Source organism: Pinus tabuliformis, chromosome 9 (assembly GCF_031772625.1).
Source record: "Pinus tabuliformis cultivar Carrire ecotype Pingquan chromosome 9, CPIR1, whole genome shotgun sequence".
Classification (NCBI taxonomy): domain Eukaryota; kingdom Viridiplantae; phylum Streptophyta; class Pinopsida; order Pinales; family Pinaceae; genus Pinus; species Pinus tabuliformis.
This window is the reverse complement of record NC_142307.1, coordinates 1472641133-1472713221: the sequence shown is the minus strand read 5'-3', so window position 1 is coordinate 1472713221 and position 72089 is coordinate 1472641133. Positions and strand designations below refer to the sequence as shown.

The window sequence follows — 72089 nt, the reverse complement described above, 5'->3', positions numbered from 1 at the left end:
CTGCCTAGAGGGTGGATTAAGAGACTAGGTGGGACATTACAAAATGATTTATTGTATGCCACTGTCCTAGTTTTTGGAGGAGAAAGCAGGAGATTGTACAGAGAAGCATAACTGGCCTACATCATCAATGATGAAAAGAACCCTTCTAATCATCCCATTTATGCTGTGAACACCGATTTTGGAGCATGTATCCTCCAAATTGAAGAATCCCAGAAGACCTCATTGCACCTTAAGAAACCAATAGTTCAGGCCGAGGGAGAGCAAGGAAGTCAGGTTTGGGAAATGTTCTTTGATGGAGCATGTTCTAGAGAGACTGCAGGAGCAGGGGTGGTGCTGATATCTCCAAAACAAGAAAGCACAAATCTGTCTTTTAAGTTGGCTTTCCAAGTCACCAACAATATAGCAGAGTATGAGGCTCTGATATTGGGCCTTAACGCAGCCAAAGACAAAGAAATCAGAAGCATAAAGGTGTTTGGAGATGTTGATCTTATCATTTAGCAAGTGAACAAAACTTTTCAAGCAAAGCACCCAAGGCTGAAAGCATATAGAGATGAGGTATGGAGACTCAAAGATTCTTTTGATAATTTTTGTATCTCATACATCCCTAGAGCCAAAAATCAGCTTGTTGATTCCCTTGCTGTGTCTGCTAGCATGTTTATCCCTCCCATGCCTCCCAGACTAGTTTATGAAGTCCAAATGAAATATAGACCATCCTTGCCTGATAATGTCCAGCATTGGAAAGTTTTTGAAGATGATGATGAAGTGAATAGGTTTCTGCAAGTCATTGACGAAATCTCTGAAATGCAAATTGATCAAGAAAATGAAGCCTTGGAAGAAAATCCCCAACCCCGACTTAGAAACAAAATTGGCAAAGATATCATTGTCTAACTACACAACAATCATATATCTAAAGGCCTAGTCCCTTTAGAGAAGCTGTTTGACTAGAATGATGTGCCTTATAAGGTTGCCCAAAAAGAAGACCAATTTGTAGTCCATAAGCATAACATAGGGAGTTCAGATAAGCCAAGACATATAAATCTGTCCACCCATCTATCTGCTACCCAGAGTTCTGAATACTGCAATCTAATGAAGCAATTTGCTGATGTCTTTGCCTGGGAATATAGTGACCTGAAAACATATGAAAAAAAGATCATCTAGCATAAAATCCCTTTAGAGAAAGACACCATCCCTTTTAAGAAGAAGTTGAGGCCCATAAATCCCTTGCTCCTCCCTCTAATTGAAAAGGAAATCAAGAAATTACTGGCTGCCAAAATCATAGTCCCTCTCAGATATTCAAAATGGGTGGCCAATTTGGTAGTAGTGAGGAAAAAAAGTGGAGAAATCAGGCTTTGTGTTGATTTCATAAACTTAAACAAATGCTCTAAGAAAGACAATTATCCTCTACCCAAGATGGAGCATTTGCTGCAGAAAGTCTTAGGAGCCCAAGTAATGTCTTTCCTGGATGGTTTTTCAGGGTATAATTAGGTTGTTGTGCATCTAGATGACCAAGAGAAGACTGCATTCACCACTCCTTGGGGCACTTTTATGTGCTCCAAGATGCCTTTTGGGCTGATAAATGTTGTAGCCACCTTTTAGAGGGCTATGGATATAGCATTTGTGGGAGAGAAGGATAAGTTTGTCCTTGTCTACCTTGATGATATAACAGTGTACTCCAACAGCCATCAAGACCAATTGTAGCATTTGAAGAAAGTGTTCCTGAAGTGCAGAAGGTTGGGATTTCAGTCAATCATAAAAAGTCACAGTTTGCTTTAGAAGAAGGTAAGTTGTTAGGACATGTTGTTTCTATTGCAGGTGTCAAAATTGACCCAGAAAGAGTAAGAGCAATACAGACTTTGTAAAGCACATTACCTCCATGGTGAAAAAAGGATCATAAGTCAAATGGACTGATACAGCAATAAGATCCTTTGAATCCATTAAAAAAGCTATTATGGAAGCTCCTACTTTAATCAGCCCAGATTACAGCAAGGAGTTCCATATATTTTTGTTTGCCTCTGATGTCACCCTTGCAACAGATTTGATGCAAGCAGACGAAGAAGGATTAGAGCATCCAGTGGCATTTTTCAACAAAACTTTAATGGATGTTGAGCTGAGGTACGATATCATTGAAAAACAGGCATATGCTCTTATCAAATCTTTGAAAGATTTTAGAATCTACATTTTGCATTCCAAGATAATTGCATATGTACACTCTAATTCAATAAAAGATGTTCTAACACAGCCTGATGCTGATGGAAGAAGGGATAAATGGATTGCAAAGCTTATTGAATTTAACATAGAATTGAAGCCCACCAAGCTTGTCAGGGGTCAGGGCCTTGCCAGATTAATGGCTGAAGAAAGTTGCAAAATGCTGGACATAAATCTCATAAGCACAATTTCAGAGAAGGGTCAGACAGAAGAAAAACCCGCTGAACCAGAGAAAAATCAATCATTGGCAGAAAATATAGCTTCTTGCGATTGGTACTTTGCAATAGCTCAATTCTTGCTAAAGCTAGGAGTTCCTCCATGCTTTAGTTCGAGCCAAGCTATAACTATTAAGCTCAGGGCAGCCAAATATTGTATTCATGAAAATCTACTCTATTGGAGGGATCCCTCTGGAATCCTTTTGAGGTGTCTGGACAAAGAAAAATCCATGGAAGTGACGCAGCAGTTTCCTTCCAGCATATGTGGGGGACACCATTATTGGAAAACTACAGCCCATAAGATCCTCAGAGCTAGGTACTATTGGACCACCTTATTTTCTGATGTCTTTTCATTTGTTAAATCTTGTGACAGGTGCCAAAGATTTGAAGGGAAGTAGCACTTGAAGTCCCTGCCCTTAAAACCCATACATGCTAATGGCCCTTTTCAATAGTGGGGCTTAGATTTCATTGGAGAAATTAATCCACATTCCAGTGGCCAGCACAAATGGATTTTAGTAGCCACTTATTACTTCACTAAATGGATTGAAGCCATCCCTACCAGAAAAGCTGATCATCATGTGGTCATGAGGTTCTTGACAGAGAATATCTTTGCCCGATTTGGTTGTCCGCATAAATTAGTCACAGACAATGCAGTAGCCTTTAGGGCAAAAGAATTGGTGGACATGTGTGACTCAATGGGCATTAAGATGGTTCATTCCACCTCATACTACCCTCAAGGCAATGGCCGAGCAAAATCTTCCAACAAGAGCCTGATAAGGATAATTAAAAAGCTATTGGAAGACAACAAAAAGAATTTGGATTCTAAGCTCAAGTATGCATTGTGGGCTGACAGAGTGACCACCAAGAAATCCACAGGGAATTCTCCATTCAAGCTAGTATATGGCACTGAGGTTGTATTCCCGATTCAGTTAAGCCTCCCTGTGGCAAAGTTCTTGCAAGAAGAGCAGAATGAGGAAGAGGACATGGCAAAAAGGATCACTGATTTAGCAGAGGTACATCAAATCAGAGAACAGTTGGTTGAAAGATCTGCAGCACATCAAAAGAAGATCAAGGAAGCTTTTGATAGAATGACAAAAACAGATAATTTTTAGGTTGGAGACTTGGTTCTTAAGTGGGATGCACTGAAAGAGAAGAAAGGCAACCATGGGAAGTTTGATGTTTTTTGGAGAGGGCCTTTTATCATTTCTCAGATCCAAGGGAACAATACTTTCATACTGCGAAGTATGGAAGGGGAGGCAGTTTTTGATGGCCCAATTAATGGGCATTTTCTGAAAGTTTATGTCATTTAAGGCCTTTGGTCTTAAGTCTGTAAATATGTTATTTTATCAGTTTTAGTGTAGACTCAGTTAGACTCCATGCCCAATGGAACACTAGGAAATTTTTCTAATTTGGTTTTCATAGGGAAGGCAACGGTCTATAGTTCTTGAGACCTCACTAGGAGAATCTCATCCCCAGAAGGAGCCAGTGTTAGCTTTGCTACATATCTTTGATTTCTGAAGGCCGGAAGTGAACTTGGTCCATGGTCACGCCCAAAAGAGACTCATAATAGTCACTTTCTCCTTCCCTCGTACTGCTTATTTTCCTTTCACTCGGTCCTAAAAAACAATTAATTCCTTTATTGGGTTCGGGTCTAATCGCTATCGCAAATCGCATCCATGTGTGTATAAAGGCTGCACCCCTCAGATTCCGCCGATGCGATATTGTGATGCGATCTGATCACAATCGCATCCATGTGTGTATCAAGGCTGCACCCCTCGGCTTCCGCCGATGCGATATTGCGATGTGATCCGATCGCAATCGCACGTCGCCATACGTAAAGGCCCAAAATTACCAAAAACCCGATCCAACGACTCCCGTCGCACCCGATAAAGTGACTCGCCCGATCACTCCTCCGCCATCTGATCAGCTCCGCCAAGATCCAACGACCCACGCTCATTCCACTCCCGCTTCTTCTGATATCCCTCGCCAAGCCATCTCCACCGTCTATCCTTCTGATCCAACGGCCAACCCTTCTCCTTCCTCCTACTCATCCACCTGCTGTGCAGTCCGCATCTCTTAACTGTTCCATGCTCCCGAAGGACGAAGGTGACCAGTCTACCAGTACCAGGTGCATTTCCTCCTCAACAACCGCATTCAACAGATAGTATGGCTGAGAAGGAAAAGGACAGAGCTTGAGTAGATAACCACATTTAACAGTTATGGGATTTCATCCTATACGACACCTCAGCCACTTGAGAGGATAACAGAGCGTAGGAAAAAGATCAAAATTATCCCCTAAAGCAATAAAATGCACCAGAGACTCCATCAAGTAGTTAAAGCGGTTGCTGGTCAATTATGACCCCTCCATACTTAGAATGGCTGAGTGCCTTTGTAATGAAACTCTATATATACCCAGAAAAAAGATGTAATCAGGGTTGATGGTTGATGTTTTGATGTAAGGTTCAACTTCTGGAGACTGTGACTATTTTGATACTTGAAACATCTCGTCTTCATTTTCAGCTAATACAAGCTTCTTTTGCTGTTAATTGCTCACTTTTCATTCTCCTTCTGTTCTAAGTTGTGCCTGATATGTTGTATTTCTGAGCTCTTGATATTTATCATTATAGGAGCTGTCATCCTACCTTTGTGTTAAAGTCTTGTATGTATCAGTGAATGAGTTATTCAGGTTTCTTTTCACCTAATGCCAGAGAGCTGTCATCCTGTCTATGTGTTGGGGAATTAGATTTACAAACTTCTTTACTGGTTGCAGCCGACCATCACATGGTCTTGTGCATCTGCTGGTGTGGTCAATATTTTCCATATTCACCCAATCCTTAACTTGTGAGTATTTGGTGGTCTAAAGCCTTGTAGTCTGGGGGAGTTCATGCATGTTTGGAGTCAAGCAAAGTAGAAGTGGTTATCTGGCTTGAACAAGCATCATCTCTTCCATTCATCCATTTGCAACAATAAGTTGAATTTGTAATGTTCCCTAGCATCTCCGAGCTACAATCTAGGAGAGTTTCTTGGGGTGATAACACCGCCCACAAACAGATGGCCAAATAGAAATAACAAATCAGATCCTTGAGGATATTTTGAGAATGTATGTAATGCACCAGCCTACGAAATGGGAATATTTCCTCCATCTAGTAGAGTCTACCTATAATAATAGCTATCAAGCTAGTATTAAAATGAGTCCATTTGATGCCTTATATGGAAGAAAATGTCATACACCTCTTAGTTAGAACCAACCAAAGGATAGGCTCCAATTAGGACTAGATGTATTAAGGGAAATGGAACATTGGGTGAGGAATATCTGCCAGAATATCAAAATAGATCAAGATCAACAAAAGATTTATGCATACAAGAAAAGGGTGCATAAAGAATTAAAAGTGGGGGATCATGTATTTTTACAAGTAAAACCCTAGAAGAGTACACTTTGAATGGGAACCTGTCCTAAATTGGCCCCATGCTATTGTGGACCTTTTGAAATCCTAGATAGAGTTAGACTTGTATCTTGTCAACTAGATGTACCTGCTCATATTAAAGTGAATAATGTATTTCATGCATCATTACTAAAAAAATATGTCCACAATAATTCTCATGTGGTTGATTGGAATGTGATACAAGTGGAACCTGAAGGAGGCTTCCCGCCTGAACCACTCTGTATTCTCGATTGGAGAGAGACTGTGCTCCAGAATCAAGTCGTCGCTTAGGTTAAGGTATAATGGAATTACTTTACTCCTAAAGAGGCTACATGGGAGCAAGAGGATTCTATGAAGGAGGCATACCCAAGTTTTTTTTCATTAAAATTGTTGGACACAGAATAACAAATGGAACACCGAGGACCATGTTATTTTGAGAGGGGGAAATTGTAACACTCTCTTTTTATGTAAATATTTTTATGGTCATATGTTTCAATAAAAAACTGGTGTTGTGACTGGTTGGTTGGGGGCCACCAGGAAAGAAAAAAAATTGTAGATCAAATTTTTCTTATAATAAATAATTGAGATGTTAAGCTGGGAAACGTGGGAAAAGGAAGCTTGTGAATATGAAAATTAAATATTAAGATAATTATCCACTCAGTTGAAGATAAATACTAAGGGAATAAATTTGTGGGAGAGAAAAGCAGATTTTTCTGAACTGTTGTAGAAAAACAAAATTTTTCTTACTTTTTTAAGGAAAAGAAGAAACAACCTAGGCTAAGGGGATAAGTAGACCCCTGAAAGACAAGATTTTTCTATAGAAACATCTACTGATCCTCACGTATATGAGACATGATTTGGGAACTAGAAAGAGGTTGCTGAATAAAGGAATAAGCTTCTAGCTTAGGGGGAACCAGAGGATTTGGTTCATGGTTAGGAGGAACCACATCTCCCACGTTTCATTTTCTAGCTGAATTATCGGTCAGAAGTTCATAGTTGATATCTTATTTTGTACTGAAATTTATTTAATGAATAACAGTATGATAGGAACATGAATTGGATATAATATAGGTTATTAAAATTAAATGGTAGTACATGCATAAATGAATTGTTGTAGAGTATTTGTAAAAAAATATGTGTTCACCCAAAAAGAAAAAGAAAAAGTAGATGACAACAAATGGTTCCAAGCTTCACAATTAGTTATATGTAAGTAGTGAAATATATTTCTAAAATCCGAATGATTCCTGATAGTGTACCCTTACCATGCTTAACCAGAAGGAGATATTCATATTAAATGTCTGGGGAATTAGTACATGATTATGAATTAAGGAGTAGATATTATGCATGGGGGACTATGAGAGGACAAGTATTCTCAAGACCCCAGACTCTACTGAAGAATTTTGTACATATGAGGATGCTTAAATATAAGAATGGTAGGTTTTCCATAACAATGAGCACATAAATTCTAGTGGATAGAATTGGTGAGAGAAAGCACACTTGGAGAGGCACGTAGGAGTGGTGGAGTTGTAAATAAGTTTGCACAAACAAAAAATAATATAGCAACAAATAACATGAAATGAAGGGGTGTGTTGTATATGATTCATAGAGAATTACCAGTGAATATAAACATGGTATAGGAACAGTCTCTAAAGGACCATTCAAACAACAATGTCGAAGGTAAGAATCTCACAGTCTAACTAACACACAATAGAAATATATCTGCCCATTTGGAGCACTGTATAGACTTCTTACCCATAAATAAATTATAAAGTTATGTAGGTAATAAACATAAATAAAATACAAACTTTAGATGGTAGAATACTAAGGAAAGGATTCAGTGGCATAAACAACTATATTGCAGGTAGATGGGTCGAGTGTTAAAGTAGTATAATTCTAGGTCGAATAGTGCGACCTAGAAAGCTAGCAAGATGGTGGTGACTACTTTGCTAGTACTAGGAAATTGGATTTATCAAATTTTACTTTAACCTTAATGCATATTGTTTCTATTTTTAAACTATCACCTAGAATGTGGATATTATCATTACACCCTAGTAGCAAATGAAAATCATGAACATAAATTTAAGGGAAACAGAAGACGAGATCATTTCAATCAAGAATATAGAGAAATAATTACTATGTTGTCAATACTTAAGAACAACCCACATATGGGATTTCATTCTCTCTAAGCAATTAAGAGGTATATGACAGAAAATCATTATAGAGAAACATATATTCTGATATTTAAATTAAAATGGATGAGAGTATATACCAATTGAAAGTTGTCATAATAATGTACAGGTAACTATTAAAAAATATACAAACATCGCAATAATGCATACATACATTGCAAAAACGCAGTTACAGTAGTGATATAGGCATGAAAATGATATTGTAGTAAATGTATATATTATATCATGTGCCCATGTTTGGTTTGATAGTTACAAACAAAAAACTATTATAGATAGAGGTGAAAACCCCGTCAGTGTCAAAATAAACCAGGCCAAAAGCATGACACCCGATTACAAGCATAGCGTTCTAGCCATTAAGTGGAAATTACAGAGATGCATTATAAAATAACTGAAGACCTGAAACCAAATCGTTAGTGAAGCCTTAGGGCTGCATTCACAATGACTAAATCCATATCTGATCACTGAGGTCACAGTTATGGAACAGGGGACCAACCTACAAGGGGGCGTAGGTTAGTCATGGAATCTCGAAGCCAGCACAGATGAGTTTGTCGAGTCGATGTGGAGAGGTAGATAACTCCACCTACAGGTAACCATAAGGAAATCATTAGTTTTCGAAGGAGAAACCAGAAATAGTATTCAAATTTTAACTAAGAAAATAAGACACTTTGAATTAAATCTAAAGATTGAATTAGAGGTTAGCTTTGTGCACTGGTTATGCACCTCGAAAGCATTATCAGTGGAACCCTCCAACAAGTGAGGGGTATACATGTACAAATCAATCCTAGGTGTAGTCAACTAAGAGTGACTGAGAAGTAAAATAAAAACAATTTGGAAATCATAGAAAACCACCAAATTAAGGAGTGGAACTATAGCCTAGCAAGGTAAAGGAGGGAGGCGAAAACGCTTGAGGATGGAACCTTGTTACATGGGTAGCTGTCCCTTTCCTCTCCCCACCGCCAGGTGAAGATAGGGTCACACCTGCAACAGAATTACCAACATTTAGAATGGAAAAACAAAGAAATATGACATAAATAAATTAGAACAAAATTTTAACAGTTATCTATTGAAAGAAAACACGAGGTACCTGAGCATGGAGTTTAACCAGAATCCTATTGAGTTCCATGTGTTACGAACCGGTTTAAGAGATTTATTTTGACAACCTCCACAAAAGTTAAGCATTGGGGAAGAGAAATAATTTGAAGCTACCGCTAGAAGGAATGGCCTGAGTCTCGAAACAATGGAGAGACCTGGAAACCTCAAAGGTATCATAAGTTAATGCATGAAGGAAGAGGAGGCAGAGTAACACATGGATGACAAAGGGTAACCCTAAACTCAAACCAAACAACCAAATATGGAAAGGAAACCACCTAGTAGTCAAAGTAAGGAGATATTGCCACGAAACAAAACATGGGCACACCAGGCAACTGCAGAAGATGCATATTGCGGTAGCATGGGGGTGAAACCATCTCTGGCGCAGCCTATTCACCAACTGTAAGAATGAGGAGAAAAAAAGTCTCTGGAGGAGGGAAAACAAGACTAGGGTTAGAAAAATTCAAGGAGAACCATTGATTTGACCATATTTGGAATCACTATTGGATGGAGGTGAGATAAACGAGATCTGACAGGAGCACATGGGCCGTGATGAGGTGGAAACTAACTATAGAACCCTGTCACTTCATCACAAGGCTAAATCTTGGTTGAGTCGAATAGGACTGAGAGATCATGAAAATCATGCATTGTGGAATCACCTGGGTATTCCACCCATAAATACAAAGTCACCAAGAGGTAAATTGAAATAAGCTCATATGAAAATAGTTAAATGGAATTAATATTCAATGAAATTTACAATGCTAAATACATAATTTATACCAAGGTGCCCAAAAACATTAGGTTCTTAATATGATACTTAGATGCATAAAATGGTAAGTAAATAGACTTGTTGTATGGCATCTAGTGGCTACCATAACATATTGATGTCAATATTTTCATGTGGGTGTCTAACCTAAATTAATATGTAAACATGATTGTAAACCCTTAAGGGTATAAGTAAATGGTGAAAACCATAACAATGAACCCAAGCAAATATTAACAATGGAACAACAACTATTATAATCTTAATGCTATCCAATAACAACATTGGTAGAATTAAGTTCTTGTTTCAAATATTTATAGATTAAGAAAAAAAAAAATTAAGCACTTGTGTGAAATTAGATACTGAAACTGGGTACTTTAAAATTTTGTTGGAGGATCCTTGTATGCCACTTCATGTGAGAGTTTGGTATTTTGTCATGCTGAAGGAGAGATTATATGAGTGAGAGTTCTTATAGGAGAACGTCTCATGGAGAGACATGTCACTTTAGTTAAGGGAGTTCTTCCTTGTATTGACAAAGAATACATCATGTATTCATCACCATCTTGCAGCTATTAATGAAGCGACCTCCCCCACTCTTGACACTGGGCCTAAAGACGTAACCCACACTGGATGAACTCTATTATCAACTTGTGTGTGTTCTTTGATTTGATGGTTGTCTTTATGTTTCCTCTTCTTTAAAATAAGCACATGTGGTTTTTCATACTCTTTCACATGCTATTTTGCTAACATCACAAAAGTAAAAGATCTTGGTTAAGTCTAGTAGCTAAGAGAAGACCCAGATAAAGTTTGGTATTAGAGTGGCCTAACCTTCTTTCCAGGGATTGTGAATTGAGTGTGCAACAAGAAGGGAAATGGAGAACAACAAAGATCTCTATGAGGCCTTCTACATGATGGAAAACATGGTAGATATAATGTATACATATTATGAGGAGAAAATGACCAAAAGATGAACACGAGAAAGAGAAAGAAGAGGATGATGCTCCATCTCCATCTTCAAGTGAATATACCTCTTCTTCATCTTCTTCTCATCATTCAAATGAAGAGATCCGCGAAAGCCTTTAAGTAGAGAATGCTGAACTGGAGATACTTCTACAAGAAGCATAAGAGGAGAAGCAAATATTGCAATTTCAATTATGAGCCATGAAGGAGGCCTTGGAAAAGATGAAATGAAACAAAGGCTTATCAAATCCATAATCACCTGCTTCAAAATCAACAACTGAGGTAAAAACTTTTGATATTTCTTCAGTTTCATTTTCACATGATGTTATTTATGTTGGAAGCCTTGAGTTACCGATTTCAAGATTGGGGTATATTGAAGGAGAATTCTCAAAGGTAGAAAAATAAATGGGTTATTTAGACAAAGAATCCAAGCCATTGTCGAAATAATCAAGGAAAGAGAATGATGGGAACACATCATAGTGCACATGAAGAGCTAAGGCAAGTTCTCATCGCCAGGATTGCACCAAAGACAACCAAGCGAGTTATAAAAAGTCTTAGTATGCTAATGTTCCTTTTGATTATAGGCATATTGTTAATGATGAGAAAAATTTGTGGCATAGAAAACCATGTACTTTTTGTGGCTTGTATAACCATGTTGTTTCCAAGTGTTGGAAAACAATAGTAGCAAGAAAGAGGACAAGACATGAAAAACCTTCTCCACATTAGGGAAGAAAGAAGGTCAAGCAAGTTTGGAGGAAGAAGAAATTTGTAGTCAATGCAACGGAGGTGGACATCAGAGAGCCACATGTTGGGAGCTCCATCTAGAGTAGCAATAGAAGGACCAGGAAGAACCTAAAAAGGAACTAGTCGGTTAAGTTGTTCAACAAGAAAAGTAGCTCTAGAATGATGACCCATTCACTTTGTTGAGTGAAAAATGGTTTTATTAGATATAGTAGCTTTTCATGGCCACATTTTTGTAAATCATATGTTGTAAAATGATTGTAAACGTGATGATGTGTTTTCCATCACTTATGAAAGCAACATCATGATATTTTTGGCCTATTTGTTGACAGTTGAGGTATTGGTTTATGTTATGATCTTGATGCAAACTTAACTAAATAGTAGGTTATAAACTCTTGGTAAGTATGGGGTTTTCTTGGGTCATGTTTGGTCATGTAAAAAATGTAGTTTTCAAGTTGTACTACAGGTTTGCATACGATGTAGGTGTTAGTTCATCACTTATGGCTCCGATGAACAAAGGTGAAGGAGAAGGAAGTGTGGCCTATTAGGGCACTTTTTGTGCATACGAGGGAGTACAATAGATTACATATAGTGTTCATGCTTTTGGAGGACCAAAAGCTCCTCATTGGGGAGGAATGATTCAAGTGGCTCCAAAAAGGCTCAAAAATAAGAGTGTTGAAAATTTGATGAAACTAGCACCAAGTCATAGAGCTTAGCAAGAGTTTTCCATGGTGTAAATGATGCCTAAATCTGATTCCGTATGAGAAAGTTATTGTAGTTTGAAGTTTGGACCCAAAAAAAGAAGGTCAAATTCAACTTATAGGAAACATGGCACTGCTGACAGGGTCATACCACTGACATAGACCAATGGGAGTTTGATATGTGGAATCTCAATCAATAGGTACAGTTAACAATGACAAGACCCACCACTAACATGACATTTACGAGTCATTAATTATTCACACCACATGGAATAGTGATTAAGAAGTCGTGGACCAATGAGAAGTGGCCATGTGGCCTAGTGAGAAATTGTCACATGGCACCTCCAAATAGGCCAAATAGCCTTGGGATCCATGCAACCAACAACTTTTCCTATTCACGAATTTGGAGTTATGTGGACATATATTTTTATATGGTTTTTTTTAATATATGGTTAATACCATATATTGAAATGGAATAAATTGTTATTGTTTATTAACTATGAAAATGAGGGCAAATTGGATTCGAACCAATGAACACTGAACAAACAAACACCTTAACATGGTAATTCCAACCATTATGACAAACACAAACCTTGTGATCTTCACCCACCTCAAGTATATTAAGCCTATGTGATTCACATAAAAGGGAGAGAGGGAGGTCCACCCTTGGCATGAAGAACAAGGTCGACACAAAGTTTGAGGCATAATATATAGTTAATGCATGGAATATTTAATATGCTTAGCACACTTTTTGAGGTGGAGAATATTTGAAGGAATATTTATAGTAGAATCTTTGAAGAATCTTTAGATTCCCTAGAGGTAAAATTCTAACTGTGTCGGAAATATGCAAAAGTTTATACTCATTGGAATCAAAATTTTGTCAAGAGTACAATGGTGTAGACCATTTCTTCATATGAGATACTGATTTTCCGCCTGTGTCCAGAAGAGAATCTTGTGGATGATCTTGTGTCCATGCAGTCTGTTTATTTAGCAAAGGTGTGCATTTTCAGGCCATCCCTGGAAGTGGAGGTATAAGATGCACTAATGTCATGTCTTCTTTTGAATTTTTCTGGGATTATCATTTGATGTTGATATCCTTGTTTTCCATTTTGTTGGAGGATCCTTGTATGCCACTTCATGTGAGAGTTTGTTATTTTGTCATGTTGAAGGAGAGCTTATATGAGTGAGAGTTCTTATAGGAGAAGGTCTCGTGGAGAGACATTCCACTCTAGTTAAGGGTTTTCTTCCTTGTATTGACAAAGAATACATTATGTATTCATCACCATCTTGCAACTATTAATGAAGGAGCCTCCCCCACTCTTGACACCGGGCTCAAAAACATAACCCACACTAGGTGAAATCCATTATCAACTTTTGTGTGTTATTTGATTTGATGGCCTCCTTTATGTTTCCTCTTCTTTAAAATATGCACATGTGGTTTTTCATACTCTTTCACATGTAATTCTTCTAACATCACAAAACTAAAAGATCTTGGTTAATTCTGGTAGCTGAGAGAAGATGTGGATCAAGAGGGTACGACACTTTGTCCATGGAGGACATGCTATCATCTGGGTTCTTTCTAGGATAGGCAATCAACTCTATGTGTGTACAAGAAAAGAAGAAACCATCAAATCAAGATAAGTACTAATGCTTTATTGATCTTCTAAACTTTTAAATTGCGAGCATGATTTATGGTAGTTGGGATTCTCAAGCTAACTTGATGATATTTTCTAGTTATGCTGATTTTATTTATGCACTACCTTGGTTTATTGTAGGAATTATGGAAATTCTGAGTTAATTGCAAACATAGACTACTAATGAGGTATAATTTACATTCATTACATTTTTCCTTATGATGATTCTTATGGGATCTATGTGTCTATGATGCAGGAAAAGACATAAGACCACTCATTTCATATGAAAAATGTTGACCACATGATGGAATCACAGTAACATGCAAAATACAAGGGTTTCAAGAACATGGCCATTGTGGGACACTGACACCAATGGTGCCAACTTATTTCCATATGCATGTGATGATCGGTTGATGGTATTAAGGCAGGGATATGCCTTGGTTTTGAGACCCCCCCAATGCGAGGAAGCACTAAAGGAGGGGTGTCTGGATTGTCCAAGGGAATGGGAAGTAGAGAAGGGAAGGAAAGGAAATAAATTGGCTTTTGGTTATGAGTATATATGAATGGGATTAGAAGCACATTGGGGTTGTGCCCAAAAAAATGAGCAGAGAACTGTTCGTTGAAGGAACATGGAACACACAGATAATAATGTTGGATATTGGAGATAGGAAGCACTCCAAGAAAAGGGAACAAATCCAAGATTGGATTTAATCAAAAGACAATTGGTAAATGGATAAATTTATAAAGTAATCATTAATGAGTGGCTAGGTGAGCCATTGTGTATATAAATCCTATTGTAAAAGCTTAAACAAGTTTTACATATAAAGCTCCATATCAACTATGTTTAGTCTTTTTAAACCACTGATCTTATTTTATGTGGTGATTGAACACTGAGGACAAGTGTTCCCCCAAGGGGGAGAGGTTTGTAATAGCCCTGATCAATTTTTATATATAAACCTGCACATGGGTTGAGTCAAATTGGGAAAATTGATTCCAAGGTTGAGGTGGACATGTTGCTTGGGATACGCGGAAAACAAGGGGACAAAAGGTTAAGTGGAACTATCATGATTGGCTGGAAATAATTGATAGGAAAACACAAAGAAATCAATCAGGAAAACTACACAAAAAAATATAGGAACAAAATGGACAAATGGGAAACATTGATTTTCAGACACGTTTTGGTCAGGCTGGAAATGAATAGCAGGTGCAAAATTCGATCTAGAGAGAGGGAGGATGGTGTTGGATATTTTTTCTTCTAGAAGGTAGCACAAGGAAAAAGGGGGGGTATATAGGAAGAGGGAAGGAAGCTTTCATCCAAGATGGAGGAGCTCGACCAATTTAGTGGTGCCTCTGAGATTCTGGATTGGATTGGCAACAACTTTTGGTCCTTGAAGCAATCCCCTTATGCTTTAGAGTTTGGCTCATGGGTGGTAACTGCATGACAAAGGTCTATTTGTAATCTTCCTAAGTTTGGGAGGATACTTCTTGTCCCTCACTCAATGGCCAATATTTTGTTAAGATAAACATTCCTCTCATGTTAATCATTATAGTGGCTCTTGAAATATTATGTTACAGAGGTTAATAAGATATATGGCATATACTGTGTTGTGTAATGAACTACGCAAGGTCTAGATATTATTATGTTATCCCCATTTTTACTTATAGGGCTATGATTCATTGACCTTCCCTTACAAGATTAGATTTACCTTGATATCTACCCAAGTTATGGGTCTCTTGTTATTCTAATTGTATATTGTGTTGTATTTATTATTGCTTTGCTCCTCTACTAGCTAATAAATGTGATTGCCAATTTTGATGACAACTACTATCAAGTTTTCCTACGTTGGTGTTAGATTCAACACCACCAGATTAGTGGAAACCATTTTTTTCCCTCATGAATGACAATGGCATGTATTTCTATCTTATATGTATTAGTCTATTTAGTTTCATTCTTTACTCCAGTTTTTTTATACTACTGTTACACTCCTTTCTTTGTAGGTCAGCTGGAAAGTCTTAGGTACCAATCTATGAACATAATGTCTATGAGGCTGAGGAGAGTTGAGCCTCCTTTAAGAGAAGAGGTAGTGAAGTATAGGTTGGAACTTGACTCCCAAATGTGGAGTTTGAACCACAATAAGATAACCTTTTTGCATAATGATTGTGTTATCTAGAGTGATAACAGTTGGAAATTGGCTTGATCAAATATCGAACAGGAAGAATCATATGATGATCGTATTAGTGGATGTTCCCTTCCTCATTCTGGTACGATATATAGAGTTTATATTTCCCACCATTTTCTTGTATATGTTATTAATTGGGATGTGGTATTTTGGATTCTGGCCCATACATCCACCTCATATGGATACTCATCTCCCTCATGCAAAGGCACTGTTTCTAGAATTTGGATGAGCTTGATGAAGAATTGGATACCTTTTCTTCTTCCAAGTCACCTGAGGTTGTGAGGAATATATATTATAGGCTAAGAAGGTTTTTAGGGTGTATATTGACTATAGTTGGGGAACATATCTACTCAAGGAGAAAGGTTCTAGAGTGGCTTGAGTCAGAGAGACTTGCGTGCTACTATATATATCTATATATCTATATATATATATATATATTTCTTTTTTTTTGAAATAGTTCTTAGGTTATACCTATTCGAGTGGTGGCAATGCTTTCAAGTCCATATGTATTACACCAACCTTGAAACACTTCCATACCTCTTAATCTATTTTTCCAAGCACTAGGTGTCTAGTAGAGGTTCATTAATACTAGATGTATTGGGTTTTGATTGACACAACTTTCGACACTTCAAACAAATACGAATTCTAATGCCTAATATCATGCCATGATCCCAATGTCAAATAAATCCACACCATTCTTTCTAATTCCAAAGACATAAGCTCCCTAAAATGTCAAGCTCATGAGTTGAGAATATCCCTAAAAATCATAACCAAGTACCAAAGCAAGAATTCCTCTGATACAACATAACTTTTTTTCCAGCAAAGTAAAAAATGTTTATTTAATTTCAAGATTGTTTTTATCTTCAATGGAAATTTATGGAGAAATATTAGTGCGAGATTAACCTTGAACTAGATCTATCATTTTTATTCACAGTGAGATGTTTGAAACCTTACTTCACCCCTACAAGAATAATAATGAGATCTTTAGCTCCAAAATTTCTAGTATTCAGCCTCAACATATAATTTTTATTCATATTGTTTTGAAGAATAATCTTTATTTTTGTGACTAGTTTAGATGCTTTCCTAAGGTCTAGGTTGGCCTCAATCCTTTCGAGTCTTAGTGTGATGATCCTACATATAGATTGTTAATTTTTCTTAGGGTTATATTGTTCTTTGCTTTAGATAATTTCATTTCTTCATTTACATATTAAATTCACTCCTCAACATCATAACATTATTCATATTTACCACATTATTCAACAACATATCGAATTGTATAGAAAGAACAATATAAATGTAGTGGAACATAAAGGAATAATACAAGAAAAACATTCACACATAGAGACACCAAGATTGGTTGAGACCAAGGAAAAACCCACTATAGGGAAAACCCTTCCAAATTCTTCTTCTTATTAGATTGTAATTGAATGATTCATCAAAGAGAGAGTACAGTGATCCATATTTCCAACCATAAACCTATCTATAAAAATCAACTAAACAACATCCATGAGATGAACCCAACAATGCTAATTATCAAAACCCTGATTCAGAAGCTCGAGGTCAAGTGTCACTGTCTGTAGTCAACAACCAAACTCTATGGTCAACTCACGAAATCTCCAGTCAACTGTAAAAATCAAACCTTAGGTCTCAACCACACTAAGAGAGTTTCATGCGTGCAGCTAAAACCCTTCAACTACATGCATAGGCTTGCATGTCTGTGGTTACAATCGAAATTTCCATGTAACATGCCTACAGCTGGGAACAAAAACTCTAGATCACACGTACGAGCTTCAAACCCTGCAATTTTGGACATGTGTAAGCCAATCTCCATGAATTTCCTCAGGCCCATGTGAGCCAAAACAAAATAAGAGAATAGAAGAATGATTCATGATAATATCAAAATGAGGGCCACTTGACTTGTATTTATAGCCATCCATGGGTGTCCAATTTCTCTTTTGGGTTGACTTGTCTTTTAGTGCACATGTGGGATTTTCTTCAAAAATACACTTCCCCTCGTCCAAATTGAGCACTTCAATGGTAAAAATTGGTCCTCTTGAAAAGATGAATCTAGTCCAATGATTGGAATTTGTCACTGAGCTGCCAAAAATTAACACTCCCTCTCATCTAGGGAGAATTTCCAATCCCTTCATCATATCATGTACCATATCAAGTATCTCATCATCAAAATCCATCATTGTTCATCTCGGTTCATATTTTCTTATCCTTTCTCATCTCTCGCTTGTTTCTATTCATATGCTAACCATTCTCGAATCTAAAAGAAGAATAATTTGACATCGGAGGGGAGCTCAATATACCACCCTCTATCCCTCGAGGAGCCATTTCTACCACCCAAAATCAATGCTAGTGGGAACCCAATGATGCTACCCGAGAATATATGCCAGCAAGGAGCCAATGCTGCAACCTGGGAAACTCTGAAAGTGAGGAGCCAATGCTATGACCCATGAAACTCTTCTAACAAGGAGCCCAATGCTACGACCCAGGAAACTTTGTCGATATTCCTAACACAACCTTTAAGCGTCAATGGTAAAACACCTACATCTCTAGATTGAGCGGGATGCCACTTACCATAAATAATAAGGATCACGTCTAACTCAAGCAGGAAACACCCAATGGCCAGATGGGTGGGAAAGAAAAATTAGAACTGGGGCATACTCTGCATAGACAAAGATAGGGTAGCAACATATCAAACCCTATGGGTAACAGATAGGGATCATACATTATTGTCTAGATATCCCTCAACCCTAAGGGCCCTACATCTCAATTCCTCACCCTAAGAGCTCAAACAGGGGGCGAAGATGTGACTCCATGTCCTCGATCAACCCAAATCCTAATTACTTCAGGGGGGTCACATCCATCAATCCAGGTTTCTCTCTGTAGATTAGAAACATATAAAAGTGCTCACGTCTAGTACCAACTTAACCAAATCAATGAGGATTTGCCTCAAACATCAACAACAATAGTAATTCTTTGTTTTCATGTTCATACAAGACATCAAAATCAAACATTATGTTAGAGAAAAAATATGCCACAAAAAGGATACCTTATTCATCCTCTCTCTCATGGAGGTAGCAGCTACAAGCCTAAGCTTATCTCATACAACAACACTGTCTCATCTCTTTGCCCTAACTATATATGTACAAGATTATTTGACAATCGAATCCCACTCTTGTTATCAAAATATATCACTTTCATATCCAAAACCTGCTCAAACAACTATCCATGGATATTTCTTAACCAAACTTCCCCATAGCTAGCCATGCTAGGAAGAATGTATCAATGTGTTCTTCCAATTATTAGTGTATCTATGCAGACTCATATTGGAAGATATTTCATCTCAAAATTAGTGGTCATCTCCCTCTTACGCTTGATCATTAGAGGCTCACTACCTATCAAGAATAGATCATCAACATATAAAACCAAAATCAAATGCATAACTTGGATCAAATTGGACCGGTACTCCTTCTAGGCTTCACCATGAAATTGTCAATGCACACATACTAGGCTTGGGGAGCTTGCTTCAAAGCATACTATGCTTTCTTCTCATCATCTACTCTGTGTCTTTGTTGATGGTGCTAGACCCACAAACATTTAAGGTGTCTCCTCGATATGTGGTCCCAATTAGACCTCACACCATTTGGGATAGGAGCCCCATCTGGAATATGGCCTGGTTTCTAGCTATATTAAAGATATGCCTTGGCTCTAACTATTAGCAAGAGAGAGGAATGCAAATGTTCCTTCATAAAGAAATGGGGGTGTGCCTAGTGAGTGTTCAATTGTATGTGTGTCAAATTGATTTCATTGCTGAGGGGAGGAAAAGTGAGCCTCTAAGAGAGAGGTAGTAGTACCACCCTAGTAAAGACACACATAAATGAGAAGGATCCATACAACATCAAGAGGAATAGTCCAAAGAGATGAGACGGTCGGTCTAACTAATGTGATGAGGAGGATATATCTAATATCCAACGAAATTGTCCACGAGGATGTGACAACAATAATAGCAATTACAACACATTCTCAATATGATAAGTACCAAAATAACTGAAATAGTTCAACTATTTTAGCACATATGAAAGAAAATACGAATTATAAAAATTCATAGAATAGTCTTACAAATATCCATAATCCATGCATGAAGAATGTGATGGCCCATAGGGCTTCTTGTATTAAGTAAAAGTTCCAAGACACATGTTTACGATGAACACCACTAGCTCCAATAGTGGAGCGTTGGAGCCACTCCTTACTCCTCAAAAGAACTATCATATCTCTCTAATGCCTTGCGGGAGGAACCAAGGTGAAAATTCCTTTGCTCTTACAATGAGGGTGTATATATAACAATGGGAAAGTGACGCTTCACCTTCCTTATGACTCTTCATATACCCTCACCGCTATTTGAATTCCTATGCTTTTTCAACTTTACACGACTCTTCATATTTTATACATGTCCTTTGGACTTCCACTTTACACTACATTTTTGAAACATAATTTACATCATTAACCATAATGGTGTGGCATGTGACAACTCATAACATGACATGACATGACACCGCTAACATATACTCTCTCGATGATGTGGCAATGTCAAGCCACTGCTTTCGTTGTGTGTTGTAGGTCTTCTTCTTTTCACCTCTGCATGGCTTGGTGATAAGGGATCTTCAATGATATGGAATATTGAATGGTGATCACAAGCTAGTGTCCCTTTTCTTTCTCTTGATTGATCAGCGTGCAAACTTAGCTACAAGATGGTCTTTCAGCATGTTTCACTCCTTCATCTCCTTCTTCATCATCTTGTTATGGCATAATTAGGTACACGTTTTTGCAATTCACTCATGACGAGAAGACATCAGTCTGAAAACCCCCTAGTCTAAGATTGAACATGTTGATCCATTAACTAAGATGGGACTGGATGGAAGCACTAGTAGAAAATGAGAGATTAGTGACTACATGGCTAAAAACGTTAGTCACCACAATTATTTCAAGTGAATTACTACTAAATTTGAGCAATTTTAAGTGACCCAACTAAAAATGACTAACTTAAATGACTTATTTAATTTACGACTAAAATATATCACTAGATAATAAGTGACAAAATTAAAATAATTAACATAAACAAATATTATAGTTCAAGAAAAAAATGACTCTAACAAGTACAATAAGTATGAATTAGTATTTATGTTAGTAATTTTTAATTGTGTTAGTAGGCAAAAAAACATTGTAATTTTAATGATATCTCAATCCAACGACAGTGTTAAAATTAAAGGGATCTCTAAATCCATCTACATTGTTAAAATCCATATAGAAGTGTCTGAAAATTATGGCTTCACGAAACTATTAAGCCTAGATTCAATAGTTTCTATTTCTGTTATAGGAAGGAAACTAAAGAAGAATAAAAAAGAAAATTATCTTCATATCGGTTTTCTTATCAGAAATCCAAGCACTGGGGTTTATCAGATGCTTTTCCATTCCTCCCTCCCTCCCTATCTCTATTGATTCGTTGATGAGGTGGATGGGTCAGTTCTGTTTACAAGAGATTGTTAAACAAGCTCGGTTCATTGATGCAGGTGGAGAGGTCAAATATGTTTACAATCATTTGTTAAACATGCCAACTTTTTATACTTATACACATTAAGCATGCATCGTTTTGGAGTTCCATTGACATTCATTTACAACGCCTTAAACATTTTTGGGGTTAATGAAGAAAGAGTGCCCTTAAGGTTTCTAGGTACAAGCTACAAAATATCCTTAATTCACCAAAATCAAATAAATATATGTAATTTTATTATATATGAGTACATTAAAAAGAAAAACATAAAGCTTGAAGATTTATCTGTATGCTTTTCATCAAAACCCTTGGCAGACGGTAAAGTGTATTCAATCCAAACCTCCTTTATTCCCTGAAATTACACTATACAAAAAAAATTGATTATATTTGAGTACATTGAAGCCTAAAACGTAAAGGTTGTAGACCCAACTGTAGGTTTTCCATCAAAACCCTTGCCAAAGAGAAGTAAATGTTTTAGTTCTAGAAGTGCTAGTAAGTCATATTTTTTTATTATATCACAGTTCATTGAAGCCAAAGATCTAAAATTTCTAAACCCATATGTAGGTTTCTCATCTGTGCCCTTGGCAAAGGAGTGCACATGATTCAGTCCAAACCCCACATGCTTAATTACTCAAATTCGTTGAAATTTTGTGTACATAAAGCATGGTGCATCTGGAACTATCGCTTATTTAAATTATTGTAGAGAATAACTAATAATAACTATCCTAGGAGGGATTCAAACTAGTTGAACTTTTGAAGAAGCTAGTGATTCCTTGAGGTATTGGAGGATATTGATATTTTAGTAGTTTTGTAGTGTGAGTTTGACTTTCGTATCCATGGATGATTTTGAGAGGGAAATAATCACTAGTTTTTAGACTGGTGGCATTGATCCTCAGTTGAAATCTCAAGTTGCAACCTATTGTCAACAAGTAAAAAAATCACCTTCAATCTCATAGCTTTGCATACAAAGATTCAGTGCCAGCAATAATGCATAAGTGCAGTTATGGTGTTTGTAGAGTTTGGAAGAAATTTTCAAGCTCCGCTATACTTCATTAGATCACCAAGAACAACTATTTATTCCAAAATTATATCACGTCCTTCGTATGTATGGAAGGAATCGAGAATGGTTTGAATCACCAGAGTTTAGGATTAGAGAGACTAGTTTTTGTGAAAATAAGCTGACTCAAATTTTTTCCATTTTAATCTTTATCTTGTATTTGGCTTAGTGGCCATCGGTTTTCCTAGATTTTTTATCTGCTGTGAGCAAAGGTCCCATGGTTGTAGATATGTTTTGCTGTATTTTTAATGCACTTGATGACGAGTTGATTAGTTTGGATTATCCTCGTAATTCTGAGGAAATCAACATTCCAGGATAAAAGATGCAATGAGAGAACAATGTGTGCCTCAAATTGTAAGAGTGTGGTATGATTTGGTAGTTTTCTACAAATATTCGAGGCCAGAGTTAACTTCAATTCTTTTAGAAATAGTACAAAGATATGTGACTTGGATTAATATTAGTCTAGTAGCTAATTGTAACTTTATACCTATATAATTTGAGTTTATTTTGTCAGAACAAAGATCTTCAGTGCTTAGAGGTTCTACAACCAATTGTATTTTTGCCATAGTATCAAAGAGGATGGATCCAAAATCTAAGATTTCTCTTCTTAGATAGTTACAAGTAGGTCGGGTATGTGGTGTGGTGCTTGGCAAAGAAGATTCTGAATTCACTTCAAGACTTGGTGCTCTTGTTACGGGATTTGCAGAAGAGGTTTTAGAGTGTGCTCGAAAATTTGATTCAAATGAAATTCCTAATGAAACAACCGCAGTGAAAGAAGTTATTACAGAAATTCTAGATGAATTTATGCCCTCATTATTTTATTTTATGCAATATGGCACTAAGGATGGGGATTCTAATACGCAACAATTTTTGTCAAATTATTTATCCAAAATGAAAGCCACTTCTCCATTGAATGGTAAGAAGATGGTTTACATTGAACAAATATTCGAAGTTATTCTAACTCAATTCACTATGATCTAATGTATCAAGATCCTCTAAACGTACCTGACATGATTGAAAAAGATGAGGAGGAAGAAATTGTTGAATATCGTAGGGGTTGGTTTTAATTGTTTCAGAGTATTATTCATGTGGCACCTGATGTAACTCAAAGTTTTGTTAGGGACACATTGGTTGCTACCCTTGGAAGCTAAGAAACATATTTTGAAGATATCGAGGCTTCTATTTCACTTTTTTATTCCCTTGGTGAAGGAGTGAGTGGTGAAACAAAAAAAATGATAATGGACCTATTGGGGAGATATCTCAACTTCTTTTATCATCTCTAGTTCCTTTCCATTTACATTGAGTTGTTGCACTTATATATCTGGAAAAACCCACTCGTTATGTGTGTTTTTTCCAACAACATGTTGAATATATTCCTTTGGTCCTGCCTGCATTTCTCAATCGGAGAGTTATTCACCATCTAAAGAAAGATGTGAGTGGTCAAGTAAGCAATCTGTCAATGAGGGTTGTGAAAGAATTAAGGGCACAACTCGTACTTTTCATAGATGAAATTTTGCAGGTTTGGGTCCTCGTAACATCCTTTTCTTGAAGGCATTATGTTTGGAAGGTACAATATTTAGTACCTACTTATTTCTTAAGAGTTCACTATGGTTGTTTCAATACATGTTGACATGCTTCCTAATCTATTTCAATCAAAAGAGTTTTCAATATACTTTATCTCGGTTCACCCAACTTAATGTGAACTCAAGCAAAGAAAATGCACAAGGTTTCAAAGATGGGAGTCACACATTTGAGGTAGGCAGATTGCATCTTCTTCTTCTTGATATTATCCCTGTTGCCTTTATTAAATTTTTGTAGGCTCCATGTCCCCTTTTTTAATATATGTTTTTCATTGTTGTTATTCATAAAAGTAAAAGATTTATCATTATGGTTGAATTGTATTCACGTTTATGCTCATCATTCTTGTTTTCAGGTCATTGTCTTGTTGATTGAAATGGAAGAGGTGTCAGTAGAAAAGCATTCTCAATATCTTTCAGCTTTGTTGGTTCTACTTTGTCAACTATTAATAAGTTATCATCAACTATGATATTTATTACCAATAGTGTTTGCTATGTTTCCTGTATCAATTCTTTATAGAATAAAGAAAAACTATGGTACATAAATATCCTTCAAGTGAAAGGGATTTTTAAGATTCCATGGATGCATCATTCTAATTAGAAATTTAGAACATCTTCCAATGTTATATCTTTCCAACTAAAGATGCAAGTGGTAACATATTATGTGTGTAGGATTTATTTATTTTTGGAATTTGTGCACCTTCATAGATTGATCTAACTACAATTGCTTTGATTCATGTCAATATATTGCTTGATAATGCTTCATTGCCCGATCCAGTAGAGTATGCTATGAACGTGGCACACCTACAACGTTTTATTTGTAAATCAATTCTTTAAGCAAGGTTATTTTTTATATTTTTGCACATCTAGTGCAATTTTAACTTCTTGTATTCAAGAAAAGTCTATTGTCCATTTTATCATCCATCTTTTATTGGAGCCTTCTGTCTATTTTTTGTAACACCTTGGTATTTAGGGGTTTGGAGAGTTCCTTACTACCGCACGTTGCCTTGTAATTGGAATTATGTTCAAATAGGTGAGCTTGAGAAATTGGATATTTGAGGTGTAACTTTTTGCATAATCATAACGAAGACAAATGTGTGATAGATTCACAGTGAGCTTAAAAGTCTATAATTAACCACAAATTAGTTCACATTGAATATGGTAGAGGTTTATGTATGGTTCTATACTTAAAAGATAGAAATCTTTAAATACCACACTGGAATGAGAATTACTTTAGCATCTAGAATTAGTTATGTAGAAAGATTATTAAATTGCTTTGTAAGAATGATGGAATCACTTAGCAGCCAACTTGCAAAAGGTCATTTCTATGCCTGAATTATGTGAGGGAGAAAGATAGTATAAATAAATCAGAATGAACGTATGAGTATGTAAAACCAATTTAAATAGTAATTTGTCTACTAGAGTTGGAGGCGTTAGGTGCACAATATTTTGGCATTTCTTTTTAGATATCAGTTTGGATAGGGTCTAAGCTAACCATGACTTCTTTGTTTTTCATGTACCCATTAATATTTGTTGTATGTTGTGTTGTTTAAACTTCAATTCACAGACAATAGATGTTTTATTGTAAGTTTCGTTGGAATTTCCAAATAATAAGCTCTTAAGAAGTAAGGTATGAGCTGCAACTTCCTATTTTTTGCATTTTTAGTAAAACTCGTTGCTTTCACAGTGTACATAAAAACATCATTGTGATGAATTTATTTGGTTCATTTCATTTATTCATCAAATGGTTGAGAGTCGAGACTCTTGGAACTGTTGTTTTTCCTTACCTTCCAAGGCAAAGGAACAACTACTTGTTAAAAGTGAGGCATGCATTGTTCTAAATATTGTGCTTTATTAATTTTAGTGTGTGTGTGTGTGTGTATTCGATAATTTATCTACTTCTATATTAATATATATAGGAAAAATACATCTAGTGTTATTTGTAGGATATCCAACGGGCCATCCTATAACTTTCAAAAAGAGATAACAAAAATCTTAAAATATAACTATCTCATGAAGAAGAGCTACTTACTAGTCATGAACTAGATGACAAAGACCCTATAGGGTCTATAGCTAACATCAAAGAGATAAAAACTAACAAAAAATATGAACAAACTGGAGCTTAGGGGTTTGAGTTTTCCTTCAAGTCTATGATCACTAGGGAGCGTCATCATCCTGCAGGGTGGAAGTTGTGCCAATGCGGTGCTTCATATGGACCACTCACTTCACTTTGTCCTCTTTCTCCCATTTCCCTGCTTGGTCAACATTTCCAACCTTAGTCTCCATCTCCACATTTTGGACATCATTAGTACAATATTTTGAACTCCAAATAGTAGTGACCAAACTGTCATACTTACTATCAAGCTGAGTGACTTATTTTCATATTTTTTCGTCTAGATCATCCAACCTTCACAAAATTTGAAAACTTTGATTGCATCTCATTTCAATTGCAAAGGCCAAAGGCCCCTTGACTTGCCAATATAACTCTAGCATTTTCACATATTTGGAATCTTTACTCTTGGAGTGACTGAGGCAGGCCGTCTAGGCTATTAGCTTTGCATCAATGCTTGCACTTGAAGTTTGTTAGTGTTTCTTCCTTGCCTCTTCCTCTATTTTTACCACCTTTTGTTTAGCCTTCATAGGGAAGTGAACGTGATAGGCTTCTACAACAACCTTTGCAAGGATCAACATATTTCTTCCTTGGACTGTCCCTTGTACCATACTTCAAACTTGCTTGCACCTACATGGTCACCCTATGTGGGAACTCTCAAATCAATAGGGCCATGGGATTGAGATTTTTTCAAGCAGTAATAAATAAAATATCAAAGCCATGAGTGCCAAAGCACTAGCCACAATGCCCAAGAGATGAAATGAGAACCAAACCCTTGGTCATAATGCACAAGAGAAAAAATCAGAACCAAACCCATGGTCACAATGCACAAGAGATGAACTTAGAACCAAATCCCTGGTCACAATGCACAAAACACTTCTAAATTTTCCAACAAGGCCAAAGCTTTGAACAAGGTATGCACCACTAACCCTGAAACTTGGCACAAGATCCCTTGGGACAAGTCTATCAACCATAAATTAAGAGCCACGGTTTTGCAAAGGAGATTACTATTATCCTCTAGCCATGGTGACCATCCAGTGTCTAGTGGCAGCATAGATCCAAAGTTCAACCCAAGCTTCCATAATTCCATTATTATGCTCATTTCCCTTAGGTAATGATACCTAAAGGAATTCCTTCCATCATGGCCATAGTTAATGTTTGTATTGGCAATCTCCAATTCCAAATGCTTACCTTAATGGGATAGTATGGGGATGGTTACATTGATAACACCTGCATTCCTTTCAACATTTACCTTTGCATTGTGGTTGGTGCTTCTTGTTCTAAACTACACCACATGGAGGGCCCTTTTCAACCTAGGCCACCCTCCTTGGGTAGCCTCCCTAACACCCTATTCAAAGTATTATTTAATATCATATTGATTATATAGACATGATCGAATTATTGCTCAATTATGTATGTTTTTGTTGCATGTGTTTAAATTAGCTATTGACATGTTAGTTTTTTGTCAAGATAGCGAGAAATAATTGATGTTTATTGAATATTGACTTGTTTTTTAGAAAATTGCTGATAGAAATAGATATCCTAGGCAAAGCAATGCTTTGAGAAAAAATGATTTAGAAATGAAAATTGAATAAATGTGTAGTTGGTGATATTTCATTTTTTAAAACATTTTAAAACTTCATTTTCCATAGTAGTTGTTGTTTAAATTCTCACCTCAGTAGGTCATGGGTATGTGCTATAGAAGCTTTAGTTCTAATGTTGAATCCTTTTTTTTTTTTTTTTTTCTGAAAACACTTTTTAGAGCTTCATATATGCAGTCAACAAAACTCTTCATGGAATGTTCAAGAGTGTATACACCACATATTAAATGGCTGGAGAATTTCAACAACCACTAGGGCTAGACCTAATACAAAATTCAGATCTAAAAAATAAAATTGGTCGGCTCCATGCCAACATAAATCATATTTCAAAGTAAAAAATAAAGCATGATAAATTAGTGTAGCATCAACTTGGTTGTTTATTAAAACACTCCAAAAATTAGATCCATAAAATTAGATCTACAAGACAAATTTGGGACCAAAAACACATATGCTCCTATTAGAAATAAAATATGGTTACATTACAAAAAAATAACAATTTTGAAGTTGCAAATGAAAATATTAAACAAAAAATAAGTGTCTCCCAAGCTTACAATGCAAAATTGATAGTGTCTCCCAAGCTCATGAAGCAAACAAAGCAAGTAACAACTGCTAGTTATTATACTTTTTTTCTACTTAACATTATTTTTCTTTTGTCAAGCAAGAAAATATTGTCATGAAGTGGTGTGCTTCTCATTCCTTTTATATAATAAAAGGAGTGAGTTACAAATAAGGTAAGAGACCCTAATCTTAGACTAGGTTTACAAATGGATAATGGTTCCATTAGTAAAGCACTCTACATGTTCCAAGTAAGTAGGCATATGCTCACAATTTCCAACTCACCCTCTCCACATTTCTTTATTGAACATCACATATTTTAATGCACCCACAAGTGCCAACTAAACTACTTGTACTTTTATGAAACACTAATATTTTTATGCACTCACAAGTGCCAACGCAACCACTTGTATTTTTATGCAACACTACATATTTTTAAGCAACGAGTGTGCTCTCTTAGTCCAAGTGGTTCCAAGGACCAAAACTTGTTAATATTATCGTGTTTCAACACTACGCCCTTGTCCTTGAACCCTTTCCCATCGAATTGCACCCTGTATCTAGTGAGAACTAGTTGCTAATGGTGAATGCTCAATGAAGTAAAGAAGAATGAACTCCTACACCAAGAACTCATCCAATTGAATATGAATGTAGAACAAGTTTGGAGCATTAAGGTGAAAATTTACAATCCCTCTTTGTGAGGAATGTTTTTTCCATTGATCCAAGATACTCTTGCAACGTCTCGAACTTCCCATTTGCTAGTGGCTTCATCATAATGATGACCACCAATGAATTCAACTGAAAGTAAATCAAGGCTCTTGTGTCCTTTTGTGTTTTGAATTTTTTCTTTAGAATCCTCAAAGCATACCTCCATTTTTAAAGTAATATTTCAATAGCAACCTCTCCAAATTGTGCAAAAATGTGTCTTAATAATGATTGAATCAAGCATGAGGCTACTCATACTAGGAACCAATCTAGAGCTTGTATCCATATATGTTTTTGGACCTCCAACTGAATGATATGTGTTAGTCTTTAAACCTGTAAATTTGTGAGGGGAAAAATTTAGGGGTTAACACAATTTGAATTGAGCTATTCTACATTATTATTGACTACTGATAATTTTGTATGTTCAATATATGAATTTTCATATAATATAGGATAGGTTAATTATCGTATGCCAACACTCTACTTTTCTATGTAGGGTTTCATAGTATCTCTTTTCATGAAAATCATATATTGTCCTTACTGTTTGGTTTGTTCCATGCTCTATGAAAATGTGAAAAAAATTAAGAATTTAATGATTGGACCATTGATGCCACTATTGAACCATTGACACTCTAATCATCCAATGCATGGTGCTCTAATTGATTCCTATGGAAATTACAGGGGCCAGAGATCTTCACGTGAATTTTCAGTTTCAAATTACAGGGGCTAGAGTCTCTCAGTTTCAAAAGGAAAAAAGAGTCGGCATCACGACATGAAGAAATGGAGCATAATACATGACTTATTGAAGCACTAGTGTTTGGAATTAAGGAAAGGGATAATATTGGGGGTTGCACGTCTATTAGTTCCACTACTCTCGACTACACACATGATCTTGCTGAGGCAGATGGTTGTAAACAAGAGAAAATCATTATCCACCATTATGATGATCAAGATTGGCCAAAGTGAATACAAATATTTTTCCAGGGAAATAATGATGTGACAAGAATGACATCAGAAATAATCCCAATTAGAAAAATGGACATGTACAACCTTTACTTCATGTTTTGTGACCCCCATCTTAAAGGTACATTGATCAATTGTGAAACCATCTAAAGGGTCTAATGGGTTATTTTCCTGGGAGGATGGCCCCCTTCTTGAAATTGTATGGCTTCATGTCATTGGCTTACCTTATGCTTGGACTCGTCTGGTTTTTCTAGTATGCCTATTTTTGGAAAGATATATTACAACTTCAAAACTATATTACCCTAGTAATTGATCTTGGCATGTGTGAAATGGCTATGTTGTATTTTGAATATGCAAATTTTAACGCTACTGGACACAGGCCTATGGATAACACTATTTGGACAGTTACATTCGGAGTTGTTAAGAAGACTGTATCCCACCTTCTTCTTCTTGTGGTTTTCATGCTAGGTTATCGTGTGGTAAGACCAACACTTGGTGGACTTGCATCTAAAGTGATCCTTCTGGGAGAAATATACTTTTTAGCTTCAGAGGCACTGGAGCTTGTGGAAAATGTTGGGAATGTAAATGCTCCTTCAGGGAAAGCGAGGTTTTTTCTTGTCCTACCAGTTGCATTTTTTATTCTTTCTTTATTCTATGGATCTTCACTTCCTTGTCAAGAACATTCGAAACATTCTAGGTATTTAATCTAGTTCTCTCTGTCTCCTCTTGATGTTCAATAACATCTTTGCAAATAAATACCATGGCCATTTTTAAAATCAATATAAAATTATGAAAGAAGGCTCTTTTTGGTCTCTTTATGTTGTCACCTTTTCCTTTTTCATTTTTATTCAGTTCTTTCCATGCAAGGCTATTTGATGAATTAGCGAGTGGTTTTTCCTTAAGTTTAAAGAGTTCCACTAGTTGGCTGCAGGTTTTTTGGCAAAATACATTATAAAATTTCCATGTAATGAAGGGAATGCGGTTTGTTACCCCTAAGGTATTGAAAAATCTTGTAGTTTGATGAAGTCTGATAATGTGCATTCAAGAATGGAGATGTACACAAAATACTAATAAATTGCTTTGTAATGAAGGGAATATGGTTGTGTTAACACTAACATATACACAAATCTTGTAGCTTAATGAAATATGTTAATATGCAATGGATAATGGTGATGCATGTAAGAAACTAATAACTCAAATATCTAAAGATGTATTGGGCTGATGGGTTTTTTCTCATTGTAGATGGGTTTCCTAACCTTATGCTCGTTGAGAAAATTGGGAAAAATTAGGAAGGGAAACACTCTTAATTATTTGTGTGATTTGTTAACACAACATTATACTTCTTTCTAATATGAATTAAGACATGTGTGACTTTTCCTAGTAATTCTGGGTTATGCATGCTAGATTTTACATTTCATTGCACTCACCTGAAGGGAATTGGTGGGAAAATCTATCTTATGAGACCATAAAGAAATTTCTAGAAGAAATTTGTCCAAGTAACCATTTAGAAGTTCTAAGATAATTGTTTCTTAGTTATAAGTACATCAATTTGGGCATGCATGACCTTCTCTTAGTAATTCTGAGTTGTGCATGCTATATTTCACGTTTTGAAACACTCAACTGAAGGGAATTGGTGGGGAAAGCCATCTTGTGAGATGATAAATAAATTTCTAGAAGAAAGTTTTCCAAGTAATCCTTTAGAAGTTCTAATATAAGTGTCTCTCAATTATAAATACATCATTTTAGCTCTCTTTTAAATATATCTTTAAAGACTATATGCTTGGTCTCAAGGAATAAAATTCTAGGTGAAGCTTGTATAAGGCTCTAATTGTTGCATGCTATAAACAACCATCATAGCCCTGTCTTGATGACTACCATTATTTCAATTCATCTTTGGAGATTAATATTTACCTCCATAACCATGTCTTGTGCCTACCTTTCATACAATGTTTCCTTGGAACTTTCCCCCATCTTAGGGGGACAAGTACCCTATGTTTCATCATCCCTTGGGTGTTGGTTGTTGCATGGGGAAGTTTGAAAGTACATGTGAGGAGTTTCACACATCTCCCTAGACACTTCTCGCTAAAAAATGGGAGATATGGGAGACACTCCTCAATGGTTGTTGGGGAAATATACGTGCTCTCTATCCAAATCAATGTTACAAACATCAACAAAATTAAGATACCACCAAAATGTCTGTAAAAATTGGCAAAAATTGTCTAGGCAAAAAAAATTATAATTTCACAATTGTTTCACAATAAATCAAGATGTTTGCAACATTGATCCAAAATAATGCCCATATTGCACTAGTTTTCAAAAAAAAATATTTTCTCATTGTTTTAACATTTAGAGCATGACGATTTTTTTAAGAATTTTGTATTAATGTTAATCTGCATCCAAGGACATCAAAATTTTCCTTCTATTTGAGTTCACCTAACAGGGCTAGAGGCCCACCTTTTGCATAATTTATCAGCAAAAATACAATGTAAGCTAGGTTCCCAGTTGTAAATATAGTGTAAAAAAATTCAAAGATAAGACAAGTTTTGACTTGCATATAACTACTGGTAAGTGGGATTGCTGACTTGATCTTGGGGAGAAACAGTCTGAGGTTCTATATTTAGGTAAAGAAGAGGAGGAGGAGGAGGAGGAGGAGAACTAACACAACTTGTTGAAGAAGAGTAAGACTATGAACCATGTTGGCTTGAGAGCTTCATTTATTCAATTGGGCTTCTTAGTGCACTAATATCATCCTCCATCCTTTGAAGTTGATGATGCTAACTTATCACTATGTCCTATTGAGAAATGGTAGCAAGAAATTCCAGTTTAATTTGTCCTTGAATTAAACTGAGAATTAAAATCGAATTATATTCTCATAGAAACTTGCAAATAGTTAATTAAGTTTAATTAACTTAATTAGGTCAGGAATTTCGAGTTGGAAGCCTTTTGTATTCATGTATATGTTATCCCTAAGTTTTAGGGGTCCGGTATGAGTTTAAATTGAGTTGGAAATTAGATCACTCAGTTTACTAAGCTAGTTTCAGTTAAATTAGTTCCAAACTATTTGTGGAACTAATAGAGAGTTAACAGTCAGTTGGTGCACTAGTGCTACTCCAGTTAACTAAAGATTCCCTCATGAGAAACTCATTCATGTTCTGAGAAACACCCAGTTTATACTAGAGTGCATGGACAATGTATTATCAATTGTATTATTTACTGGAGTGTAAATATCATGCATGCATTAGAGATTTATCCTATGTTTGGATTGTGCATTTTTGGAAGCATGAATTCCCTCTAAATACAGGATATTCATCATAGGAATTACGCAAGAGATGAGGGGCTTGGAGAGCTACCGAATTGGATAAGTGTTGGCCAAGAGATAGCTTGTGAGCTGAGAGAGTTGAGCATACTCTTGTGGAATTATTCTAGTGAGAACAAGCTTTGTATATTCACTCATATTTCTGATATATGCAATATCGATAGCAGGGTTTTGAGGAGTGCATTTCCCCAAATACATCTTGTGTTATGTGTCATTGATTTATCTTCTTCTTGTTCATATTTTTTTCATCAATCTATTACCTTCCTCTAGTTGAAATTAGAAGTAGGTTCTTGTCCTATGATTTAGTACATTGCATGAACTGATGAATCTACAGGATTTTCTACATGTCCATTATGGTGGACCATTGAGCTATCGGTTGTGAATGTTGCAGTTACAGGTGGTCCATATTACTCTAAATATGCATAGGTTTCTTTTGATTTGGATATGTGCGTGATCACACTGGATCTATTTGAAATGTTAGACCACAGAGCACATGCCATATTGGAGAAAACCCCACATCCCCCCAATTAGAAGAGGGCGAGAGCAGGGATACCACAGAGCTTCCAGGTGTTGATTGAAGAGACAAACTTAGGTGTTGGAAATGGAAAGTCTAGAGAATGACTCTCTACCTCTTCATAATCCACAGAGAATTGCATGAGCAAGGAAACGACTGAATTAGGTGGATCTGACAACATTGGATTAACCTGTTGAATAGATGTCATAACTAATTTCACACTCGAATTTTCCTATTGTGAAGAGTATGATGCCAGATACAAAGGGAGAGGAGGAGTGAATGGAAATGATGTGAAGTAGATTTTAAATAATCGAGATGCATGAGTTCTTTAGTGTGAGCCACAATTCTACCATATGACTTAGCGTGGCAATAGCCATATGAGTCTTACTTATGGGATTGGGGATTCGAGTTCCCTCTCTTTTTTATTAGATTGCCTTCCTTCTTTCTCGTGGAATAATTTTTTATTTAGTCAACCCTTTTGTTATTTTATCTAAGCACATGAAGGGTGTGGAATTCCAACACTAAACTTAGAGCAAGGTGAATATGTTTGAAATTTCAATTCAGTTTGGAGTTTGAGGAGAGAGAGTTAAATTGGAGATGATTGATTATCAAGGTTGATTCTTCCACAATTTTTAGCTTGTTGATGTTGAATGCATATTATTATTTTATTTCTTGATTATTGCATAGGCCTCCACTTGGTTTTTTGGGGTTTTTCCTAGGCTCCAGGAAAATGTTATTTCTTCTTGTCCTTCAGGGTGCACTAGCACCTCCCCTCTGCACCTGCTACCCTTGGATTATGCTTGGAAGCCCCAACAAAACAAAGAACATACCATTATTGGGATCTCAACTAGTGATCAAGACCTTCATGAGGTATCCTTAGTTGCCAAACATTGTAGGGAGAAGAGAGGTATGGGCTAGAGATTTTTAAGTTAAACTTGAAGAACCATTTTTCTTCTTGTCAGTCTAGATCTTGTGGTTGAGAAATTTTGAGGTTCTTGGTGTTGAGGTGTTTAGAGAGCAAGGAAATTTATTTTTCTGCTACAATCATGGGTTGGGAATGATCCTCTTGATAGGTATCTCTATTTCAAGCCAACCAAACTTTCCAAGATATTATTTTCAAGAGGGCTTTCCAAACCCTTTTAAAAAGGGGTTTTCTTATGAAAGATTCCATGTAAGCTTTGGGCCTTGAATAATTTTTTCTAAGGATGTGTGTTGGCTATTGGATTCTAGGAGCTATATATTTTACAGTGGTTGTCCATACCTTCTTGGTAAATCTACATGACAAAAATAAATGAGAGAGAATGCGTCATCCATTACCAAAAAATGAGAGAGAGCAGGGCATTCCAAGAAATGAACTCGGGACCTATCATACTACTAGACCAAATTCCTTTTGAAAATGGAAGTTGTTGAATCAATTACTGCATAACCTTTCACAAGGTAACCAAATTCCACAGTAGTTACCAATACCTCAGGAAGTAAAACCAATTCTACTTACTCAATTTCAATGGATTAATTTGTCTCAAGAATTAATGCAATCCCAACCTCCACAACAATCATGGTTAAGTTATGGAGCATCCCAAACAATGGGATTTGTTATGGGTAGTAGCATGATGAATCCTAATTCAATATTAGCATCAAGGCCTACTTTACTTCTTGTATTTCCCAATAACTTATCTTTCGGGGTTTTAGGAGGAGGGAAACCTCCTCCATCTTTTGGCCCACCACCAGCTTCATTATTGGTGTTACACACCATTTTGTCACATTAGGAAAATGACCATTGGTTTGTATCTTTCGCTATCTATAAATGTGTTCCAAATAATCCCCTTGCAAGGCTATAACACAAACTATCCCAAAGAGAATGAAATTCCTAGATCCCAAAGCTCAAAAACCTATTTTTAGCTTCTTGCGCAATTCCTAGTCAATTTTTATGCATACACAGAAGAGTCCATTAGGAATTGCGTATAAGTGCACTTTGTCTTACACTGTGGCTTGCGCACATGACTTAATGCATGTAAAAATAAAAATTAAAGTATAGAAGTGTTGTTAGTCAAATATTTTCCAACTAACAAGCTTTGAATGGATGCATATTCAACCCTGGTCCCTCCCATTATGGAGCTACCTCCCTCTCTTTGTGGAATCCTTATCCCACCATTTGTGGATCTCATCCCTTGGAAATGGATCCCAAACTTCCCCCTCTTGGCCTATAAAGCTAACACATGTCTAAGGATTGAAGAGGATTGTTTGAAGTAGGTTTATGCTCTAGAAATAAGGCTAGGAGGCTATTCATTCAAGGAGAGGGTTGGAGATTGTGAGAAGAGACTTGTAACATCAAGCTTTTGAGGTTGTAAGTTTATTCTCCATTTTATTAATATTAAAGCAATTGTTCTTTCACAATTATGTCTTCTTTAATATCATTTGTGGGATTCCTTGATCACCCACCTAGGTTATGATTGCATATTGATCAATTTATGATATATGATTGAGTTAATTTATCTTTTATATTATATATTGGATGCTTTGATATTGTGTATGTTTCCATCTATGAAAATCTCCTTTAGGACATCATGGGGAAGTTGTGGAAAGTGTTGGAATGATCTATAAAGCATCGAGGAGAAGTGAATGGTCGAAGGCACTGAAAGGGACTTCATTAGGAATTTCAATTAAACGGTAAGTGACCTCTCTCATATTGTTTGTTTCAGTCAATCATAATCTAGGGAGAGGTAGTCGTTATTTGTTGTTTGTTACTAGATTTCTTTGAGGTATATGGAGATCTCTCTTGACTGCAAGAGGGATTAGTACACCTAATAAGGTCCACATGAGGATAGTTCTTTTACTGTGTCAACCTTGTAAAAAAATGAAGCAAGTGCCCATGAGGATAGTTCTTTTACAATGTCAACCTCGTAAACAAAATGAAAAAAGTGCCATGAGGATAGTTATTTTACTGTGTCAACCTACTTAAAAAATGAAATGAGGTTCCCTGAGGATAATTCTTTTACTGTGTCAACCTCATTAAAAAATGAAACAAGGTTCCATGAGGATAGTTCTTTTATCGTGTCAACTTTGTTAAAAAATGAAACTAGTGACTAGGAGGATGGTTCTTTTATTGTGTCAATCTCGTTAAAAAATTAAACAAGTTCTCACAAGCATAGTTATTTTCATTTCAAGCTCGCATAAATATGAAACAACCCCTGAGTAGAGTTCCTTGTCTTGTGTCAATATCATTATAAAAAGAATGAAACAAGTGTCTGAGAGGATACTTCTTTTATTATGTGAACCTCATTAAAAAATGAAACAATTGATTATGAGGATGGTTCTTTTACTATGTCAACCTTGTTAAAAAATGAAACAAGTGCCTCTATACAGAGTTCCTTGTCTTATGCCAAGATCATTTTAAAAAAATGAAACAAGATGATGTTAGGATGGTTCTTTTACTGTGTCAACCTCGTTAAAAAATGAAACAGGTACCCATGAGGATAGTTCTTTTACTATTCCAACCTCATTAAAAGATGAAACAAATTTCCATGAGCATAGTTATTTTCCTATGTCAAGGTTGTTAAAAAATGAAACAAATTCTTCCCTAATTGAGTTGAGTCTTTAACTAGATCTTGTAAATGTTGAGTCGATTCTTTCATCTGATCTCGTAAATGAACCTTCATTCCATCCACCTATTAGTAACTAGTAGTCTACTTAGGTGAATGAAATGAATTTGGGGGGGCATGTACCTCTGCAGGTTATGCTTGGGGGGCATTAAAACCACTCTCAAGCACATTTTTTCTCTATTTCAAGATTTTTAAAAAAATGAAACCTATCTCAAGCATATTTGTTTGTTTCAAGCTTGTGTAAAAATGAAACTACTTTCAAGCATAGTTTTTCTCTGTTTCAAGATTGTGTAAAAATGAAACTTATCTCGATTCCATTTCGGTTATTATTCTCCAGAATCATTAAACTCATGAAAATCCCGAGCTTCTTTTGCTATATTTTCATGCTCATAAAACATACATGAAAATGTTGATTTCTTTATATATTTTCATGCTCGTTAATTAAATTGAAAGTTGGTGATAAGAGTATATTTTTATCACTTTTTCAAACTCTTTAAAACCTTAAGAAAAATCAAAACAAGGAGTTATCTTTACACCCTTTTCAGACTCCATAAACATGAAAAAATCATCGAGTATTTGACTATTTGAACTCATAAAATTAAATGAACAACTATCTATTCAGTATAAGTTTACCCCTTTTACAAACTGAACTAGACTATTTACAAAAAATGTATACATTGACTAATCACGGTCAATAAAGTTCTCTCCTACATTATTTTACCCTTTTTGGGTTTGAGGGACTAAATTTATGAAAAAGGACATTGTGGATTTTACTTATGTTTTCCTCCTGACTCCCTAAAAATTAAAAACATCAAGCTTTACTTTCTCCGAGCTCGTTAAAATTTACTTTGAAAGAACTGAATGAGATTTCGTTTTATGTCTATTCAAACTCTTTAAATATGAAAACGACATCGAGTTACCCCTTCACTAGACTCATAAAACTTAAACAATGCAGGACTCGTCAATCATGACGAAACCGAACCACTCCTTCCTAGGGTTCATTAAAAATACTTCAAAGGACTCATCTGAAGGATGAGCTTACAAGACAAGCATATGTTATCCTCCTCAAGCTTGTAAAAAATAAAGAGGTACTTGCCGATAATGGCAGGGGAAAGGTGGGAAAGAACCTTTCTTTTTATATTGTAAAAGAAAGTATGTCGCTCTTGAACATGACACTTTGTCACTTTTGTGTCTGGGTTTGGAAATCTATTTGCCTCTTAGTTTACCATACCTGATTGAAAGTCTTTAGTTGGTTTGGGTATTATTTTTTGAGTCATATACTTCCAATTCAGAATGTCATGTCACCAATATGTTCAAGAGAAGTCCAACCTCAGTCAAAATTACTTTGTTATTCATAGTCTTCAATCACATCGACCATCCCTGAATCAGTCTTGGATTACTACAAACTGCTATTCTTCAAAACTTGACATGAGTTTCGTGTCGTAGTCCCTCCTGCGACGGGTCGCTTCCTATCGAATTCAACTCACTATGTAGGAAGTGTATCTAGAAACCTTTAGTACCATGGAGCCTACATGCCTTAATGGTAGGTTTCTCACCTTCAATGATAGGTTATCATCATTGACCTTCGATCGGATGATTCTATGAGTGCTCGACATCAGCACATCTATTCACACTTCATAGATTGTACTAGAAGTACCTTGATAGCCATTACCATTATTAGTGGTTTCTCTCACACTTGTTAACGATTCACATCACTGACTAGTAATAAACTGGTTTCTACCATGCTCAACTACAAGACATTCACTCGCATGGCTAGATTCATACGATGGATTGTGAGATGGAGATCAAGACCCTAGATCTAGTTTCATCCATCTAGGATGCCTGGATTTATTAAATATTCATGATTGTAAATATAGATCCATCGATGGTTGCGTCCATACTATGTCACCTATTGACATGGATCTTCAGATTTATTTTCATATTAGTTATTTGAAACATTTATACTCTGAGTATGGGAATATCTACCTAAACGATGATTATATATTGCATTGTAACATTTGATTGATTTTTTTAGGTCTCTGACTGCAATCTCTAACCCAAACCTTGGCATGATAAAGTACTTCAATCATCAAACATCTCTTCTAACTTTTCACTTTAGGGGGAAATATGTTACATATCATTTTGTCACATTAGGAAAATGACCATTGGCTTAGATCTTTCAAAATCTATAAATGTGTTCCAAATCACCCCCTTGCAAGGATAGAACCCAAAATATCCCAAAGAAAATGAAATTCTTCAACCCCAAGGCTTAAAAACCTATTTTGGCTTCTTGCACAGTTCCCTAGTCAATTTTTGTGCATACACAAAAAATCTATTAGAAATTGTGCATAAGTGAGCTCTGTCTTACACTGTGGCCTATGCACATGACTTAACACATGCAAAAATAAAAAGTAAAGTCTAGAAGCATTGTTAGTCAAATATTTCCAAACTAACAAGGTTCATATGGATGCTTATTCAGCTATGGTCCCTCCAATTATGGAGCTACCTCCCTCTCTTTGTGGAATCCATATCCAACCATTTGTGGATTTCATCCCCTGGGAAATGGATCCCAAACTTCCATGTCTTGGCCTATAAATCTAACACAGGTATAAGGATTGAAGAGGATTGTTGGAAGTAAAATTATGCTACATAAATAAGGCTAGGAGGTTATTCATTCAAGGAGAGGGTTGGAGATTGTGAGAAGAGAATTATAACATCAAGACTTTGAGGTTGTAAGTTTATTCTCCATCCTGTTAATATTAAATCACTTATTCTTTCCCAATTATGTCTAATTTGATATCATTTGTGTGATTCCTTTATCACCCACATAGGTTATGATTTCATATTGATCAATTTATGATATATTATTTAGTTTATTAGTTTATTTATCCTTTATGATATATACCAGATGCTTTTATCTTGTATATGTTTTTGTCTATGTAGATCTCATTTAGGAAATCATGGGGAAGTTGTGGGAAGCACTGGAATGATCTATAAAGAATCGAGGAGAAGCGAATGGTCAAAGGCACTAAAAGGGACTTCATCAAACATTTCGATTAAATGGTAAGTGACCTCTCTCATATTGTTTGTTTCAGTCAATCGTAAGCGAGGGAAAGGTAGCAGTTCTTTGTTGCTTGTTACTAGATTTATTTGATGTATAGGGAGATCATTCTTGTCGAAAAGAGGGATTAGTCCACCTAACAAGTGGTAGCATCAACATCACATTTGACAACTTCATACACCAAATTACCATCTTTGATAGGAAATGTGTCGTCTCTTTTATGGTTACTGATGGCACAGGGTGTAATAAGTGCAAAATTTTAGTTGTCTCTTCTTCTAATCCATCTATACTTGTTTCTTTGGTTGTAATACCAAATAGATCCTTAGATAAAAATTCAAGTATACCTACCATTTCTACTATGCCATCATTGTTTCTAATGCCATCCTTGAATGAAACACCTCCAAAGTCTATTCTAGTTGAAGCATTGACTGCTACTAAAGATATCATTGGAGCTCAATTCAATTCAGATAGACTCAAAGTTCATTGTGATTTTTTCTTCATGCATTGTATAAGGATTTTCCCGAACATTGCACAACATGTGGTTTTCACTTCAAGTTTCAATAAGAGCACAACAATCACATGGATTGGCATGTGTCTCAAAATTGAACTGTATCTAAGAGTAATAAGAAAAATCACCACAATTAGTGTCTCAAAAATGATTTGTGAGTGCTGAGGAATGGCTCAGTGGAAAAAATGTGTCAACATCTGAGGTTGTTTCTACTTTTTCCCCTGTGGAAAAAAACTTTGGATAAAAAAGATAGTGAGAAAGTGGCAGTGTCTATTAATGGAAAATAGAGTGTTTGTGTTCTATGTGGAGAACTCTTTGATTATTTCTATAGCAATGAAACATATGGATAGATGTATAAAGGAGCTATGTATATGAAGGCTCCCAGTGGGATCACTAAAGGCATAGACGGGTCTAAGTTGGGTCCTATTGTCCATGTTAAGTGCAGGTTAGAATCTGTGGGAGCTTATTTTGCAAATTCTGAAGAGGATGAATAGGTAAGAAGTTTCAAAGGACATATAGTTTTTCCTTTCATTTCATTTTTTCTATTCACTGTTTGTGATGTTTATTATAACATGTATTCAAATTATATAAATAGTAGCATGCAATGTTGTTATAAAGATATTCTGGGGAATGGGATCACATAAATCCTACCCTTGAAAGTATAATTATGTGCTTGAACTTCCTGCTCTCCTTAGTCTCCTCTGTCCAGAATGCGTTGGGTTGTTGTTCTATGTCTTCATGTGAATTATCTTAGATTGACAAGGCTTGATTTTGGCCTTATGCTCTGAGATGATATTTACATATTCTAGCCTTGTACATTCTAGTCACTTGTTGCATTTACAAATATATTATTAATGTTTTTTTATCATTTATTGATTTTTTTGGCTTGGATCATGAGGTCTTGATGTTAATGGGTTCTATGATATTTTTCTTGTAAATTTTGACAAAATTTAGCAATATTGTATTTATGCTTTTCTTTTTCTCGTTTTCTTGTAAAGTGTGTTTGGATCATGAAGAAATTGGTTGTTTAGGGGAATGCATATGTTTATGGGGATGAAGATTCCCTAATTGGAATCTTGTCTTCGTGGTTTATATTGAATTTTACAAATATATTTATTCTTATGTCATTGATTCATTTCATTATATTATGCCTTCAAATCTACTTGACATTGCATAAGATGTCTAACAACATATAATGTTATTGGTAAGAGTCAGGGAAAATTTTAAAACCCCCCCCTAAATTTACATATATAATAAATGGGCGAATCTCCATGGTATATAGGAAAAATGGAAGGCGATTTTATCAATAATATGATATGTATATATAAATTTTTGGCTAATCTCTCACCAGGCATGGCGAATATTTTACTCAATTATAAAATCTTGTGTTTATTGAATACACAAATGAAATCATTGCATTTCTTTAAAATATCTTTTGAAATCAAAATTACCGAAATTACATATCGATAACCTAGTGGGTGTAGGATAAAATTCACCCGTGGCATTCACAGAAAGCATGAGAAAAAACCTAATACTATATATAAAACCAAGAAAATTCAAATTCATCACTTCTAGGGACCTCGTAACCACCCTGCCAATACACAAGTATGTTCCTGTTTGCAATTAGAAAAATTACCCAAATTACAATCTGTTTACTCCAGCATATGTTGGAAAGTTATAGAAGGATGACTAGTGCAATCAATCCATTCCTTTTAGCCTAGATTTGTTTCAGTTTAAAATAGAAGTATACAAATATACTTGTCCAATGTCTATGCTTTAACCATTCACCTTAAGATGTTTTTACAATATAATTTCCTAAGTCTATTTAATATCTTCATTATCATAAAAACCAACCTATATCCATCTTAACTCCACATCTACCACTCTTAGGGGGATGAAATCTATTTATCCCTCTGAGCACTTGGTAGACTGAGAATTAAGATGGATCTAAGATGATAGAATTTCCCCTTTAAATAGTCTATGCTCACATGAATACCATGGTATTAGCATGGGTCAATACCATGGGTTATCATAAACCTAGAGCTTAAAAATTACTATTAGTAATTTATAAAAATTAATAAATTAATAGTTGATTTTTATTTTATTTTTTATTTTAACCAAGCTAAAATGTTTAACATACATTAAATTACAACATCCATTTTTAGTCTTGATCGGATCAAATATTTTTTCACTCTATGCTAGTTTGCATATTATGATATTTGATACCTCTCGGGGGTTAGTAGATCCAGTAAAGATGGATCTATGCTGGTTTAATTCCCCCATTTAAATAGGCTACATTCCAGGTGAATACCATGGGTCAATACCATGTGCCATTTTGGTGAATACCATGGGTCAATACCATGTGCCATTTTTATTTTTATTAATACTAATATTAGGGTTAATAATGTTTTTTTGCATGGTATTAATAACAATCTAGTCCATGGTATTTGTACCATAGTATTTTTCCTGTAGGTTTCACCTAAATATAATGCATTTTTTGAGTGTTCGTAAATATAAGGTGACTTATGGAGTAAATATAAAAAAATGTTTTATTTGTTTACCATACCTCTCGTTTATTTATATTTTTATTAATTTACCATACCTCTTTTACAAATATGGTATTTGGCCCATAGGATTCACTTAAATAAAACCTCTTTCTTGAGCCTTCATAAATAGAATGAGGGTTATGGACTAAATATAGAAAGAGGTTTTATTTATTTACCATGCGTCTAGTTTATTTATATTTTTATTTATTTACCATACCTCCAATTTACTTATATTTTTATTTGTTTACACCCTTGCATGTATATAAGGTGACTTATGGAATAAATATAAAAAATGTTTTATTTCTTTACCATACCTCTCATTTATTTATATTTTTATTAATTTACCATACCTTTTTTATAAATATGGTATTTGGGCCTTTGGCCCATAGGATTCACTTAAATAAAACCTATTCTTGAAAATGGGCGAATGGAAGGTTGTAACTCCTAATTTCAAGGGCTAAATTTACCTTTTTTACCCTCTCCCTTAAAATAAGTTGGGCTATTTGAGGTGATTTGTAAAAATGTACTATGATACAAAATATTCGCCCACTAAAAAGATAAAACCCCTTAATTTCGCCAAACGGCGAACATTCGCCCCTAAAATTTTCTATGGTAAGAGTCATCATTAATATGGAAGATTAAAGTTGGGATTTATTTTTCGTGGGAATCATTCAACAACAGATCCTTGTATAGAAACTCATATCTCTTTAAGATCCATTCTTCTTGAATCTTATGTGTAATTTAATTCCCTGTATTACCTTGGCGCTTTGCACCCTTCATACATAGCCCGACTGATACCACTCAAAATGAATGTGTGGACATAAAGAGAATTACATTGTTTTGAGCATAATCCTATTTAGCTTAAAACATGTTCTTCCATGGAAATTATTTTGAGTTGTTGAGTATAAACTTCTAATAGTAGTAAAATTACAAATGATTCATCTAAAAAAAAACTAGATCTTAGTGCAAATAATGCTAATATTATCACTGGAAATAGATGGCCAACACAACAAATCCACTTTCACAAAGACAATTGGCAAAGAGGCAGTTGGGAAAATCCATTCAGAGAAAGAAGTCCAATTTTGGTAATCCTTTACAATGAATTTTTTGGAGGAGCCAACATATGGAACATGTGTGGGTAACCATAGGATATTTTTTTTCTTCTATGATGCAATTTTCTAGCTAGTTGTCATACATTATTTATTATATATTGTTTTTTTCTTTCCGTTTGTTTTCACAAGATTTTTACAACCTGGATTTTTTAGCATGTAACTTAGTTGACATGATTGTGCCTAATATTTTCTTAAAGGTTGAATACTAAGTTCCTAAGGTGTTATTTTCTATGGTGACGTTTAATTTACTTCGTTTATACAGGTCATTTGGCCACATAGTGGCCACTACCGCCCAACTAAAGAAAACTTGTTCAAGTTTCTTTCTTTTATGAGGGGAAATGGCATTAACATTGATGATGTTGAGTTATATGTTGTACAAATCCTTATAGTATACTTTCATTTATATCCTAGTGTTCATGTCTTTCATGTCTTATACCTTGCATTATGTCTTCTTTCATTTTCAAAAGAGGAATTCATTATTGATGGTGAGAAGCAGGAATTGAAGAAAGAGGAGAACAATAAAAAATTAGTCAAGTCAAATGTAGAAAGAGAGAGAGAGAGAAGAGACCCAGTCTAGTGATACCCCTAAATCCAATATCTTTCATGCGACAAACACATACAAATTGATGGTCAAGTATTTAGAGTTGATAAATTCACCTGTAATGCATAGACAACACAATGATAATGTTGTGAAGTGATAAAACAATATTTCATGTGTAAATTGTAGTCCAACCAATATTAAGTTGGAAACTCATATTGTAATACTTGATATTTCATATGATATAATTTATGTGGTTGAACTTATTTTTAGTTGTACCTGGTATTATTTAGTATTGTAATTAACATATGTAACTTTTGTTTTCATATTAGATGAACATGCACATCGTATGACATTTTTTTAATTTAGTCGCAAAATCATACTAATTGATTTATGTTGATTAATAATGAACACACAAAATCAATCTAAAACTACTAAATTATTAGTTTATATTGATTAATGATGAATAAAAATAAAATCAATATATGACGACTAAATTAGTCATTTATAATGATTATTAATGAAAGTAAATGAAATGAATATAAAATACTAAATCAGTCGTTTATATAATGAATATGAAACTACCAAAAAACGATAAATTACTATTGTAAATGATAAATTTGTTATTACAAATGATGACTAAATTGCGCATATATACGACTATTAGTAGCTAATTGATAGTACCTTATAACATGACCAAAATTTAGTCATATTTCTCCAGTCATTAATTGGTTTCAAATGATGACTAAAATTTGCATATATATGACTATTAGTAGCTAATTTATAGTGTTTAATAATGTGACCAACATTTTGGTCAAATTTTTTAGGTTATTAATTGGTTTCTCAGGTGATCATGTAGTAATATATCTTGTTGTGTATTTGGTCATTAATTGTGGAAATTAACAGCTAAATCAATAACCAAATTTATGTCTAAGTATACTACTAGAAGATAAAATTGAGACAACCAATTAATGATTAAGCTAAATACAAATAAAATTTGGTCATGTTATAAGATACTATAAATTAGCCACTATTGGTCATTGACTGAAAAATGGTAATTTATATGCAAATTTAAGTCATTTTTAAAGAAATTTATTACCCATTTTGTATTAGTGAAGACTGGGAAAAGGGCTTTGTGACTGTGCAATTTAGGGAGGCAAGGGGAGCCTTGAGCCTTAAGAATACACAGTCTGCAGTTCAAGCTTAGCTGAGAGGAAAAACTACACAATTCCCAGGGTCAATGTGGCAGGCTCAGGGGATGAGCACTGGGTCAAGACATTGCTCAGTTCTGGGAGACAAGAGAGGTTAGGCCATTGCACAACTATGTAGTTCAAGAGATCAAGGATGAGCTTGAAGCTATAGATTATCCAATGCACAGTTAAGGACGGGCTGGGAGAAAAAATTGTGTAGTTCTGGGGGGGCAAGACCAGGGCTTGAGCACAGAAACTGCATAGTACATCAGTTCTGGGAGGAAGAAATTGCACATTTCATAGTGACAAGAGGTAAGGTCACAACTGAGGACTGAGATTGCGCAATGCGTATTTTAGGGAGGCCGGGTGAAGCTAGGTTGCTTGGTCGAAAAGATTTCCAGAAAATGACTAAGTGCAAGATTAGTGAGGTTGATGTGAACAGTGATAAAACTTTGACTGTGATCACACACTTAGAATACTTGATGAAGAAACAACATAGGTCTTCCAGGACACATGACAATACACTTCCCTCTATGTGACAACTTTCCGACCACTTTACAACAAGTGCGACACTTAAGATACAATTTGCGATGACCGTCACAACACTTGTACGACAATGCTTAAAACTTTGGAAATGAGTGCAACAAATGTTTACATGGTCAAAAAAATCATTTGCACAAAGGTGACCTCTTGAAACCACTAGAACAGGCTTTTATACATGATGCGACAACCGACATGCGAAAAGACGACATTTTTCCTATCTTGCAAAGGGGACAAAAACTCCTCAAGAAAACACATGAAATGATTTTTAAATTTTGGAACAAAAATGTACAAGACCAAAGAAGGATTTGAAATTGAGCGTAAACCAAAATTTTGGAGTTTGTTGTAGCAATGAAAAAACTTGGTGACACACTTGTAGAATTCTAGTTTCTCTACCTTGGTTAGATCTTCTATGCAAGGCCTTGTTTCTTCGGGGAGTATTGATTCATCATGTAGGTTACCTTGGTATCCCCACTTACCTTGTGAATAAACATGGTCCCCTCTATACCTTTCTCGGTTGAACACATCATAAGATTTAGCGATATCAAAAAGTTTCGATTTCGGAAGGGTAGTGAAGTTCGCGAGCTTAATATTTTCAGAGTATGTTTTTTCATCTCTGGTGTTTCTCCACTACTAGTAGGCCGGGATAGTTTCCCTGTGGAGTCACTATAGGAACATAAACATTGCTCTACTTCCAACGAGCCTAGAAAGTACCCCGATAGATTTGTTTTCTTCACCTCTCTATATAGGAAGCCTTTCTCTTGTTTCGCCTTTATTTATTTATTTTACAGAACTTTGCATTGGCACTTATTCATTTTATGGGCGGAAGAGGGATCCAGACTTATTGAGAGAAGAAGAGTTTGTTCCATAAGAGAAGCATATAGAGACCTCTGCTTTAGGTTTGCTCCCCTTCTCCTCCTCTACTAATTGGATAGGCGTGACAACATGAAAACATAAAAACCAAGTGTGGGTATGAGGTTTTCCTAAATAGACAGAGGTTCATGGTTTAACCAAAATTCTCCTTGCAAACGGATCGTATTTTCCATCGAAACTTCATCAACCAAAATATATAACCAAGACAAGGAAGATGGACATAAGGTTAGCCAAATGTTGAAGTGTCACAACACTCTCTTTTAACTCAACCACACATAAAGAAGCCAAGAAACATGTTGACATGCAAAATTTATTTACATGACACATACAGAAAACAAAACCAAAATAAAACAAAGAAGAAAGTACTATGTACATAGTGTAGGGCATAACCTCGGGTTTTCATTGAAAATGTTTTAAGTTGTGGCCATTGACGGGGAGAGAGTCAATCCTCCCATTAAGTGATTGCAGATGATACATGTGTTGACCAAGATTTTCGTGGACTGTGAATGGACCAATACATAGGGATTGAAATCTAGTGTGTTTGCCTTTGTCCTCATGGAATTTTTTCCACTTCAAGACTAAGTCGCCCACACTAAAGTTATTCTTCCCTGCAAACTTCTTGTCCAACCACCTCTTGATATGATTCTGATGAAGTGAAAATCTTTCTTTTGCTTTCAACCTTTCTTCCTACAACTTGTGAAGAGTGTTCATCCTATGATGCACTAATAAATAGGGCTTGCCTTGGGATTCTTGCAAAAGTTGGATAGTGGGAAACTAAATGTTAGGAGGGAGGATGGCTTCTTTTCCATACACCAGGAAGTAAGGGGAAGTATTTAGAGAGGGATTTGGCATGACTCGGTCAGCCCATAAATCATTTACCAAAGCGAAGTTCCAGTTCCTTTGTTCATAGAATATGGTCTTTTTTATGATACAAATAAGGTTCTTATTTGTAGATTCAACAAGACCATTCCCCTACAAATAAAAATTAGTTGAATGCTTCAATAAAATTCCATTTTTCTAATGCAAAATCATAGATTTTTAGCGATGAGAAATATGTTGCATTATCCAAAACAAGTGAAGTAGGAATGTCAAACCTGGAGATGATATTTTGTTGAAGGAAATTGATGACTTCTAGATCATTTACCTGTTTAAGAAGATCTGCTTCTGTCCACAATGCAAATTAGTGAATGAAAGTGAGAATATAATGGTGTTGCTTTGATGAATGCGAAAATATTTCTCCAATAAAATCCAATCCCCACTATTGAAAGGGTTCTTTCCTTGTGATACAATGCAATGGGGTGGTTGATTTCTTGTTTCAGCTAGCACGCCTATGAAATACCAGACACTTGTGAGCATAAGCATGAACATCTTTGAATAATGTAGGCCAGTAAAAAATTTCCCACATAGCTTTATGCACAGTTGTGTTACTGAGATGAAACCAGCTCACAAAAAGATATAAAAGATAGATCAACGCCTTAGAATTTAGCCTCTTCGAGGGGGCAACCTCCTTTACATTACACAAATGAACAATTCTTGGATGATTCAAACGAAAAAACCTCCTTTCTATATATAGGAGTCTAAGGGGTCACAATATAACTAAGTCGACCTAACAATAATAATATAAAGTCATAAAAATAACAATAGAGGGATTCTATGGGGCACAATAATAACAATACGGGGACAATAGTGGCACAACAATAACAATAAGGGATACAACGACAATAGTAATGGGGCAATCACTAGTATTATAGGGACCTAACATGCCCCTCTCCTTCAAAAAGTGTTGTCCTCAACGCTTGAGTAGTTATGGAGGCTTCTGTATAAAATTCTCATCCTCCCATTTGGAATCTTCAATGGGTAAGTTCTTCCACTTTATGAGATACTATGAAATTGATCGATTTCGTAGCTGTCGAGTTCTTGTTTCTTTGACTGCTTCAGGTTCCAATATGATTTTTCCTTCCTCATCAAGTTCTGGAAATATTGTTTGAACTAGAATCTTGTCACCTATAACCTTCTTTAAGCATGAAACATGGAAAACTGGGTGCACTCTAGAAGCTGCAAGAAGCTCCAATTTGTATGCCATAGTACCTATCTTTTCCAACACCTTGTACGTACCATAATACTTTGGTGATAATTTATTATCCTTCTTAGCTTACTTGATGGACATTTGTTTATATGGTTGTAGCCATAGGAATACCCAATCACCTACATCAAAAATCCTTTCATTGCGAATCTGCCTGTTGTTTCATTCTATTCTATGCCAAGGTGAGGCTATCCTTTAAGAGTTGGAGAACTTGTTGCTGATGCTCGATGTGATCTTCCACTACTTGAACCTTAGAATTTTCTCTTAAATATGATGTGATGGATGGTGGATGATATCCATAAAGTGCCATAAATGGGGTCATTTTTGTTGCAGCATGGAAGGAAGTGTTATACCACCATTCAGCCAGAGGCAACCATTTGACCCATTGTGTCTGATTATCATATACAAAGCAACGAAGATATCCTTCCAAACATTTGTTTACCATATCAGTTTGCCCAGAAGATTGAGGATGATAAGATGAGCTATGAGCTAACTGAGTACCAAGACAAGAAAATAATTTTGTCTAAAAATTTCTAGTGAAAATGGGATCTCTATCACTTACAATAATCTTTGGGTTTCCTCTGATACCAAATGTTATGAAACCAACTCACAAAAAGATAGAAAAGATAGATCAATGCCTTAGAATTCAGCCTCTTCGAGGGGGCAACATCCTTTACATTACACAAATGAACAATTCTTGGATGATTCAAATGACAAAATCTCCTTTCTATATATAGGAGTCTAAGGGGTCACAATATAACTAAGCCGACCTAACAATAATAATATAAAGGCACAAAAATAACAATATAGGGATTCTATGGGGCACAATAATAACATTATGGGGACAATAGGGGCACAACAATAACAATAATGGATACAATGAAAATAGTAATGGGGGAATCACTAGTATTATAAGGACCTAACAGTTACCCATGAAATTTCCCCTGACTAGTCTGTCATGGAGATCATGCAGTGCTTTCTTTGAATCATGTGATTCCAAACACCTAAGAAATACTCCATTGTGATGCTTTTTGAAAATAACCCCATGCACTAACTGGTAATATAATTCTTTGAGTCTAACTGCCCTATTTTGATGTGTGGATAAATGGGAGGTCACGGTGTCATGCTTAAGGTATTTTTGCACATTTGCATACCAAGAGTCTGTTATGGTAGTGGGGGAGTCTTGTTCGACATTTTACATTTTTATTTCTTGCTCACATCCCAAAATATCTTCTTCTTCCTTTGCATCCACTGCTTCTACTGTTAGTCGAAACAAACCGTGGCCCTTGATTGTGTGAATTGGTTTGAACTCTAAGTCATATTCTTGTAAACCAGTCATCTAGTTTGCTCTTCTCTCACCCATCTCTTGTTAAACAAACAATGATCTAAATGTTGGGTGTGGAACAAAGACAATACAGTGGTTTTTCAAGGGATAGGTTCGAAAGTGCTTCATTGCCTTGTATATCGCATAAGCTTGTTTATCAACGGTGTGATAATTGAGTTCAGGTCCTTAAAGACTAGAGCTCATAAAGGATATATGCCACTCATTGTTTTGATCATCCTTTTGCGTAAGCATGACGATGAGATAAGTTTCAAAAGAAAAGGTGTAGAGAAAAAAATATTTGCTGAAATCTGGGCTATATAGTGCAAGTGCTTCTACAATAGCTTGATTTATACAATAAAACACATACTTTTCCCTTTTATCCCATTTATAAACCATATCCTTCTTAACCATCTCTTTAATTCACTTGACAATCTGAGTGTAATCAGAGATGAATCTTGGGAGGAAGTTGATTTTCCCTAAGAAGAAATGCATAGCTTTCTTGTTCACTGGGAAGGGAATTTGCGTGATCTCTTTGACCCTCTCAAGGTATACTTTAATCCCACTCTTAGCAATGATATGGCCCAAGATGTTACCCTCAGACACTCCAAAGATACTCTTCTTGGGATTAAGAGATATCCCGTACTTGCGACATCACTCAAAATTTTTCTTCAAGTGGCGTATGTGATCAGATCTCCGTTTGGATAACATCGTGACATCATCAAGATAGACCACTATACTCTGTCCAATAAATCCACGAAAGATGACGCCCATGGTGCATTATAATTTCACATCGACATTAATAAACCAAAATGGAATTCTCTTGAGAATGTGCCCCACTTTGTGTGGAATGTTCTTTTGAGTCTGCCAGGCTCTGAGACTAGAACCTAGTTGTATTTTGAATACCCATCCAATAGAGGAAACATTTTTTACCCTAATATTTTTTGTAGTAACTGTTCCATAGATAGCACATAGTAGTTATACTTGTCTGAGGTGCAGTTCAAATTACAAAAATCAACACACAAGCAGATTTCCCCAGAATTCTTCCTTACTAGGACTAAGTTTGATACCCAGGTAGAATGTCCCACTTTGTATATGATCCGTGTATCCAACAACTTTCTTAACTCCTTTTGAATGAGAGGCTCAAGCATGGATGTACCTTCCGCAAATTTTGTTGGAATGGATTCGCCCCTTCTTTGATCAAAATTAGATGCTATATAATTTTCATGTCATAAGTTTTGAGTTCATCATACATCCACACGAATACACCTCAGTACTACTTGAACAAGTGGATAAAGTCTTGCCACTCTTGCGGTGTGTAAAAAGCACTAATATTGACAAACTTTGTATATTTTTTTGTTCTCAAATTGATCTACTCGTGCGACGATGTGGAAGTGGTTCTGCAAGTCATACAACTTTTATGATGATCCAGGTGGATCTCCATAAAAGTACCAGTGGCATAGTAAAAGGCTCAAAACTCAAAGTGGTAGAATCTGTATAAAATTAGCATCTGATTGAAGTGCTCGTCATCTTGATTCCAATGGTGCAAACGTCACTCAAATTCGAGTCCAGATGACAAAGTTAGAGAAAGTCAAAGTTTGAGTTTGACTTGTCCAGGGGGCAGGAGAAGATGACATGGAAAAGCTTCAGCGAATGAGGGAGCACCACATGGGAGGTTGCCACTGGGTCTCGCATATTGTATATCAGTGAAAAGAGGAGTGGCTTAAGGAGAATCTGTCCCTAGTGTTACTGGTTGCAATTGTGATATCGCATATCGCCGGCTGATAGAGGAAACAAAAAGGTATATTGGCCTCGGTGAAGACCCAGTTGCGATGTGATGTTATCGCATATCTCAAATCATAGGAATGGGGATGGTGTTATAAAAAAGCCACAATGAAAAGCGTTGATTGCGACTTTGTGATAGATGCCAATTGCGATTTCAATGGGATTGTCGGATGTGAAATATTATGTTCTATGGTTAACACTCCTGTCGGGTCCATGGTTATCGCAGGATGCCTATGTCTTGGCTTGGATTGTCCTTTGATAAGTTGGAAGCATTAATAAACCCTCCATCAAGACTCATGAGCAGTTGAAATAGGTTGCATTTTTGGAAAGGGGCTTCACTATTGCGGTAAGGTTGTTTTCGTGAATACTTCTGGCCCGGTTTCGCCTGCTAGCTTGGGTTCTTATATTGGAACTGCCCCAATTTTGAGGGATGTTGCCATGCTTATATATATTACTATTTGTGTCAGGAGAAAACGGAGAGGACTGGCCGAATACTCAGACTTTATTGCACACAGTAGACCCTGACCCTGGCAACAGGGAAAAACCTCGCCTTGAGCAACAAGGAGGTTCCGAGAAGGTTGCATAATGCCCGATTATCCAAATTTGGAGTTTGGATAGGCGTTTTTGCACTATTTTTCACCAAAACTTCAGTGGTACTATCTGTTTCTAAAGCTGGTCTCTCCATTCTCTACCCATCCATGACCTTGGAGGTATAAGGGTTGGAATTTCTTGTTGCTTGTACTTTTATCTCTTTTATGCCACTAATAAAAAGAAGGCCTCCCCACTTTTGAGTAGGGCCCGGAGACGTAATCCAAATTGGATGAACTTCGTAATAAAATCATTGTGTCATGGTTTTATGTTCTTCTGATTATTTTTGCATTGTTTATGTGCTTTTTAAGTTCCATGGTTAATTAACTCTATTATATGTAATTTTGATGCATCTATAAGTAAAAGATCTTGGATCAAGTTTGGTATCGAAGCAGGTCTTTGTAGATGCAAATTTCATGAGTTTATGCTAACCCAGAAAAAGCTGTGAAAAGGAGAAGGAATGCTTAATTCCTTTGATCCTGAAGCAGAACGTGCACAGTGAAGAAGAAACATGGCCAATGAAGAAGCTCGTTGGGAAGAGGAACATAATTTCTGAAAGGTATTCTACAATATGGCAGAGAAAGTGGATAAACTATTTTCAGAGTACGAGAAGGCCCTCCAGCATGAGAAGAAAGATATAGATGATCGCGGATTGGCACATCAAGGAGATGGTGGAGAAGATCCCCCTCCCTCTCCTTCTTCAAGTGATAGTTCTCATCACTCCAATCGTGACTCCAGACACACATCTAAGAAACATTTCCTTAAACTAGATGTAAAGTTTGACTTGCCTATGTATGTTGGAGAGTGTAATGCAAAAATGCTGAATAATTGGATTAGGTAGATTGAGGTCTACTATCGGATCCAACAGATCGAAGAAGATGAGGAAAAGATCTAGTTTGCATCCCTTTGACTAAGTGGCACCGCTTCCATTTGGTGGGATAGAAGATTGCAAGGCGGAGAAAAAATGGGTAACCTTCTTTCCTCATGGTCAAATTTTATTTATGCATTGAAGAATTAGTTTTACCCTTTGAGATGTAAACAAAAAGAATTAATGGAATAGAAACATCTAAGGCAAAGCAAGGGTCAAAATGTGCAAAACTTCACCAAAGAATTTAGGAAACAAGCATTGAATATGAGTAGTCCATTAGATTCACTAGAGACTGTAACCAAATATATAAGTTCTTTACATAATTACATAAGGCATTCATTATTATTGTTTTAGCCTGCTACTATCGATGAGGCCAGTGTGAAGGCCATGCATCATGAGAGCAAGGGGAGGCATTAACAAAATGACCACCCAAAGAGAGTCGCTGAAACCAAGAGAAGAGGAGCAAAGCCCTCTTGTACACATTGTGAGAAAGAGGGACATGACGAAGAGAATTGTTGGAAACGACACCCTGAGCTGAGGCCTAGGGGGAATGAAAAAAGCGAGAGGCAGAAGACAACTGCCACCCTGCAACATGATCACGAGTCTGAATTAGAGGAAGACGCGAAGGTCACAGCTGCGGGATTTACCCAAGATAGACCAATTGACCTGGGGTCAGATTCCGATGACAAAAGGAAGATCGCGGCGGATGGACCTGTCGATCTAGGTTCTGATTCAAGCGATGAAACAAAGGCCTCAATAGATATTGTACCGAAGGTGAAAGGGACACCAAATTCGGCATGGCTCCAGGAACTTGAGGAGATCAACCAAATAATTCAAGTAGAGAATATTGAGCTAAGGAGACTCCTACAGGAAGCTGAAAAGGAGAAACAAAGTTGCTACGCCAGAAGCAAGCCAAGGACGAAGCTTTGGAAAAGTTGCAACATAACTGCCTTGAGGTAAAAAGTGACTCTTCAGCTTCATGTACCTTTCCTAATGATGATTTTGTCATTCCTTAAAAACATACTACAAGTATCATCTCCAAAATCTTAAAGAGAATGGGCTATGAGGGGAAGGGCCTTGGCATTAATGGCCAAGGTATTATAAACCCCTTCAAGGTGGAGGAATTGCCTCTTCATGCAGGACTTGGGTATTTCAGGAAGGAAGTTGGGGAATTCTCCAAAACAGTTAGTGCCCAACCAACGATGGATGATGAAATCACTTCCTCGCATTCCAACAATAATGATAGCTCCATGAACACTTATTAGAGGAGCACCAAGGAAAAGCGCTCCAAGATGACCCAGCAAGTTTAGAGGAGGAAGAAATGTTGTAGTCACTACAACGAGGTGGGGCACCAGGGATCCACGTGTCATATGATCCATGCCAAGAAAGCATCAATAAAGAAGCCAATGAGCGAAAATGTTCAACAAACAAATCCACCACATTCATGGCGTTCTTCTTTATTAAGTAAAATATGTTTTTTTTTATATAGTAGCTTTTTATGGCCATGGTTTGTAAATCATGCGTTGCAAAAATATGTAAAAGTGACGATGTGCTTTCCATCACTTCAAAATGCAACAATGATGTTTGTGGCCTTTTCTTATGAATAGTTAAGGTATTGGTTTTTATTATGTAATCTTTGACCAAAGAGTGTGTGCTATAAACTCTTGGAAAGTGAGGGGTTGTTTGGTTCATGTATCGTTTGTATATGATTGCAAAGGATGTACCAGTCTTGCCTACAGGTGGTTGAAAGTGTGGTTTGGCAAGGACACAAATAGTGTGTTGGATGTGTTAATGCTTCTGGTAGAGTACATTCGTGTTGGCTTCAAAGGAATGCATCCAACAAAAGCTCGATGGATGAAGAAGGAAAAACTGAGGGAGCAATTTCCTCACTTACCAACTGACTGAAAAGTCTTTTGGTGGTCCAAAATCTCTTAGTGGGGAGGATTGATCCAGGTGGATCTCCAGAAAAGTACCAGTGGCATAGTAAAATGCTCAAAACTCAAAGTGGTAGAATCTGGATAAACTTATCATCAGATTGAAGTACTCGTTATCCTGATTCCAACGGTGTAAATGACACTCAAATCTGAGTCGAGAAGACAAAGCTAGAGAAAGTCAAAGTTTGAGTTTGACTTGTGTAGGTGGCAAGAGAAGATGACATGGAAAAGTTTCAGTGAATGAGGGAATGCGACGTGGTAGGTTTCCACTAGGTCCCACATATCGTATATTAGCGAAAAGAGGAGAAACTTAAGGAGAATCAGCCCCTGGCGTTACCGGCTACAATTGCGATATCGCATATCGCAAGCCGGTGGAGGAACAAAAAGGTATATTAGCCCCGATGAAGATACAGTTGCAATGCAATTTTATTGCATATCGCAAATCGCAGGAATGGGGATGGTGTTACAAAAAATCCTCAGCGAAAAGTGCCAATAGCGACTTCGTGATAGACATTGATTGTGATTTCGATGGGATTGTTGGACGTGAAATATTATGTTCTATGGTTAACACTCTTGCCAGGTCCATGGTTATCACAGGATGCCTGTGTCTTGGCTTGAATTATCTACTGATAAGCTGGAAGCATTGATAAACCTGCTGTTGAGACTCATGCGCAATTGAAATGGGTTTCCTTGTTGGAAAGGGTATTCACTATTGCAGTAAGGTTGTTGCCTTAGATCCTTCCAGCTCGGGTCCTCCTGTTAACTTGGGTTCTTATGTTAGAAATGCTCTAATTTTGAGGGATGTCGCCATGCTTATATATATGATTGTTTGTGTCGGGAGAAAATGGAGAGGACTGGCCGAATACTTATAATCTATTGCACACAGTAGACCCTGACCCTAGAAGTAGGTCAAAACCTCGCCTTGAGTAGCAGGGAGGTTCCAAGAAGGTTGCAGAAGGCTCGATTATCCAAATTGGGAGTTTGGATAGGCGTTTTTGCACTATTTTTCACCAGGAGTTTAGTGGTATTGTCTGTTTCTAAAGCTATGCTCTCCATTCTCTACCCATCTATTAGCTTGGAGGTATAAGGGTTGGAATTGCTTATTGCTTGTACTTTTATCTCTTTTATTCCACTAATAAAAAGAAGGTCTCCCCACTATTGAGCAGGGCCTGGAGACGTAGTCCAAATTGGACGAACTCCATTATCAAATCATTGTGTCATGGTTTTTGTGTTCTTATAATTATTTCCGCATTGTTTATGTGATTTTTAAGTTCCATGGTTAATTAACTCTATTATATGTAATTTTGATGCATATGTAAGTAAAATATCTTGGTTCATCTGATGATACCATGCCTTTCGGCATGATGTTTTCTTTGTCTGTACTAGTTGCATCTTGCAGTGCCTTCTCGTGCTTGTCTTCATCTATCACTGCATCTTTGAAAACATTAGTGTTCACCATGAAGTGTAGTATTTGCTGGTCATGGTTAAAAATGCATAAATTAGTAATATTATCAGGGATGGATGGCTTATAAATAATTTCTACAAAAACATCGTCCCTAAGTGGTGAAAACCTAGCAACAACATTTTCCAATGCACCCATATCTGCGTTACACATTCTAGGAATAGAGATAATATTAAAATCTTGGAAATGTGAAATCAAACACCATACCTCTTGTTAGTAAATTTTGAGATGAGGTGGCACATAGTGTATGGTATCACATACATGTCGTATGATAATTGGAGTCACCTATTTCTTTAAGAACCACAATGTTTAAGTCGATGGATCTTTGTAAACACAAAATGAGTGCTTTTTATTCCACATGTTCTCCGTGGACTCGAATTCCAATCGGCTAGAGATCAGATGTTTTCTCTGTCGCGGGTTTATTAAAATGCAACTAGCTCCAAAGCCCTCCTGTATTTTGGAACCATCAAAATACAAAGTCCACATACCATATGTAGAAGGGCTACATACTACACTAGTACTATTATTATTACTATTATTAACTGCACAAACATCCTTTTCACCAGTTGGACTAGGAAGGAACTTCAACTATGTAACTGGTGGAACTAGGGATGGCTAAGTAAGATAACACCCCAGTTTATTTTCCAAAAATCAATTGCCAAAAATAAGGTCTGTGAAAGGCATTTTTCATTTTGTCCATTCAAGGGAGTAACAGTATGATTCATGTATCTCTCTGAGTTCAATCAGATCTAATTGTTTCTGCCCTTATACAGAAGCCATAAATGTGAACAGTTTGTAGAAAAGTACCCTTGTAGCTTGCTAGACCAATCTCTACTCAAATATACTCCATATGCTTCTGGTATGTCTACAATTACTATGTTTATACATTGGTGAACTTGATCATCGGATGATAAACGGATAATCACATCTCTAAGATCACCAACTACATGGACAAGTGTCTTGTCTACCTAAATAATTTGTGCATCTGTTTTGTCCCATTTGTGTTGATTTTCTTTGCGATAGATAGAGGAATTACATTTACCGATGCACTAGAATCAACTAAGAAATTGTGTACATTATAATTGAAAATTTCAAATGTTAACAAAAATGGAGGGCAAAGAGTATTTACATCGAAATTTAAAGCATTAAGTATGGACTCCAGTGAACTAGAGGACTTACCAAATTCGTCTCCCTACAGTGAACAAGCATCGTTACTTGAGATGGGTTGTCCAAGTGCGCATCGGAGAATGTCCCGCTGGCTTGCGATATTTGTTAGTTCGAATAGTGAGATATTTGCATGATACTTCTTCATTTCATCAACAATGTTGTAATCTAGTGTAGGAGAGCTTGCAAAAGTGTCTGGAGGAGTTGGATTTTATGCTACTTCCGTAGTGACAGACTTACCTTTACTGCTTGCGGAAGTGCTTTTTTTTGTGACTTCATTTCCAGTCTTGTTCTAAGTATTCTACGTTGAATTGACAGACATACTTATCTTCCTCAACAAATGTTCCTTCAATTTCTACTTTGTCAACTCTTGTGTAGGAGCCGACCATTGGCTTCTTGAGTTGTATCAAGTGGTATTCTTTTGGGTCGGGTCATTACTAAATGGTTTCTTCTCAGCATTGCTTTTTCCAGTTGCAAGTATGCAACTGAATGTGTTTATTGCATGCCCCATGCTTGGAGTCTCTTGGGCCGCAACAATTTCTTCCTTTTCTTTCACAGGCTCAGTCAACTCGTCAGTAACCACTGTGTCAATTAAAGTGTGCAGCTAGAGAATTCATGCTATGGTTCCACTATGGGCATGTTTTATCTGAATGATATTCCTCATGAAATGAATAGTATTGATCCGTGCCCATACTTTCAATATTCAACACAAAGTTTGATCTTTGCACAGACTCGGCCATCTAATTGTTGTTGCTACTGGAGTTAGAAGTCCATCTCAGAAATTTAATCTTGGGAGTCATGCTGCTTACGATGGTATCTCTTGACTTTTTTTTCAATTCTTCCAACTCATTGGACAAATATTTGATGGTGCGCATCAAGATTTCAAGATCAATTACCTCCTTTTATTTGGCCTTGCTTACAGAGGCCTATGACCTTTTCCTCATGTCTTTGGAGTATTTTGTTACTTCATCATCTGCGATGAATCCAATCAAATGCAGGTCCTTATCGAATGCGATTGCCACTTCAAAAGTTTCAACTAAAGTTGGTTTCACGATACTTTTCATGATCTGTGCAATGCTTGATGGTAAGGTAGATGTGAAATAGTCAATTTTGATGGAGTCATGAGCTTTCTTGTTTGGTGGAAATCTGTTCAAAATACGGATAAACCTATGATTGAAATATTTCACCTTTTATTTCTGCTCCATCTTAAGATTACCCATCTCTTTCAAAATCATGGCGGGGATTTTATCATCATCAAATTTTTCAAGAAATAATTTCTTAAACCCCTCCAATTTTTGATTGAGTTCAGAGGAAGGATATGATACCATATAGTTGCTCTTCCATCTAAGATACATGGGAATAGTCTGCATGCAACATCATCATAATGCACCTCAAGTGTTTGCATATGTAGGTAGAAGTTTCTTAAATGGTCCTTTAGCTTTATTGCTTTTTCAGGGTCATACTTCGTTAATAGCTTATCTAGGTGCCTTGGCATCTTATGTAACACACCTAGTAGTGCAAGTGGAACCTAAGTCATACAATCCAGATCTTGTTCTGCCATGTCTCCGTCATTGTCTTCCCCTTCTTCTTCAGAATCTGATTGGTATTCTTCTTCTTCTTCTTCTTTGCCCAACCCACATAAATTATCGTCCGAGAGAACTACGTTATCACTGTCACCATCATTGAAGATTGGAGGTCATTATAGTTTTTATGTATTTTCTTCTAAGTCTGCTAACTCTTCAAGGGTGGCGAGAACCAACTCTTTAATTGTCGATACCACTATCCCAGTGGGAGTGGTTTGGTTCTTCTTCGGAAAATATGGAAGAGTTTCTATTTTGGGTATCAATCCAATAGCTCTCGCAAACTTTTGGGCTATGGGGAGGATGGCCCAAATCTGATCATAAGAGACTTCGTAAGGTTGTGTAGTTCCATGCTAAGAAGAATTACCAAAATTCAGGAATGCGTGCAGGGGATATTTTGGGAATGTTACTGCCTTGACCAAAGGAAGTAAGATTGGAGTTGGTAGGGTTATCAATCATAAAATTATAGATGCCCTCCTTCTAGAGCTAGAAATGTTGACTGTGCTAGACCCACCAACATTCAAGTGGTCTCCCCAATTAGACCTCACACCATTTGGGATAGGAGCCGCATCTAGAATATGACCCGGTTGTCAGTTATCTTAAAGATATGCCTTGGCTCTAACTGTCAGCAAGAGAGAGGAATGAAAATGTTCCTTCGAAAAGTAAGGGGGGTGTGCCTAGTGAGTGTTCGATCATATTTCTATAAAAGTTCTTTCACTATGGAGGGGAGGAAAAGCTAGCCTCTAAGAGAGAGGTAGTACTAACACCCTAGTAGAGAAACACATAAACAAGAAGGATTTGCAAAACATCAAGCAAAATAGTCCACGGATATGTGGCAGTCAGTGTAACTAATGTGATGAGGAGGATATGTCTAATATCTAGCGGAATAGTCCACGAGGATGCGACAAAAATAATAGAAATTAAATCACATTTAATATGATAAGTACCAAAATAACCGAAATAGTTCAACTACTTTAGCACATATGAAAGAAAACATGAATTACAAACATTCACAAAATAGTCTTACAAATATCCATAATCCATGCATGAAGAATGTGTTGGAACATAAGGCTTCTTGTATTAAGTAAACCTTCCAAGACACGTGTATACAATGAACACCACTAGCACCAATAGTGGAGCGTTGGAGCCACTCCTTGCTCCTCAAAATAACTAGCTTATCTCTCTAATGCCTTGCGGGAAGAGCCAAGGTGAAAAGGTCTTTGCTCTTACAATGAGGATGTATATATAACAATGAGGAAGTGATGCTTCACCTTCCTTATGACTCTTCATCTAACCTCACGACTATTTGACTTCCTATGACTTTTCAACTTTACATGAATCTTCATATTACATACATGTCATTTGGACTTCCACTTTACAACACATTTTCGAAACATAATTTACATCCTTAACCACAATGATGTGGCATGTGAAAACTCATGACATGACATGACATGACACTGCTGACATAGGCTCACTCGATGATGTGGCAATGTCAAGCCACTATTTCCACTATGTGTTGCAGGTCTTCTTATTTTCACCTTCGCATGACTTGGTGATAAGGGATCTTCAATAATCTCAAATCTTGAATGGTGATCGCAAACTAGTATCCCTTTGTTGTCTCTTGATTGATCGCCTTGCGAACTCAGCTACAAGATGGTCTTTCAGCATGTTGTACTCCTTCATCTCCTTCTTCATCATTTTGTCATGGCATAATTAGGTACTTCTTTCTACAATTCACTCATGACAAGATGACATCAGTCTGAAAACCCTCTAGTCTAAGATTGAGCATGTTGATCCATTAACTAAGTCGGGACCGGATGGAAAGCTGGGAAAAGTGCTCAGTGACTACGCAATTGTGTAGTTAATGGAAGAAAGGGGAGCCTTGAACCTTGATACTTTGCAGTGCGTAGTTTAGGCTCGGCTGAGGGGAAAACTACGCAATTCCCAAGGTTAGTGTGGCAGGATGAGGGGATGAGCACTAGGTGAAGACATTGCACAGTTCTGGGAGACAACAAAGGTTGGGCCATTGTGTAGTTGTGTAGTTTAGGAGCTCAAGGATGAGCTTAAATCTAGAGGCTTTGTAGTGTGTAGTTAAGGCTGGGATGGGAGAAAAAATTGCATAGTTCTGGGCGGAGGCCAGGGCTTAGGCACAAAAATTCTGTAGTGCAGCAGTCCTAGGAGGAAGTAACTACGTATTTTTCAGTGAAAAGAGGCAAGGTCATAGTTGAGTACTTAGACTGCGTAGTGCACAGTTTAGGGAGGTTGGGTGCAGCTAGGTTTCTTATTCAAGAAGCTTTCCAGAAAATGACTAAGTGCGGGATCAGTGAGGCTGATGTGAACAGTGATAAAACTTCAACTATGGTCACAAAATTAGAATACTTGATGACATAAAAACATAGATCATCTAGTACACATGCCAATACATTTCCCTCTATGTGACAACTTTACGAAAACTTTACGACAAGTGTGACACTTAAGATACACTTTGCAATGATTGTGATGACACTTGTGCGACAGTGCTTAAAACTTTGGAAATGAGTGTGAAAGATGTTTACATGGTCAAAACAAATCATTTACACAAAGGTGACCTCTTGAAACCACCAAAACAGGCTTTTATACATGATGCGACAACTGACATACAAAAAGACAACATTTTTCCTATCTGGCAAAGGGACAAAAATTCCTCAAGTAAACACATGAAATAGGTTTTAAAGTTTGCGACAATAATGTACAAGACCAAAGAAGGCTCTAAAATTGAGTGTAAGCCAAAATTTTGGAGGGTGTTTTAGCAAAAACAATAGTCTTGTAGGCCTGTCATACTCTTGGTGTGCTTCTGATCTCATGCATAAGACTTCAGATTTTGTGAACTATAGGCACAACCACACCCATGTGCCTTCATCCATGCAGTTGTGAGGCCTATAACTGCACTCTTTAAGCCTTTCTCCTAGAGGTTGTGGCTTGCACTAGGAGAAGCCTTCTATGCTCAAATAAGAACTTGTCAAAACTTATTTAAGAACATCAAATGGTTATTCATGTAAAAAATCCTTCCTTCAATAGTAAATTAATAGAAGCTAAAATTTTCATAAAGTGTTTATCCCTCTAAATGAGAAGCATCTTCAATCATCTCTATCAACCTGTCTATCATAATATTTTCAATGTTCATGCTACAACAAATTGTTAGATCACAAACCATATCAGGTTCTTAGACATATATCATAACAAGTCATGATCATGTTATCAAATAGTCATCAAGAGTTAGTCTCATATAAGAGTATCTTCATACTTCAAGGATCATAATAATCAATTCAGGGCTTCCAATTCTATGACATGTCATATTTACTAAACTTTACCAAGATCAACAAGAGAATCAATCTTATTATCACACTTTCATCAAGCTTATCTCAAGAATTAACAACAACATTAATCTACCATATATCAGAAACAATGTGCTAGCATTCTTTACGAAATCTGTCATGTCTAAAATGAAATATGCTTGCCAAATATCAAGAAAACCAATATATATCATGTGTACCATACATCAAACTTACTTTCATATTCCTGTGTAAGGGTGATATTCTTGTCATACCTCAGGGCTTACCTAGCCATCTGATTTTGCAGCTTACATACCTTGTAGTATTTATATACCTTTATAGCTTGTAACACCTATTTTTCATTGGTAATTGTAGAACTTTGTCAACTTTGTCAACTTTTGTAGCACTAGCTTTCTTTTCCTGCAAATTAGATGATCCTCAAGAAGGATATGTTTTTCACATCTCATCTAGAGGTTAGAAGTATACATATACTCAAATATTTATATAGGAAGCAATAATCAAATCAACAAGAATAATTTCATAAAGAAATAGCATAAGTCTAAAAGGTACTTATCTTTAATGAGAGGTGATCATATCCCTGTTGAATCAAACTTTAAGATATAGCATTGTCTATAATAATGTTACCTTCCATATTTCCATCAACTTCATCAACAACCAAATCCATCAAACCTAACACAAGGCTAGAACATATTTACATTGATCATGTTTCAAAACTGCAAAACTCAAGCCATCATCTTATCCTAGGGTTTATTCCAAACCCTAACCTCATGTCATCCATCAAATACTAATAACCAAATTTCCTATGGTTTCCTTCAAAGCCTAGCATATTTTTAGGTCTCCTTCATATTCTCTTGATTCTATCAAAGGTGTCTTCTCAGGAGTGATCCCAATGACTTTTCTTCAACCCAACTCTGATACCATATTGATTTTTCTTAGGGATATATTGTTATTTTCTTTATATAATTGAATTTCTTCATTTACATATTAAATTCACCCCTCAACATCATAACATTATTCAAAGTTACCACATTATTCAGCAACATATGGAATTATATAGAAATAACAGTAGCATCATCAATGCAGTGGAACATAAAGGAACAATATAAGAAAAGCATTCACACATAGAGACACTAGGATTGGTTGGAGACTAGAGAAAAACCCACTATGGGGAAAACCCTTTCAAATTCTTCTTCTTCTTAGATTTTCATTGAATGATTAAGAAAAAGGAGAGTACAATGATACATATCTTCAACCATAACATATCCATCAAAATAAACTAAACAACATCCATGATATGAACCCAACAATGTTGAGTATCAAAACCCTGATTCAAAAGCCTGCGGTCCACTATCAATGTTTGTGGTCAATAGCCGAACTCTATAGTTAACTGACGAAAAGTTCAATCAACTTTAAAACTTCAAACCTTAGTTATCAACTACATAGAGAGAGTCTCATGTGCGCAGTTGAAACCCTTCAACTGCACACATAGGGCTGCATGCCTGTGGTTACAACTGAAATTTCCCTATAACATGCCTGCGACTGGTAGCCAAAACCCTAGATCACACATGTGAGCTTCAAAATCTACAATTTCAGACTTGTGTGATCCAATCTTCGCAAACTTCCTCATACCTGTGCGAGCCAAAACTAAAGAAGATAATAGAAGAATTCTTCATGATCATATCCAAATGAGGGTCACTTGACTTGTATATATAGCCATTCATGGGTGTGCAATTTCCTTTTTGGCCTGACTTGTCCTTTTGTGCACATGTGGGATTTTATTCAAAAATAAACTTTCCCTTTTCCAAATTGAACGCTTCAATAGTCAAAATTGGTCCCCTAAAAAATAAGAATCTAGTCACATGATTGGAATTTGTCATTGGGATACCAAAAATTAACATAGATAATGTGAATTTGGTGAAGCATCCTTTGGGAGGGGTCGAGTGTGTCAATTACTAGCACTAAGGCCAATATATATGGTATTTTTAGTTTATTTTTACTCTCATAACAAACAACAGCCAAGGTTATGTTTTATTCACTCATTTGTAAGGTAATGGATTACCTATTTTTTTTGAAAGTGAACATACTAAGATAACTTTGCATGAGGAGTGTTACAAGTAGGAGATTGATCTATAGAGCGTTAAGACCACATTGGAAAAATCCTTCTGTAATGAAAATATAGTTAAAAATCATTTTATAAAAGGGACAATTTACCACTACACCCTTGTTCCTGGTATCTCCTTTAAGTTCTGCTGACATATACTTTTACTAATTGGTTGCATAGTTGTTGGGTTTCTAATTATGGAATAGTGTTTACACAAATATTTGGCATTCTTAAATACACAGTAAAGAGAGACATTTGTTTGAAATATATTGCAATTGGCTAATATACAAGTCCCTGTATTCAAAGGTTTCTAATTGTAGACCAGACCATTCACATTATACCAACATGTATAGTGGTTAAGGACATGCCAGTGCATGTTATTTCACCACAATGCAAGTAATTGTATCAATTCTAATTTATAATGTATTCTATCTATAGCCTTAACACGTCTTGTAGTGTTGGGGAATATCATTCCTTAGCCATCAAACCCGCAGTGATAAATTTCTTGAGTTTACATCTAGTTGAAATAACAAAAGTATGCTTATCCTTATCATAAGGTATGTGAATTCTTAAATGAAAGTATCTCTCATAACTCGTTAATGATACCTACATGGATTTAAAATTTCATTAGAAATCATGTCCATAGTATATTAGATGTGAAGTTTGTGGGTATCTAAGACGGTATGGGCAACCCTTCTGGTAGGTCATGCCTCATCTAGGAGAGGAACCACCACACTATTATATCTGCTAGTAGATACCCTTGAATCCCAGAGAGAAATTTATAAGAGCGGATTTAAATTATTGAATTCAAACCCAAAAACGAATTCCAAGGCCTATGCTTGAGAGCTACAATGTAGTTGGTCAAAATATACACACCCCAAAGGAAAAATTACTATCCACACAGGTTCCAAAGTAGTCCCCATGAAGGCATATGAACAAGAAATACTTGTATAAATATTAGGTGAAATCTACATTTCTTTGGGAGGTTAGGTGGAGAGTTGTTAGTATGCAAAGCAATCCTCCACCATTTGACATATGTTGCCTTTACCTATGGAGCAGAAAATCACCCATGGTGTGCTACATTGACTCATTTATCCCTTATAATGTTTAACACAACTAGTTTTTCAAGGGATGATGTTACAGGTGAACAACCCATGTATAAAAGGGGACCTACGCAAGAGGAGAGGACCTATGCCATTTAATACACCTATACTTAACAAGATTAAAAAAAATGGTTAATTTACGTATATAACATGGGTTTTGTTATAGAAACCTTGGTGTGAGTACACAAAGTGCCTTCTATAGGTGCACTTGGGGAGGTGAGACACAAGGATACTATTAGATGGGACTTAAAGTAATTTTTGAACCACATCAGACATGCAGCTACCCAAATTGACTTAGAGGTGACTAAAGACATTATTCTACAACATGTAGTTGAGCGAGTCAAGTTACATATGATGTTATTCATGTTGTGGAACACTGTGGAATCGGGTTCCAAAACCATATATACAAATGTTGTGGAGGTAAGTATGAGATACAATCCAAACCTACCACAAAGAGTCAAAGGTATAACAGTGGAATATAGAGCTTGGTATCAATATGTTGCAAAGAAGCTTCATGTCACAGTTGCAAAATTATAGTTTCCCCAAACATGAACACAAATATGCTTATTTTGTTTTTATGAGTTTTTTCCACAATTTTTGTGAAATGTAAATTTTGTAATTAAGAAATGAAAAATGTAAAAGATGTGTGTGGAAGTCTAAAAGTCACATGTGGAATAAGAAAAGTCACTAGGAATCCCAAAGGATGTATGGGAGCTCAAGAGTCATGAGGGATCTCAAGCGTCACATGGAAGTTGAAAGGTCACCTCTTTTGTTATATATAGGCCCTCATCGCTCAAGCAAATGGAATTTTAGCTTTGAATTCTCTTGCTAGCATAGGAGAGAGAGAGATCATTCTTTTGAGAAGCAAGTTGTGGCTTTTCACTCCACTATTGGAGTAGTGAGATGACATTGTAATTGTGTATTTTGGCATTTCCATTTAATCATTCGAAGCTCTCTAAAGTTGAAAAACCTTTTCATGCATGTCTCAGAAGCATTGTAAGCCTTTTCTTGTAATGTTTGTGTATATGTTGTGTTTACCTGTATTAAGGATAATGAACTACTTTATTGTATTTAGTACATATTCTTTTTGAAATTGCATGTCCTAATTGCTTTTCATGATCTTGGTTATTTGAAAACTACTTTTCAAATGTATCAATCATTATTTATATGTATGTGTGTCTTTACTAGATTAATGTTACCATTGTTCTTCTTGAAGGCTCACTTTCTTTACTCTGTTTGTGGAAGTGCCTTGTATTCATTATAATTGTTTGTCTCACAAATCTAGCATTTCTTTATTGCCTCAAAAGTAATATGAATTCTCTATTATGTTGCATTTATTTGCGAAGGCATATCTTTAAGTTCACCACAGTTCTTTAAGTTCTCGGATGGGACCCCCACATTAAATGGTGTAGAGTCTAATTGGGAATTTATACCGAGGAGATCCCCTTCATGTTGGCAAATTTTCAACACCGTCAATAAAACCCACTTCAAATTTCTTATAGTCCAAACTTCCTCTACCTAATAGACTAAAATTGTTCTCCAATCCCTCTTTTATATCTTCTTTCCTACCATGAATTCTTGCTTGGAATTTTGATGAACAGTAGGACAATTATTAAAGATTTCATCATAAAAAATACATTTCCTTGAGTATTACTTCTTGCACTTTGATTTCATGATTCATGGGATGATTTTTCATCTAGATACAACATCGATTTATTCTATTAAGTTTTCTTTTAATGCATTATTAGGTCAATCAACAATGTTTTATTTTCTTAATTGCATCTATGCAAAACACCTCCTAATTTCACAATCTCTATTCTTTGGCAATTCATATTAGTGATCTTCTAAAAATCAATTTTATTATTTTTTGCTTGTTATGACCTATAAGTTCAGTTCAATCTCATTCTTTTATGTTACAAAAGGCAGGAAGAGCTTTTTCTATAGGTATTAGAAATCAAAGCAAGGATTATGACTTATTGACTATCAACATATCTGAGCATTTTGTTTCATCATTACTTGCTAAGAAAATATAGGGAGAGATACTCTTTTCTTCCTGATAATATCTATATATGTGGCTATAGTTCTAATCTAATCCATTAGACCTAACATGTTTTGTATTGCACTTAAGAAATTTTTCTTACTTTTTTAGGTCCATGAGATGGGGATCAAAATTGTAGATGTTGCATGAAATGAGATGAATCACTAAAGAAAATTGAAGACTTTAAGCTCATTAAAGGTAATGTACCCAAAAGATTTGTTTGTACAATAATATTACATTGGTTCTCTTGTAGTGTGTCTTCTTGTAATTATGCCAAAGGCGTTCTATTATGGAGTTCTTCCTCTAGACACTGTATAGATTCAAATGACGCTGGATGACTTGCGATGTCGGCTGGAATTTGATAAAAGAAAGTGGAAAGAGTAACACGCCAATTTTTCATTTCACCAATTACTCTATTTACTATGCTTCTAATTATTCTCCACTCACCGCCCAACTACTTACTAGGGTCATGAAAAGTGGTAAATAAGACATCATTTACTCTGCTTCCTACGCTAGTATTGATGTGACAGATTGTATGACCATTAACGTCACGAAAAAGTGCCCTTGATAAAGAGCCAAAAATATGGTCAAATATGTCCTCATTTCATCATTTGTTTCTTCACTGTTTCTTCAGCAATTTTTATTTAACAACAAAAAAACTAATAATTATTTAATGAAATTGGATGACCTACGATGTTGGTTGGATGTTGATAAAAAAACAAATCAAATTTAAAAAAATAAATGAACCATTATTTTCTAAGAAAAATCTTGGTTAAAGATATTCATGGAGTTCTTTAAACTATGTTTAGTGTTGTTTACTTTGATGCAATATATTGGTTTCATTTACTTTTCTAGACTGATATACTCGTAATTTCATCGTCATATACTTCGACAAGTGATTATTACACCTTAATTTAATTATCCTATGTTTTATTTTATTTTTGTTTTTATTTCGACAAGTGATTATTACACCTTAATTTAATTATCCTAGGTTTTATTTTATTTTTGTTTTTAGATAAAATTTGATAATATTTATTAAAGTTATAAGGTTGAATGGGATAATATATATAAATAAGATTTATTCAAATTAATACTATTTTTTTTTTAATATTGTGTTATTACCTGCGTTTGTAACCATTAATCATGGTTTAGGGATTGTATTAGTATTTACTATACTCAACCTTAGATATGAAGTTTCAATTAAAAAGAGACAAAAAAAATCGAAAATTTCAGATTAATATTGATAAATCTAAAAGATTTTTTATTAAATGATACCTTTGCCATATATAAAGCACATTTAATAATATTATTGTGCTAATTTACAAATAATTAAAAACTAAAAAATTCCTTAAAATAAATTTAAAAACCACCCTGAAATAGGAATGAAACATAATAAAACCCAACACACTATCCAAATTATCATTTTTTTATTTTTTACTACATATCCATCTTATATTTTCTTCTAACCTTCCCTTTCCCACTTTAAAAGTATTATAATAATATAAAATATTCAATACGCTATGAGATAATTTCAAACTTATTATTTGTACTTATACATATACTAAAATAAATATAAATATACTATTAAACAAAATTTCATACCGATAAGTCATTTACACTTGTGTATAAGCTACTCCACATAAATATAATTAAACAAATAACCTTGGTTATTAGAATCCTTTGTTTACTTTATCTTGTGAACAACCTTAATTGGATTATACTAAAACGTCCATAATATCACAACCTTCTTGTGATGAAAATATATGTATAAAACTTTATCATTTTAAAGAGGGGACATTTAATAATCACAAGGTGGGTCTAGTAACAGATATAAAAATGGATCTAATTGGGTCTAGTTACAGATATAAAAATGGATCTATTTATTAGATGCTATTCAAAATGCTTTTATGGCATCTTCAATATGGTATATTCGGAATCTCTGAGGCGGTTTCCTTTTTAGTTAGCCTCCACCTGTACTATGTTTTTTAGTTGTGAATTGGGTAAATGATCATATATATATATATATAAAAGTTCAAATTTATGAATTTTAATTAAAAAAAAAAAAATATTCATAAAATATTTATCTTTATTTATTTTTTTAATTTATTTGTTATAATTTTTCATTCAATTTATTTTTATTATTATTATTTCTTAATTCATAGGTAAATGGTTTAAAATACAATCATTGAATCAACATAATTTACCATATTTATTTTATGCATGTTCTTTATAGTGCATTTATCTAATTAAGATACACTATATATTTATTTTATGCATGTTCTTTATAGTGCATTTAGCTAATTAAGATACACTATACAAATTTATGCATGTTCTTTATAGTGCATTTAGCTAATTAAGATACACTATACAAATCAAGAGATATTTTCTTACACTTTATAATATATTTATATGGTTTGGATATAATGTAGTTTATTTATGATATACACAGTATAATTTAAAAAATCACATTGTTATGGTGCATTTTATTGACCCCTATTATTTTGAAAGACCACAACCATGGCATGGCCATGGAAACATTATTGAAAAGTAAAATACGTTGGAAATTTACAAAATTGTTATAGAACCTAAGGATGAATATGACGAGTTCATTATTTAATTATAGAAGGATAGGGATGTATGAGTCATGACAACTAACAATGTATTTATATGATTGGTTATTTCAGCAAAGGTTTAGTCTACAGGATT

General features: G+C 35.7%; 1 pseudogene; it reads left to right on the top strand.

The window, feature by feature from the left end:
• Window positions 1-22495: 22495 nt before the first annotated feature.
• Window positions 22496-53796, top strand: LOC149154174 (exportin-T-like; annotated as a pseudogene).
• Window positions 53797-72089: the final 18293 nt, after the last annotated feature.